Source organism: Pocillopora damicornis, chromosome 1 (genome assembly GCF_964200805.1).
Source record: "Pocillopora damicornis chromosome 1, jaPocDami1.2, whole genome shotgun sequence".
Taxonomy (NCBI): Eukaryota; Metazoa; Cnidaria; class Anthozoa; order Scleractinia; family Pocilloporidae; genus Pocillopora; species Pocillopora damicornis.
The window spans coordinates 12,799,896-12,871,374 of NC_142670.1; the positions used below are offsets into that span (position 1 = coordinate 12,799,896).

General features: G+C 37.1%; 5 protein-coding genes, 1 long non-coding RNA gene and 1 pseudogene across 9 annotated transcripts in view; 6 read left to right on the top strand and 1 right to left on the bottom strand.

Moving 5' to 3' along the window:
• The window catches only part of LOC149052068 (adhesion G protein-coupled receptor L4-like), a 16,452-nt gene extending 15,485 nt beyond the window's left edge, over nucleotides 1-967 (top strand). For all 3 annotated transcript variants that reach the window (XM_089213948.1, XM_089213904.1, XM_089213991.1), the window contains exon 19: nucleotides 348-967. In XM_089213948.1, coding sequence (XP_089070074.1) covers nucleotides 348-401 — 54 coding nt within the window. In that variant the 3' untranslated portion in view covers nucleotides 402-967. The remainder of the gene's footprint in view (nucleotides 1-347) is intronic.
• A 5,269-nt stretch (nucleotides 968-6,236) lies between these two features.
• LOC149052069 (uncharacterized) lies at nucleotides 6,237-13,453 on the top strand (annotated as a pseudogene). Its single transcript, XR_016189102.1, has 6 exons — nucleotides 6,237-6,436; nucleotides 7,353-7,621; nucleotides 7,710-7,827; nucleotides 8,464-8,568; nucleotides 8,995-9,516; nucleotides 10,728-13,453. The product of XR_016189102.1 is annotated as an uncharacterized LOC149052069 (transcript).
• Nucleotides 13,454-24,939: 11,486 nt separating this feature from the next.
• Nucleotides 24,940-28,580, top strand: LOC149052070 (uncharacterized). The gene is made up of 6 exons (XM_089180171.1): nucleotides 24,940-25,122; nucleotides 25,210-25,327; nucleotides 25,962-26,066; nucleotides 26,496-26,999; nucleotides 28,161-28,178; nucleotides 28,240-28,580. Exons 1-6 carry the CDS (start codon nucleotides 24,940-24,942, stop codon nucleotides 28,578-28,580), a joined length of 1,269 nt encoding a protein of 422 aa, XP_089036297.1.
• Nucleotides 28,581-38,803: 10,223 nt separating this feature from the next.
• LOC149052071 (uncharacterized) lies at nucleotides 38,804-40,111 on the bottom strand. Its single transcript, XR_016181642.1, has 3 exons — nucleotides 39,873-40,111; nucleotides 39,075-39,111; nucleotides 38,804-38,863 (listed from the first exon to the last, which is right to left on the bottom strand). It is a non-coding gene; the product is annotated as an uncharacterized LOC149052071 (long non-coding RNA).
• An 8,704-nt stretch (nucleotides 40,112-48,815) lies between these two features.
• LOC149052072 (uncharacterized) lies at nucleotides 48,816-58,454 on the top strand. Its single transcript, XM_089180163.1, has 20 exons — nucleotides 48,816-48,849; nucleotides 49,186-49,572; nucleotides 49,977-50,342; nucleotides 50,772-51,013; nucleotides 51,105-51,164; nucleotides 52,050-52,242; nucleotides 52,694-52,825; nucleotides 53,796-53,883; nucleotides 54,136-54,226; nucleotides 54,319-54,368; nucleotides 54,898-55,024; nucleotides 55,130-55,233; nucleotides 55,697-55,799; nucleotides 55,897-56,047; nucleotides 56,163-56,244; nucleotides 56,403-56,469; nucleotides 56,662-56,750; nucleotides 56,939-57,059; nucleotides 57,358-57,399; nucleotides 57,524-58,454. The coding sequence occupies exons 1-20, from the start codon at nucleotides 48,816-48,818 to the stop codon at nucleotides 57,674-57,676; spliced, it is 2,682 nt and encodes an 893-aa protein (XP_089036289.1). The 3' UTR covers nucleotides 57,677-58,454.
• A 7,321-nt stretch (nucleotides 58,455-65,775) lies between these two features.
• Nucleotides 65,776-67,719, top strand: LOC149052073 (uncharacterized). The gene is made up of 3 exons (XM_089180172.1): nucleotides 65,776-65,923; nucleotides 66,987-67,546; nucleotides 67,642-67,719. Exons 1-3 carry the CDS (start codon nucleotides 65,830-65,832, stop codon nucleotides 67,717-67,719), a joined length of 732 nt encoding a protein of 243 aa, XP_089036298.1. The 5' UTR covers nucleotides 65,776-65,829.
• A 272-nt stretch (nucleotides 67,720-67,991) lies between these two features.
• On the top strand, nucleotides 67,992-69,694 carry LOC149052074 (uncharacterized). The gene is made up of 4 exons (XM_089184955.1): nucleotides 67,992-68,182; nucleotides 68,838-68,945; nucleotides 69,177-69,264; nucleotides 69,467-69,694. Exons 1-4 carry the CDS (start codon nucleotides 68,026-68,028, stop codon nucleotides 69,564-69,566), a joined length of 453 nt encoding a protein of 150 aa, XP_089041081.1. The 5' UTR covers nucleotides 67,992-68,025; the 3' UTR covers nucleotides 69,567-69,694.
• Nucleotides 69,695-71,479: the final 1,785 nt, after the last annotated feature.

Here is a 71,479-nt window from a genome sequence, read left to right on the forward strand (position 1 = left end):
AGGTAATGCATGATGGAAAAATCTTACCGTGGTCGTTATTGTGGCTAAAGATTAGACGTAAAATTATGGTAATGATCGCATTTTACACTGTCAGAGACCATATTAGCCTTCTTAGAATTGTCTTCAAATGCGCAAGTCACCCACTGACCCCAAAATTTTCAATCGTGATAAGCAGCCTGGCCGTTTAAAGAAGTCGTAACGTAGGTCCTTTTTGCTTTTTCTATCACTTGAGAGCCCTGTTGAAGTGTGACCCTTAGGCTACTCTTTGGAATATCATAACGAGTAATTTTCAGACACCTTTTTCCAGGCTGAGACTAAAACTTCATGATATCTTTTCCTTTTTGCAGATTAAAGAGCGTTTAAATAGAAAGTTTAACGCTATATTCCCAGCTACAAATTGAGCAATCTCAAGTTTATAAAAGTGAAGAACTAAAGGAATGCCAGCATCGCACCATATCTCATCTATATACGGCATCAATAATCATAGGTGGAAGAGATTGGTGGCAGAGATTAATGAAGTTAATGGAGTGATCTGCGAGTCCTTTAGCTGTCGAGGCGATGTTCTACACGAAGACAATTTTTAAAACGTATTCGTAGTTCTAGAAACTTTTAATATGAGTTGTACTTAACAAAAAAGTATGGAGTGAACAGGGACCAAGAACACTATTGCATTCAAGTTAAAAGGGATGGAATGATGAACTTCAGTCATACATATAGGATGCCGCCTTTAAGAAACTTTCTCTGCTTTAAAATGTTTTTTTTTAAAATATCGGGCTCCGCTATAACGCTTCATTCACAAAATGGTTGCTTAAATGCTAGACTAGGAAAATCAGGCTTAACATAATTTCAAACAATCACCACATGGTTTCATTGAAGTACTAAAAGCAGTAAAGTCCTCAACCAAGATGGGAGCTGGTTATCATGTAAATTGTACTTATAGGATAGTTATGATGTACGTACAACTATTCAAACGCGACTAACTTATCATGTACGTATCTCTGAGAAATTTACTTCAAATTTCAAATTCTAAACTTTGAGCAAGTAAACAACTGTACAGATACAAGGAGCGATTTGTTTGTCCGCTTGTTTTTTTTAAGTTTTTGACTGGGTTCTCAGCTTCTCGTCATTTTTAATTGATTTTTAAAAGGATCGAAACAAGCACAGACGAATAGTCTTTTCCAACCATTAGAAAAAAAATTAAAAAAAAAAAACCAACTGAGCATTCAGAAGTATGCAACCTTTTCCAAGATGACTGCCTATGACACCTTGCAGTTCTTCAGGTATGCTAGTGAACGGAATATCTGTGTTCCTGTGAAGTAGGTGTTTTAAGGAATCCCACAGAGCTATAAATTAGGCCTGAAGGGATTCGATCCATAGATAATTTAACCCAATTAATGAACACCACACGATTTTAAACAAATTTAAACGAATTTGGCCTAATTTAGACTGCGTGGCTAATTACATAATGAATGTGATCACGAGCTTCTAAAGTTTGGTGCCGAAGCCGCGGGACACCTGAAACAGATATCATGGAAAAACACCAAATGTTTTTTGAGATTTCTCCCTGAAAGGCTTACATTGGTTAAAAACTATCGTATGCATATCGTCTACCTGTGGCTCTTTTAAAGGGATACTTAAGGAATGATGAAATTGAAAGAATCTGCGCGCAATTAGTTAACACCATGAGAAAGTTAATTAAACGAGTGTGAAGAAAAGATTGAACTGATTATTGTTTCATTAAATAGTGGGGACTTGAGAAACACAATCGTCATGGAAACAAAATATTTAATGGAAAGAGCATTACGAACGATGTATGTGTTTTAAAACCTTGTGTACTTTCCAAGAAGTTAACTGCAAAATAAGAATACACGATCCTATCAAAGACTGGAAATAAAGCATACTTAATGAGCTTCAGTTTTTCCTTCCAAGTTTTTTATAAATTTGGCCATCTTGACCATTTGCACTTGTTGATATTCATCAAGCTGATCGGATTGTTTTGTTTTTGTTAGACAGGGACCACCATTTAATCAAAAATGTCAGATTTTAATGCAGCTCTGCATCATTTCAGGTGTATCAGTAATTACTCAAAACTATAGTCTGTATCAAAAACTCTAACTTAAAATTTCGCGTGGTAATGGCAATTTTTTAGGAGACGTTTTGTTATCGGTCGAAGTAATTAATTAATTAAGTAAAATAAACAATAAGTGGGTGCCTGAATGCATGACACGCATACTCCAGTTGGCAGTTTTTCACCCGAAGCTTAGCCCCGCTGATCGTCTTTACGGCTCTGTCGAAGTCTAGGAATTGACATTATCATTCCCTGGTTAAATAAAACGGTGAAAACATTCGGTTGATGGCCTAGAAGTCTAATCTTTCAGTGCTGGATATTTCACAGAGTTCGCAAGCATTAAAAATGCGCGAATGTTTCGTATTTGCTCCGAAAATCGTGACTAGCGGCGAATTAAATGCTGCATTTTGGCTTTCATTAATTTTCTTCTTTTTATTAATATAACGTTTAAAAGATTAAAAAATGAATGAAGTAAGAAAGAAACACAGGATGCATCCTGTAAGTCTGCGCAGGTTGAAGAAATTGTTAATAACGTTCATAAAAAAGAGGTGTTTTATAATAAAATGCTTGTAGGTCTTTTTAATTGTAAAAAGTTTGCCTGACGATCAATGCAAAGCAAATTATCACAAGAAGCCAAAAAGCATAGCACATATTCATGTGATCCTAACAGCGTCTGGCTCGGTATCTATTTACAAATAGAGAAGCCTTTACTAGGCTCTGTTCTGTTGCAACGCACCAAGGAAGCGGCTACGGCACAAATGGGGAGTTTTGTCTCTGCTCAGGTTATGGTAATGTAAATTGCGACGCTTACCATGATTACAAATCTTCGTTTGGTTATTCTGTGATTACTTTCCGATTGGGTTGTTCCGAAATTTCACTTACGAAAAAAAGCAAGAGAGAAGTCCGGGAAATGGTCCAACATAGAACACTTTCGCAGATGGCGTGACAGCTTTAGCTCGGCTGTATGTTTTAAACTCTGATAGAGCGCGCTCTTTCAACCAGTCCCTCCGTTACTGACTGTGAGGTAATCGCCAGTGGTTGTAAAATGCGAGGTAAATGCTGTATATCTGTCGATATTTATATTCTTCGTATACGGCAGAACTCGTAAAAATGTTCAGCGATGCTTCACACCAAAACGTCCAATAAAGTATTTGATCTTAATGAAAATATATATGAACCTATAGTAAATAACTGATGATCAAATTGAACGGTTCTTAGTGATCGTTACAAGTTTAATTTGTAAAAAAGTTGTTTTTGTGCAGCTTTTAAGGTCTACTATAATCACCAACAAGCGAGGAGTTTAATTGATATGCTTTTTTTAATTGAATGGGAACAATTAACCGTTGCATTTCACATACATTTGATAGTCGTGTTTTACGAACATTGAACAGTCGCATTTTTCAAACATTTGACAGTCGCCTTTTACGAACATTTAACGAGCGTATTATACATATATTTAACGGTCGAATTTTACGTACATTTAACAGTAGAATTTTTACGAACATTCAATAGTCGCATTTTACCAACATTTAACAGTAGTATTTTACTAACATTTAACGAGCGTATTATACATATATTTAACGGTCGCATTTTACGAACAATCGACAATCGCTTTTTACGAACATTCAATAGTCGCATTTTACGAACATTTTACGGTCGCTTGCTACGAACATTTAATAGTCGCTTACTACGAACATTTAACGGGCGTATCTTACGAACATTTAACAGGCGTATTATACATATATTGGATCAATATCAGTATCTGGGCCGAAGGCACTATGTAACAGAGCCATTTAAATTTATGACAAAATGGCTTATATAAAACATTACTAGAACTGAAACATCCCTTATGTAATCAAGGTCAAATGAATGGCCTTATGTAATAAATGTTTTTAAAATGTACGACCTTAAAGTTTGTAAAAAGCGCCCCTTAAATGTTCGTAAAATGCGGCTGTTAATGTTCGTAAAATGCGACTGTTAAATGTTCGTAAAAAGCGCCCGTTCAATTTTCGTAGAATGCGACTCTTAACAAAATGTTTTGCTCCTATCTGCTGGATAGCGAATTATTCAGAGGATAACGTTAATCATCCTTCGAACAACCAGGGCCAGGTGTTTTGAACACAAAGAAGACAATATTGTTACGTTGTGCTTTCTGTTCCATTGCTGTTGGGTTGAATTCTCGGCAGTGTGTCTTGCAGATTCTTATATACACACCCAGCCACCACTGATCCTAAAAAAGATAAATCTATGTATTTCCTTCAGGCTATAAAACTAATAACCCCGATGAGTGCAGGTTTTGGAAGCAAAGCCTGCGAAAACTTGTGAGCTGTCCTCCGTGAGAAATTACGTCAACGCTGTTTAAAAAAAAAACATATACCTTTAACGGTCCCATTTAACGAACATTTAACAGTGGCTTTTTACGAACATTCAATAGTCGCAATTTACCAACATTTAACAGTCGCATTTTACTAACATTTAACGGTCGCTTGCTACAAACATATAACAGTCGCATTTACGAACATTAAACAGTCGCTTTTACGAACATTTAACAGTTGCATTTTACGAACATTTAACAGACGCATTTTACGAACATTAAACGGTCGCCTTTACGAACATTAAACGGTCGCTTTTATGAACATTTAACAGTCGTATTTTAAGAACATTAAACATTCGCGTTTTACGACAACTTTAAGGTCGTGCATTTTAAGAACATTCCTCATCTTTTATTTGCCTTATATACACAATACAAAAAATATATATATACAGCGGTTATAGCTAACAGTCGCATTTTACGAACATTTAACGGGTGCTTTTTACAAACTTTAAGGTCGTACATTTTAAGAGCATTTATTCCATTAGGCCATTATTTGACCTTAATTACATAAGGGTTGTTTACTGGTGCTGTTTTTCATGAGCCGTTTTATCGTAACAACACAAATTTCAAGACCGATAAAGCGCAAAAAAACTGTAAAGCTACAATTATTTCAGGCTAGGTGAAATGAAGATCCAAATGCGTTATAAATCCACAATAACTTTAGCGAATACGTACGAAAGACTCTTCATCCAAAATGTTCGTATGCCTGTGCACGGAATGTCTGTGTTCCTGTGTGGCAGGTGTTTTAAGGAAACCTAAAAAGCTAAAAATTAGGCCTGGGAAACCGTACACAGAGATTTTAACCCAATCAATAACAACTACAAGGTTTTAAACGGATTTGGCCTAATTTAGACTGCATGGCTAACTGCATAATGGATGTGAGCTTGTAAAGTTGTGTGCCGAAACCGCGGGACATCTGAAACGGCTATAGTGGAAGAACGCCATGGTTTTTGAGATTTCTTCGCCGAAATTTTACATTGGTTAAAAACAATTGAATGCCAATCGTCTTCTTGGGGTACTTCGAAAGGGATGCTTGATGAAAGATGAAGTAAACAGAATCTGCCCGCAAAATATATAAAACCATGAGAAAGTTGATTAAGCGAGTGATAGCGATTGTTGTTTCATTACATAGTAGGGACTTGAGAAAACACGGCGGTCACGGAAACAAAATATTTCTTGGAAAGGCCACTGCAAACGATTTATTCATTTTACAACCTTGTGTACCTTCCAAAGGTTTCCTGCAAAATAAGAATACACAATCCCATCAAAGACTGGAAATTAAGCAGCTGAGTGAGCTTCTGTTTTGATTCAAGTTTTTCAGAATTGTTTTGTTTCCGTTAGACAGGGACCGCTGCTTAATCAAAAATGTATGAATTTCATGCAGCTCAGCATTCATTTCAAGTGTAATTGGCAGTAATTTTTCGAAACTTGAATCTTATCAAAAACTCTTACTTAAAACTCAGATTTTTGTTGTTACTTCGTGCCTTTCTGCTTAAACTGAATACCTCAGCCTTTCAACATTTGTGAAGTTTCATCACACTGTTTGAATTTTCGCGTGTGTTATGACAAGTTTTAGGAGACGTTTTGTTATTGGTCGAATGGATGAATAAGGTTAAATTATACAATAAGTACGTGTCTGAATGCATAGCACGCATCATACTCCAGTTGGCGGTTTTCTCACCCAAAGCCCAGCTCCGTTGATCTTCTTTACGGATCTGTCGCGGGCTGAAAATTAACATTGTCATTCTCTGGTTAAACAAAACCGTGAAAATATTCGGTCGACAGCCTAGAAGTCCAGTTTTTCAGTGCTGGATATTTCTAAGAGTTGGGAAACATTGATAATGCGTGAAATTTTCGCGCTTGCCTTTAGATGTGAGATCCAAAACTTGTGACTAAGCGATCAATGGAAGGGAACAGTTTTCTAATTTTATCTTTGTTGTTATTATGTGCTCCGTTAGGAGCATGGCTTCACTGCTCCATGGAAGGAAACAAAGGTAGGAAGTTATACTCTCTTCTATCCCTTAAACCTCAGCCAACTTTGATTCAGAATTGCACTAAATCATCTTTTGGCATAGGGCAGAAATGAAATTCTTAGATGTTTAAAGAAATATCATAGCGTATTTCTTTAAGGCGAAAGACTACGTACTTTTTGAACATTCATGTCTGTATTGACTTTTATTTCAATGCTAACCTCAATCTGCCAACTTTGAAGTCCAAATTAATTTGGAATTTTTTCGTAGTTTCTATTTTAAAAAAAACTTTACTTGAATCATTTATAAGGTCGCCTGCAATTTTAGTTGCAGCTAAGAGAAGCAGGAGTATTGATAAAACTTTACGCCAGTCAATGATTTTAGGACAGGTTACGAAAATCGATCAATTTTCAGCTGCTCGCAATGGGGTATTATGCAAAAAAAAAAAAATAAAAAAAAGCAATGACAACTTGGTGTTGATGTTTTCATTAAGCTCTTGTTCCAATTTTCTCTGTCAGAGAGACATTGAATATTTCGTTTATTTTAAAGAAAAATTGATGCCAACCGAAAAGCGATATTTACTTCACTTTTTAAAACGAATTTTCAATCACTTTGGGGTCTATTGTACAGATATATTTTGCATTGAGTTAGTGGAAATAGGTAGCTTGTTTTGTTGATTCAAAAACTCCCTCTTTCTGCATAATTTTTTTTAATACCCATCGAGAAAGACAAATCGTGTCAATTCTTGGTTAACAGAGAAATCATTCTAGCCACTCAAGCATCAGGATTGTCATGTACCATTCAGATTCTTTTAATTTCGTCTGTGATTTAGGCGCTTTGGTGATATATGCTCGCAATTCCTGTCACTAATTTTAAAAAAATTTATTGTTACAAAAAGTCAATGACATTTGTCATTATTTATCTTGCAAATCCCTTGCAGACCATGGTTGCCGAAGTCTTATGTTTCTGAAATCCTTTGGAGGACATGCTTTGCAACGCCACGTTTTTAAAGAAATCTATTTAACCATGGGAATTGAGCCTTATAGCGACTGCAAAAATAGGTGCCTCATGGAAAATTCTTGTGTGTCCGTGAACATTGGTCCACCTGACAAGAATGGCCTAAGGGTCTGTCAACTGAGTGATTCTGATCACACTCAACATCCTGATGACCTTAAACCCCAAGAAGGATATTTGTATTGGGCGTCAAAGGTGCGGGAAAAATGGATTTTACCTAATGATGTTTATTTATTTATTTTCGATATAAAAAATATTGCTGAAAATAAATTTGTCCTTGTAGAATATGTGCTCCAGCAAGCCTTGTCCTCAAAATATGATCTGCGTTAATGGATTTACCAACAAGAGATACATTTGCTTAATGTGCAAAGTTGGTTTTATGGGAGAAAGATGTGAACAAGGTAAAAAGAGAACTTGCTTTTTCGGTATTTAAGTTAATTCTAATTTTTTTTTTTTGGTCCTCTCTTCTTGTGTAGGTTCAGTTGGGAATATAAATCAATTAACTCACACAATCAGTTTTATTAGGAGAATTCACTTTCCATAAATTTGTATATTTGTATTTATTTTGTTCTTTTTGTAATTGCTTCTATAACGTGTATAAATAAGTGTCTCATTTTTGTAACAGCTCCAGTGCTCCATGAATCATTTTTTTTAAAGAAGCTTTTAATATATAATTTTTTTCATCATCAAAATGGTTAAAACAAACACGTGCAGAAATTCTGTAAAAAGAAAAACAAAACAAAACAAAACAAAAAAACCCTCTCACTACATGGATGCATTCTTCTCCTCTAGAGCTTTCTTTGTAAAGCCCTAGATAGCAGTGGACTGCAGTACGAAAATCCCGTAACCGTGGAATGGGCTAGACTATGTGTCTTTCCACATTACCCAGTTTCTATACCTGGTCCTCTGTGATAACGTGAGTTGTTAGCCATTCCCCTTTGGAATTCAAGAGAGTTATTTCTACTTCAGCGTTTTCTTTCATTCGAAGATAATTATGCTTGAGCATCATTTACTATTTTGTTTGTTTGTTTTTTCAGATATAAACGAGTGCATCAGTGATACCGACGGTTGTCATTATAATGCAAGTTGCAACAACACAATTGGCTCTTACACATGCAAATGCAAGCCAGGATTTAGTTGTAGTTAGTATGACAGATGTTTTGATTGTTAATCAGTGCAACGTTTATACAGTACTTGTATAGATTCTGATGGGATTCTCACCAACCAACACCGCCGGTTCATAACCAACAATTCGTGTACGAGTTGATCAAACTATATTTTGAAATAGCTTGCATCATGATATCCTTTTGGAACAAGCCAGATTTTCATGAATATGTTTAAGCAAATTTCCAAATGTACAAATTCTGTCATGTTTTCGATTACGACTACTACTACTACGTTCTTAAAGAGTTTCAGAGTAAAAAATTGATTATAATAATAAAAAAAAGGAACAGGCACACAAACAAAAAACAATGATAGATTACATCAAGATTTTACCTTTCTCAATAGAATTAAACAACGTGTGATATGAAAAAAGGGTTGAAGTAAACTTTGTTTTTATCTTTCAGCATTCCAAGCCCTCTTTACAAATCTCAATGCCACTGGTAGGTATGGTCCAACGACGCTGGGTAGTCACTACACTGGTCAAGATCATGACGGACAGGTTACACTGTCCGGCGGTATTCAACAGTGGAATGTGCCGTACACTGGTGACTACAGAATAGAAGCGATCGGAGCAGCAGGAGGATACGATCAACTTGACGAAAGTGTTCAATACCGAGGAAGAGGGGCGATTATGGTTGGAACATTTCGCCTAAACAAGGGTGAAGTCATACAAATAATTGTTGGTCAAGAAGGAGGAATAACCAAACGGAGGTGGTCTTCTGGAGGTGGTGGAGGAACATTTGTTGTGAGAGGAGCCAATACACCTTTGATCATAGCTGGAGGCGGGGGAGGCTTACAAATTGTTAATTCAAGACATGGAGGATGTGACGCCAGCACACAAACAACAGGGAATACTGGATACAAATCATGGCCAGGGGGAAGCAATGGACATGGTGCACAGACTGCTGATAACAGCGCTCATTCAGGTAAAATTATATTGTGATGTTTCCTTACTCTTCATGGCCTTAGCAGCAACTTAATCAACTTGTACGTTTCTGGTTTCTATGCAAGATTAGTGCTCATAAGGTGGCAATATCGTTAGTAAGCTAGTTTGTGATTGAGCATGAAAAGATAGGTCACAGTTTTCACCCAGTGTCCTTCTAAGCATCAAATACCTTTACATTCCTTAAAGTATCACTTCCTCTGATCTTTCAACATTTTAAAAACCCACAAGAAATTATGAAATTTCGCCTCAATCACAGAATTTAACATTGTTATACATTAATTTATCAAATAGCCTAAGTTGGTATCTTGGGAGTCTTCGGACCAAATGTCATGGCAATCCTAGTAAAGTTCACATACCTTATTAATTCGTTCAAAGAAGGCACATTCACAAAAAAAAGGATTTAGTTTTTTTTGCTTTCCCGAAAATTTACGCGTTTGGGTGACTACATGTCAAGTTATATCAACACCGCAAAAACCCAGAATTCCGACTGCCAATAGAAACACTGAGGCGTCCTGTAGAGAATCTCAGCAAGAACATATTCGGCAGGTTACCACCATTAGTTACCTATGACAGACCTTTAGTTCAACTCAGCTGAATGGCAATTTCGATTTCAAATCTTTTTTTTTTTATAATTTTTAACTTAAAAGCGGCTTGGGCACGTCGCGGCAAAACTTAATGGTCGCTGACCGAGTGCGAGCGGCGAAGATTGCTTAAACCGCAAGCCTTTATGTGTTTCGCTACTCCGCTTTTAATTTCTTCTTATGCAGACAGAAAGACTTCTTTTTACTTTCATCTATGGATTCTTCTCCTTTTCATCTATATCTATTCCCATTCTAGTTTTAAACGCAGACATATTGCGAAGATCTCAACGGAGATGTTTACGTGATCGAAATTCAAGGATCAAGCAGTTTTGCCCTGAGAAAGCCTTCGGGAGTCATTTATGTTTACATGTTATAATTGGCTATTCACAATTTGGCCGGCTAGCGAATTCAGTTCAAAAATATGCTTTTTTTAATAACTCACGTGTGTTTTAATATTTTACGTAAATTTTTCTCCGAAACTTTATGTCAAATAACAATGTTTAGTTTTACATGGAAAAAAAATTCCGAGAAAATTCCGAAAAAATTGGCCCTTGGAGGTCTACCGTATCCTTAGATCAATTTCCATGTATCATTATATTTTTTTCCTCAGGTGGAGGTGGTGGCGGCTTTTGTTCAAGTGGAAGAAGTGGAGCGTATTTCAATGGAACCGTGGGGGAGGGTGGAGAGGGTGGTAAGGGATTTCTTTAGGGAGGGGTGGGTGGGAGAACCCGTTACAACGATACCACTGGTGGGTTTGGGGGAGGAGGTGGGGCTTGGGGATGGGCAGGGGGAGGAGGAGGAGGAGGAGGGTACTCTGGGGGAGGTAGTGGTAAAGACCTAGGTAATTCCTGTGGCGGTGGAGGTGGGTCGTTTAATGCTGGAAACAACCAACATAATGATTGTTGTTACAACTCTGCAGGTCATGGTCAGGTGACGATAACGTTACAGTAGAGTAAACTAACCATTAGCTACCAAACTTCAAAAAAAAGATCAACAGACTGAGAGGGTGAATCAGGGCGTTGGACGTTATATTTCTTTAACGTGGACATTAGGTCGAGGTTTATCTTCAAAGGGAAGTGTTGAGAACAGACTTCTGCCTAAGAGACTATTTCATAATAACATCAGAACAACTAGCATATCTCAAAGCTTCATCTCGATCTCCTCATTTTCCTTCGATCGTGCATTTTAGTAACAGTATGTCATTATGTTGGTTGACCTTCTCTAATTTGGCTTGTTAACTCAGTTCGTAAAGCATTGCACCGGTATGGCAGAAGTCATGGGTTCAAATCCCGCGCAGGCCTTAATTTTTCGGGCCTTATTTTCAGTACTGCTTAGGTCGTGTTCATTTCAATGAAAACTGCTTTAATTTTCTTAAAAGGATGTTTCTTTGACAACCATTTTGGGGATTTTAAAATGTCGAAGCCATAATTGAACTAGATAGACTTAAGGTGTGTAAACTTTATCGACATTTAGAAAGCAAAGCTAGATATTCCTGAATATGAACAAACAACTGGTGCCAGAGGAATATATTATAGAGAGGCCATAATGTCGTTCTATCACTCAGTTTTACCCATATCCAATATGTTATACTATAGAGAAGAAATTATGTCGTTCTGTTACTCAATTTTTACTCATATCCATTGTGTTATATCATAGAGAGGCAACGATGTTGTTCTGGTACTCAATTTTACCTATATTCATTATGTTACATAATAGAGAGGCAACATTGTCGTTCTGTTACTCAATATTACCTATGTTCATTATGTTATATAATAGAGAGGCATCAGCGTCGTTCTGTTACTCAATTTTCACATATCCATTATATTATATTATAGAGAGGCAAGAATGTCGTTCTGTCGCTCAATTTTACCCATATCCACTATGTTGTATTATAGAGAGGCAACAGTGTTTTTCTGTCACTCAATTGTACCCATATCCACTATATTGTATTATAGAAAGGTAGCAGTGTCGTTCTGTTACTCAATTTTACCCATATCCACTATGTTATATTATAGAGAAGCAACAATGTCGTTCTGTCACTCAATTTTACCCATATCCACTATGTTATATTATAGAGAAGCAACAATGTCGTTCTGTCACTCAATTTTGCACATATCCACTATGTTGTATTATAGAGAGGCAACATTGTTGTTCTGTCACTCAGTTTTACCCATATCCACTATGTTATATTATAGAGAGGCAACAGTGTTGTTCTGTTACTCAATTTGACCCATATCCAATATGTTATACTATAGAGAAGCAACAATGTCGTTCTGTCACTCAATTTTACCCATATCCACTTTGTTGTATTATAGAAAGGCAATAGTCTCGCTCTGTCACTCAATTTTACCCATATCCACTAGGTTATATTATAGTATTGCAATAGTGTCTTTCTGTTACTCAATTTTACCCATATCCCACTAGTATATATTATAGAGATGCAACAGTGTCGTTCTGTTACTCAATTTTACCCATATCCAATATGTTGTATTATAGAAAGGCAACAGTGTCGTTCTGTTACTCAATTTTACCCATATCCAATATGTTATATTATAGAAAGGCAACAGTGTCGTTCTGTTACTCAATTTTTCCCATATCTACTGTTATATTATAGAGACAACAGTGTTGTTCTGCACTCAACTTTACCCATATCCATTATGTTTTATTATAGAGAGGGAATAAAGTCGTTCTGTCACTTAGTTTTACCCATCTCCGTTATGTTTTATTATAGAGATGGAACAGAGTCATTCTGTCACTCAATTTTACCCATATCCATTATGCTGTATTCATTGCTTTGTTAACGATTATCTACGGGCCAGTCATTAAATGTCACTTAGGGGGAGGGGGGTAGAATTGGGGGGATTAGGTGGTTTTCAGGGGGGAACGGTAGGGGATGTCAGTCGTCACCAACACAGTATAAGGGAAGGGCTACAGAAAATTGACTGGCAATTAACTTTCAATGAATGGTGATGGGGCATTCGAAAATTACTGAGCCCTGAAGGAGGATTGGGTAAATTTGATCGGGATGGAATAAAATCTTTTAACGCTTCCAAGGGGATAAATAATGACAGTCTTTTTTGCACATTTGTTAGTTAAACTTAGCACAACTAAGTCAACCATGGAATTTGAAGTTAGTTTACTTGCAAAATAAAAATAAAAAAAAGATTCTTGGAGATCACGTTGACAAAGAAAGTGCTTTTAAGTGGCCGTAAGACACTGTGCTACGTAACCTAGTGACCTGAATTCCTCACACTTGAGAATGTTTTTGTAAGCGGCTCTCGCGAAAAGCGATTTATGTAATAATTTCGAAGCAACAATGAACTGATACCTTTGATGTTGATTACTTTGGGACTTACCCTATTAGCGTATCTTGGAAAAAAAAATGAGGTACATTTTAGAACGTTCTCCTTCGAAGCTTTTAAACACAACAAGAAAAAAACTTCTGCGGAAAAAATCTATCAGAACTTGAATTATGGTAAATAAAAAGAATACGAGAACAAAAGGAATAACGTTTATTAAAAAAATAACTGAGATTGTAGGAAATAATACATGTGGGAAAGTGGAGTCAAAAGATAGAGATAACCGATGGAAGAAAACAGGAAAAAAAATCATAAGTTATTTTAACTATGCAGCAAAACAATATACTATCAGTGTCCTTGAGACGAGAAGTAAACATACCCCTCCTTTAACTAAGCAGCGCAATTTTAATCGGCGGATTCTTGTCAAATATTTATCTAACATCAGAAAAGCTCCTTTTTGGCCGAGTTTTAAAGACATGGGACTTTGGCTCTATATTTTTTTCGTCTTCCTGGTTTTTGTTCTTGAAAAAGTATTATCCTAAAAGGATGGTAAGATTCTTTTATTGCTTTGAGAAATTAGATTTACCTTGTTTCTGTCTCTATTAGTAAATCATCCTCAACGGTTTACTAAAGAAACTTCGAAATGCGTCATTTCAGAGACTGAAAATTAAAAGCTAAATTGATGAAGAGACTTCAAACCACTTGCAAAATTTAAATGCTTTGTCTTTTTTTTAGTTTTTTTAGTTTTTTTCTTTTTTTGTCGCCTATGAAGAAACATTCTCCTTTTATTCACTTTTTTGACCTTTAACGTCCATAAGAAAGTTGATTAAGCGAGCGATAGCGATTGCTGTTTCATTAAATAGTAGGGACTTGAGAAAACACGGCGGTCACGGAAACAAAAGATTTCTTGGAAAGACCACTGCAAACGATGTATTCATTTTACAACCTTGTATACCTTCCAAAGTGGAGGCGCAGTAGCCCCATAGTTAGTGCGCTCGACTCCGGATCGGGTGGTCCGGGTTCGAGCCCTGGCCCTCGAGACTCTTAGGCAAGACACTTTGTACACCTGGTGTACAAATGGGTATCAGCAAATGTGCTGGAGGTAACCCTGCGATGGACTAGCATCCCATCCACTCTTATACGCTTCATGCCAAGAAAACCGGAGTTAAGCACCGTCCCCATGGGCCACTCGGGCCCGTATCAAGGCTTTACAAAGACATTTGTGGAGATGAGAGTCCCACACTCGTCACTGCGGTAACTCAGTTTGCCAGATTTTCCTTATAAAAGAAAAATTAAGTTCAACAGAGTTCTCAATGTCCTGTTTCATAATATAAAATCCATTGATGATATTTTAATAGCTCAGAAATAATCAAGAAATAAAACAATCTTTCATAATCAATAGAAATAGCTTTACATTGGTTATTTAACCGAACTTCCATCGCAAAAGATTTTTTACATTGTGGATAAGGAAATAACTTCAAGTATGAAATAAACATGATGTTAAATAAGCATGGCGGAACAGTAAATTGTCCTAGTCAACAAGTAAGTAAAATGTTTCGCGATTATTATTGTAAGATTATTGATCTTCGAGTTGATATTCTATTCCATCTTTCAATTTTTAGGAAAGATTTTAAACTTTAAGAGCGTTTTCTAGGGCTCTTTGTAACATCCTCATTGAAACTGTGTGTTCCTAACAAACAAACTTATTATATAAAAATACAAAACATGTTTGGTACAGTTCAATACCAAACAGTTAACAACCTGTCAAATAGGTAAGGACAAAATAAATATTAATAAGTGCCGGCGAAGTGTAATGGAAGTCGGACGAGTCAGGGGTAAACTTGGCTCGGATTTTCATCCCATACGGGGAGAATAGTAATACCCAAGGACCTGGGGTGAGTTTTAACAGGGTTGCTCACTTTGCTATCGTGCTGAATTTTTTTCGTACTAAAAAAAGTCATTGTAGTCTCTTCTTAAGTTTGTTATCAACATTATCTCCAGTGGACATTTTTTATATGAGGCCTTACGATATCTCCACGGGACACTTTTTGAGAAGGCTTTACTTCGCTAAAATAATTAAGGATCAACATGATCATTACTACCTTTTAGTTCTTACTTTCGTCTCCATAAAGAATTTTATAGCAAAAACTCGCGAATAATCTGATGTAAAACTCTAAGGTAAAATTAAACTCCAACTTAAAAAGCAGTCTCACAATCTGAAAAGTAAAAGTGAAATCCAAAAACATACTGCGAAAAGAAAAAAAAGAACACACAAAAAGCAAAACAAAACTGTAAAAAAAAGGTCAAAAAGCAAAAACAAGACATTCAACTAAAAAAAATAGGATGACTGGTTTTATGTCTGATTAAAAAAAAATTAAGAAATCATCAGAGAAAGTGAATATTATAATGACTTTATCATTGTTAATTAAGCTAAGAAATGAATCAACGTATGTTTATTAAAATGCGATATCACTTTTTCTATCAAGTTTTCTTTTTAGCCTCCCAAGCAGTCAACTCATGGATGACAAGAAAAAAATGATAAGAATTTTATTGAAAAATTTGGGTTGATGATCTTGAGACTCACGTAGTTTTACATTCCTGGAATGCGAGGGACTCCGGAGGGACTACGACGGCAACATAGTTAGTTCCCCTTCCAACCGATATGGGCTGAACACTTAGAGGATGCAATCAGCAATGTTGATAGCGTAATGTTTTTGATAGAAATAGTAGAGATGGTAAGTTTTGAGCTCGGTGAAGGATTGAGAAAGATTTTTTTGTCTTGTCACGAGCGTGGAATTAGCGTGGGAGCTCAAAACTTACCATCTCTACTATTTTTTATCAAAAACATTACGCTATCGACGTTGCTGATCCTAACAGTGTGTGGGAAGCGTGTTATAAGAACTTCGTAATAGACCTCGCTCACCGAAGAGTCTTTGTGGCTCAGTGGTTGAGCATCGGAGCGCAAATCCAAAGGTCTGAGGTTCGATTCCTCATAGGGACTAAGAATATTTCTTTATCCCACGCTCGTGACAAGACGAAAAAACATCTCTCTTACCTTAATGCATTTGGAAATCTGTGAGTTATTGAGATTTTCCCACAAATTAAGTATTTCATCCTTTTCCTTTTTAATTTTTTTTCAGGGGGTTGAGTGGGGGGGGTGAAGCCTTGCTATTGAAATAATTTTAATCATAAAATCTGGAGATTACATAATTACTGTGACTACAGTAAGTCTGCATATGCGAGTGAACCTTTTTTAGGATATTTATCTCCATGTGCGGCGCTTAGTAAACTTTGCCTGCTAATTTTTGAGTGGCCAAGGGCATTTGTCAACACAACTCTTTAATTTGTATTCTTAGGTATTATTTCCTTATTCTGAAATTCCCCATTTGTAATGAAAAACACGCCGAATAATTTTGGCACAAAACCTGTGAATTCATCTCTTGCCACGCAAACTGGTCAGATAGTAATTTTTCAGTGCCAACGTATGTAAAAACAAAAAAAACTTAGATTTTTTAATTTCCCTCTACAGTAATGCTGACTTTGACAAAGCATTTATATGGATCAGGTGAGAAGTGCTAATTTAAGACTTTAGCAAGCATGTATTTACTTTCCCGAGAATTCAAGGGAAACATGGTAAAACTCTGAGAGATTTATCAGGATCAAAAAAATGACTAAGCTAATCGTATTCGGAGTGCACTTACAAACCACAGTATGCCTCAGGTCTCAGAGTAAATGTTGTTAATTTGCTGTCACCCTGATCCCAGAACCACCATTTACAAATTAAAACAAATAATAAGAATAGAATTGTGAAAGCTGTGGATGAGCTTTGCCAACAAGCTATCCGTGTTTTCTTTTGTTTAGTTATTCTCATTTTATGACTGCTTTTAGTTTTTTTTCCCAGAATGCCAAATTTCATGTTTTCAAGATTCCTGTTACATGTTGCAAAACCAAGGACCGGATTGGAACGATAACAGAATATTATGTCAAAAGTAGGGGGCTGACCCAGTTTCCATTGAAACCGTAAAAGATTGGAACTTTTTAAATGACTTGATTCAAAAACCCAAATCGAAATATAATAAATGGATCATTGGTTTGGAAAAAGAAGCAGGCAACTTGACTTGGTTGAGTGGAAGATCACTGACCATTTGCAAATGGGATAAAAACCAGGCAAGTGACGACGAAGATGTGGCAATAATAGTCAAGACGTCTTTGAATGACAGTAAAGTGGGCCTATTTCAAAAGACCCACGGGGATCAGCCTTATGCCTCAATTTGTGAAATTAACAAAGGTAAGAGGCAACACAATTGAGCAAACTAGGGATGTGCTCAAAGCCCTTGAGCGTAAAAAAGTGCTGCCAGACCTTGATAAAATGATAAAACCTTGCACCTTTATTTCCCTTATTGTGTTGAAGCTTCAAATCAATTCCTTCATTTTAGTTTTAAAATGGCCATTTTTTGTGTCTACCTACGCCTGATACTTCCATGTCGATCATCGCTAAAATTTTCGAGCTTCTCACAGTAATGAATGAAATATCGCTACAACGGTGCCAAAGAACACCGTGATAATGAACATATTTAAGCTTTACACTCGTGAGTAGATAAAGAAAGAAAAGACTCCTGCTACGTGTCTATGGCCTCTGGATTTACATGGATGTTTAACAGAGGTTATTGTCGAGACTGTGGAGTTGACCTAGTTTCCATTGAAACCGAAGAGGAATGCATATGGTTCTTTATTGATCGCGAGATTCGAAATCGCTATACTGTAGAGTGGTACATCGGGTTGGAAAAAATGGAAAGAAATTGGACTTGGGTGAGTGAAAGGCCGCTGAAAATAGAGAGAAAACCAGCCAAGCAATAACAATAGAGTGGCATCTATGGTCAGGGAGTCTGATTCAGGTGAACAGGGCTTATCTACTGATCCAGCGGGGACAGATCCCAAAGCTTTTATTTGTGAGATGTCCAAAGGTAAGACAAATTTGCGCCTGCTTTGCGCACAATAAACAGAGAAGCGTGTGTCTAGGCCCTCAGTGAGACAGAAATGTCATCATGGACCACACTGTCAGGAATATATTGATCTTGGGTTTGCGCGTCACGTTTCCTTTCCACTTCGCAAACGCGTATGAACTATGCATTATGGATGACTTGCATTCGAAAATGGAAGCCACTTTGATATCGAGCAGCACAAAATAGTTAGACTTAAGGTTTCAGAACCGGAAATGAAAATAATTGAGATTGATGCGATTATGGTGTACCAATCAGTTCGTCCTATGAACGAGACTAGTGAGACTTCTTCTAGAAACATGCCACATTTCGCAACGCCAACGATATTTTGTGGTGCTGAATATCATCACAAAGGAAGGTGTAATTTTTAATGGCATTAAATCCTTACAAATTGCCAATATTATTGTCCAGTATTGCCAGGCTATTCCTTTTTATTAGCAATGATGGATTGTAAATTTCAAGTAGGCTTTAAAGTCAGTTTATTTGTTAGTCACCTATTAGCGCTTTTTTTCCCGGTTTTTTTTAAGGGTTGGATTTACGTCACGGTTTCTGTCAAGTCAACGGCATCTTCTAATTATAATATTGTTATTGTCTTAGACTTGACAAGCGCAGCGAAAAGACAGAAAACGCAACAAACAAAAGGTGGAAACGAACAAAGGTTCGTAAAAGGGAACCTGTAGAAAGAGAGCCACTCACAGGTTCTCCTAAATGGGCGCTGTCCGATGAATGGAGGGAAATCATGCAAAGGAGAGACCAGGAACAAACGGAAATGTAAGAATACTGCTTAGCCTTTACACTTATTATTGGATGCTGTCGCTTTTACTTCGAGTTTACCAACTATGAAAGTGAAGCACAGAAGAACGTACAAACTATGTAAAATTCACTGTCTCTATGTATTCATGCTATGAAGAATTTCGTAATATGCTTGTTTCCTTTATACAAGGCAGTTACATTGTTTACCTAACATTTTTTTGGTTCAGCAGAGAACTTGAGGATGAAGAGACCACTGACGAAACCAGAGCGGGAGAAAGAGGAGGAGAAGAAACTGATAATGACAGCTCCTCAGGTAGCGATTGTGACTTTTAGAACGAATAGTTTGTTTTTCTGTGTGGGTGTGTGTGTTAAAGGAATAGTGTGATTGTACATAAATCACAACTTTTAATCATTGGATTATACATTTACGTGAATTAGATTTTCAACTTTCATTTTTCGCATTATTATTAACAATACTATTTTTGAGAAACACAAATGTTAGATTAAGTTTTTTCTTCTAATGTATATGTACTGCGATAAAAACAACGCGTGACTGAGGAATACTGAAATAAAATTAACAGCTATTTGTAATTGAAACATGAGATGATTCACGATTTTATGATTCCACCAAGATCACACCCAAGCAATGCAAAAATCTTTAACGTGCCCCGTAAGAATACTCGAGAATGTTGAATTTTCCCATTAAGATTGCTCAAGAAAGGCTCGTTAAAGCCCCCACAATACGCACACAACTGTCTTCACACAGTATTCATGTGTACACCGGTATTTAGCCTGAAATCTCGTCATGAATCTAATAAGAATCCGTATACCTACCTTGAAACAACAGTAGTATCTATATCTTATAATTCCTACAATATACGTGAAGTATACAGACCTCTGTAATGACATGAAGGTAATATATATATATATATATATATATATATATATATATATATATGTATATATAACTAACTGCAGACAGTACTGTTTCGGCCTTCTGGGCCTCATCAGTGCAGTGCTGATGCTAGGATGGAGGTAAGGCTATATAGCCACCCCAAGTGATCTCACATATGTGGGATCATCTAAGCCATGCCAGAGTGCTCAAACTAGATAAACTAGTGTATATATATGTATATATATATATATATATATATATATATATATATATATATATATATATTGTGAGAGGAAAAAGACAAATAAACTACAAATTCATCCCTAAAAGCCTGTTTGGTGGTTGCCCACTAATCAGGGGATTTACTCATCAGTGGGCAACTACGTAACAGGCTTGTAGGGATGAACTTGTAGTTTCGAGTATTTGTCTTTTTCCTTCCACAATATATACATAGCTCTACTCCTATGTTTTAACAACCAGAAAATAAGAGGACATTCACAAATACAGCCAACCAGCAACTCGACAAGAAAATTCACGGAAAATATTGGCGGGAGCATAGAGGCAAACGGACGACCAAACGAACAAGAAAATTCTGAGAAAAGTAGATAATGTATTGCAATTTTTACCTTTCGCTGAAGCCTCTCCAAAACATGCAATTCTTCACCCTTTCTTCTATCTGAAAATGAAATCATCGCGGTGAGATGAAATAAAAACAGCGCATTCCAAATAATCTTTCTTTATTTTCATGTTGCTTAATCTTGCTTACCTTTATGTTTTTGAACTTTAAGACGACATTTTCCAGCAATTTTTTTTGGTTTAGGTTCCATTGTTACCATTATTATTTTGTTACCCAAATATCTGTGTACAAAATGATTTTGAAAATGAACCAGATGGTGACACAAATATGGTGGTTTAAAAGAATGGTAGCAGTGGTGACGATACAAAACTATTTGCACATTCTAGCCGATATTCTCTACGTTGGGAAGATAACGCCAGTCGATGCTGTCCAGCAGATAAGTGTTCACAAAATGTTTTGCTCCTATCTGCTGGATAGCGAATTATTCAGTGGATAACGTTAATCACCCTTCGAACAACCAGGGCCAGGTGTTTTGAACACAAAGAAGACCATATTGTTACGTTGTGCTTCCTGTTCCATTCCTGTTGGGTTGACTTTCCGGCAGTGTGTCTTGCAGATTCTTATATACACACCCAGCCACCACTGATCCTAAAAAAGATAAGTCTATGTATTTCCTTCAGGCTATAAAACAAATAAACCCAATGAGTGCAGGTTTTGGAAGCAAAGCCTGCGAAAACTTGTGAGCTGTCCTCCGTGAGAAATTACGTCAACGCTGTTTAAGAAAAACATATACATTTAACGGTCGCATTTTTACGAACATTTAACAGTCGCTTTTTACGAACATTCAATAGTCGCATTTTACGAACATCTAACAGTCACATTTTATGAACATTTAACAGTCGCATTTTGCGAACATTTAACGGTCGCTTGCTACAAACATATAACAGTCGCATTTTACGAACATCAAACGGTCGCTTTTACAAACATTTAATAGTCGCATTTTACGAAAATCAAATGGTCGCCTTTACGAACATTAAACGATCGCTTTTACGAACATTTAAAAGTCGTATTTTAAGAACATTTAACATTCGCGTTTTAGGACAGATTTAAGGTCGCACATTTTAAGAACATTCCTCATCTTTTGTTTGCCTTATATACACAATACAAAAAAAATTATTTACAGCGGTTATAGCTAGACCCAGGAACCGGGCTTATGGGAGAGCCACATCTATTACATAATCCCATTTATTTGACCTTGATTACATAAGAGTTGTTTACTGGTACTGTTTTACATAAGCCGTTTTATCGTAAAATTATATAGCTCTGATACATAGTGCCTTCGGCCCAGATACTGATATTGATCCACTTCTAGTAACAACACAAATTTAAAGGCCGATAAAGCGCAAAAGTTAAAAGTTAGAATTATTTCAGGAGAAGTGAAATAACATAACAATCCGGCTCCGTTATAAATCCACAATAACTTTAGCGAATACGTACAAAAGACTCTTACTTCATCCAAAATGTTTGTATGCCTATGCACGGAATGTCTGTGTTCCTGTGTGGCAGGTGTTTTAAGGAAACCCACATAGCTAAAAATTAGGCCCAGAGGGAAACCATTCACAGAGATTTTAACCCAATCAATAAAAACTACAGGATTTTAAACAGAATTGGCCCTAATTTAGCTAACTGCATTATGGATGTGAGCTTGTAACGTTGTGGGCCGAAGCCGTAGGACACCTGAAACGGCTATAGTGGAAGAACGCCATTGTTTTTTGAGCTTTCTCCGCGGAATTTTCACATTGGTTTAAGACAATTGAATGCCAATCGTCTTCTTGAAGTACTTCGAAAGGGATACTTGATGAAAGATGAAGTAAACAGAACACGCGCGCAAAATATATAACACCATATAAAAGTTGTTCAAGCGCGTGATAGCGATTGCTGTTTCATTAAATAGTAGGGACTTGAGAAAACACGGAAGTCACGGAAACAAAAAATTTATTGGAAATACTATTGCAAATAATGTATTCATTTTAAAACCTTGTGTATTTTCCAAAGGTTTCCTGCAAAATGATATTACATAATCAATTCAAAGACTGGAAATAAAGCATGCTGAGTGAGCTTCTGTCTTAATTCAAATGTTTCAGAATTGTTTTGTTTCCGTTAGACAGGGACTGCTGCTTAATCAAAAATGTATGATTTTAAAGCAACTCAGCATTCATTTCAAGTGTAATCGGCAGTTATTTCTCGCAACTATAATCTCTATTAAAAACTCTGACTTAAAACTCAGATATTTGTTGTTATTTCGGGTCGTTCCGCGGAATTTTTCATTGGTTAAAGACAGTTGAATGCCAGTCGTCTTCTTGAAGTACCTCGAAAGGGATGCTTAATGAAAGATGAAGTAAACAGAACCTGGGCGCAAAATAGATAAAACCTTATGAAAGTTCATTAAGCGAGTGATAGCGATTGCTGTTTCATTAAATAGTAGGGACCTGAGGAAACACGGAAGTCACAGAAACAAAAGATTTATTGGAAATACTATTGCAAATGATGTATTCATTTTAAAACAATGTACTTCCCAAAGGTTTCCTGCAAAATGAGATTACATAATCCATTCAAAGACTGGAAGTAAAGCATGCTGAGTTTTTCAGAATTGTTTTGTTTCCGTTAGACAGGGACTGCTGCTTAGTCAAAAATATATGATTTTAATGCAACTCAGCATTCATTTCAAGTGTAATCGGCAGTTATTTCTCGAAACTATAATCTCTACTAAAATATCTGAATTAAAACTCAGATATTTGTTGTTATTTCGGGCCTTTCTGCCGGAATACCTCAGCCTTTCAACATTTGCGTTTGCTTTGCGTCTGTCATCAAACTGTTTGAATTTTCGCGTGTTATGACAAGTTTTAGAAGACGTTTTGCTATTGGTCGAATGTAAGAATTAAGTTAAATCATGCAATAAATAGGTGTCTGAATGCATGGCAAGCAGCAGTTTTCTCACCCGAAGCCCAGCTCCGCTGATCTTCTTTACGGATCTGTCGCAGGTTGAAAATTAACATTATCATTCTCTGGTTAAACAAAACTGTGAAAATATTCGGTCGACGGCCTGGAAGTCCAATTTTTCAGTGCTGAATATTTCTAAGAGTTGGGAAACATTGATAATGCATGGAATTTCGTGCTTGCCTTTGGATGTGAGATCCAAAACTTGTCACTAGGCGACCAATGGAAAGGAACAATTTTCTCTTTTTATCTCTGTTGTTATTGTGTGCTCCGTTACGAGCATGGCTTCACTGCTCCATGGAAGGAAATAAAGGTAGGAAGTTATACTTTTTTCTGTTCTTTAAATCTTAGCCAACTTTAATTTAGTATTGCACTAAATTATCTCTTGGCATAGGGCAGACATAAAATTCTTACCTGTTTAAAGAAATGTTATATCAGATTTCCTTAAGGGAAAAGACTACATACTTTTTGAGCATTCATCTCTGTGTTTGACTTTTATTTCAATGCTAACCTTACTCTGCCAAATTTTAGGACTAAATTAATTTGAAATTTTTACTTATTTTCTATTTTTGAAGTTCTATTTGTATCTCTTGTAAGATCGCCTGCAACTTAGCTATTCAACTAAAAGAAGTAGGAATATTAATAAAAATTAACCCTAGTCAATGATTTTAGGAAAAGTTACGAAACTCGATTAATTTTCAGCTGCTCGAAATTAGGCGAAAAAAAAAAACGCAATGACAATTTGTTGTTGATGTTTTCATTACGCTCTTGTTCCAAATTTCTTTGTCACAGAGGTATTGAATATTATGTTAGTTTTAAAGAAAAAATGATGCCAACCAAAGAGCGATATTTACTTCACTTTTTGAAACGAATTTTCAATCACTTAGGGGTCTATTTAACAGACACGTATTTCATATATTTAGTGGAAATAAGTAGCTTGTTTTGCTTAATTCAAAAACTCCCTCTTCCTGCATAAATTTTTATACTCATCGAGAAAGACAAATCGTCTCAATTCTTGGTTACCAAAGAAATTTCTCAATAGCTAGCTACTCAAGCATCAGTATCGTTATGTACCATTCAGATTCTTTTAATTTCGTCCGTGATTTGGGCGTTTTGTTTATATATGCTCGAAATTTATGTCACTAGTTTTAAAGAATTTACTGTTACAAAAAGTTAATGACACTTGTCATCATTTATCTTGCAAATCCCTTGCAGACCGTGGTTGCCGACGTCTTATGTTTCTGAAATCCTTTGAAGGACAAGCTTTTCAACGCCACGTTTTTAAAGAAATTTATTTAACCATGGGAATTGAGCCTTATAGTGACTGCAAAAATAGGTGCCTCATGGAAAATTCCTGTGTGTCCGTGAACATTGGTCCACCCGACAAGAATGGCCTAAGGGTCTGTCAACTGAGTGATTCTGATCACACCCAGCATCCTGATGACCTTAAACCCCAAGAAGGATATTTGTATTGGGCTTCAAAGGTGCGGAAAAATGGATTTTACCCGATGATGTTTATTTATTTATTTTTCTTGATAAAAATGTTACTAAAAATAAATCTGTCCATGTAGAATACGTGCTCCAGCAAGCCTTGTCCTCAAAATATGACCTGCGTCAATGGGTTTACCAACAAGAGATACATTTGCTTAATGTGTAAAGTTGGTTTTATGGGAGAAAGATGTGAACAAGGTAAAAAAAGAACTTTGTGTTTCGGTATTTCAGTTTATTCTGAATTTTTTTGGTCCTCTCTTCTTGTGTACGTTCAGGGGAAAAAATCAATAAATTCACACAATCAGTTTTATTAGGAGAACTCACTTTCCATAAACTTGTTTATTTGTATTTATTTTTTTTTTTGTAATTGCTTCTCTAACGTGTATAAATGAGTGTGTCTCATTTTTGTAACAGCTCCGGTGCTCCATGAATCTTTTTTTTTTAAAGAAGCTTTTGATATATAATTTTTTTCTTCATTAAAATTGTTAAAATAAACAAGTGCACCAATTATGTAAAAAGAAAAAACAAACAAAACAAAACAAAAAAACCCTCTTACTCCATGGATGCATTCTTCTCCGCTAGAACGTTTCTTTAAAAGCCCTAGAAAGCAGTGGACTACAGTACGAAAATCTCGTAACCGTGAAATGGGCCAGACTTTGTGTCTTTCCACATTACCCAGTTTCTATACCTGGTCCTCTGTGATAATATGAGTTGTTCGAATGCCCCATTGGAATTCAAGAGAGTTATTTCCACTTCAGCGTTGTCTATCATTCGAAGATAATTATGCTGTAACATCAATCACTATTTTGTTCTGTTTGTTTGTTTTTTTCAGATATAAATGAGTGCATCAGTGATACCCACGGTTGTCATTATAATGCAAGTTGCAACAACACAATTGGCTCTTACACATGCAAATGCAAGCCAGGATTTAGTTGCAGTTAGTATGACAGATGTTTTGATTGTTAATCAGTGCAACGTCTATACAGTAATTATATGGAATCTGATGAGATTCTCATCAACCAACACCACCGGTTCATTACCATAATTCGCGTATAAGTTGATCAAACCATAATTTGAAATAGCTTGCATCATATCCTTTTGGAAAAAGCTAGATTTTCATGAATATGTTTAACCAAATTTCCAAATGTAAAAGTTCTGCCAAGTTTTCAATTACTACCACTACTACTACGCTCTTAAAGAGTTTTAGAGTTAAAAAAAATTAAATAACAATTATAAAAAAGAAAAGGAACAGGCAATCCAACAAAAACCAATGATGGATCACATCAATTTTCTTTATTTTTCTCAATTGAATGAAAGAACGTGTGATAACAAAAAATTGTTCAAGTAAACTTTTTTTATCCCTCAGAATTCCAAGCCGTTTTTACAAATATCAATGCCACTGGAAGATATGGTCCAACGACGCTGGGCAGTCACTACACAGGTCAGGACCATGACGGACAAGTTAAACTGTCCAGCGGTATTCAACAATGGACTGTGCCGTACACTGGTGACTACAGAATAGAAGCCATCGGAGCAGCAGGAGGATACGATCCAACTCCCAACAGTGTTCAGTACCGAGGAAGAGGAGCAATTATGATCGGAAAATTTCGCCTAAACAAGGGTGAAGTCATACAAATAATTGTTGGTCAAGAAGGAGGAATAAACAAGCTGAGGTGGTCCTCTGGAGGTGGTGGAGGTACATTTGTAGTGAGAGGAGCCAATGCACCTTTGATTATAGCTGGAGGCGGGGGAGGTTTGCAAAGTGTTAATTCAAGACATGGAGGATGTGACGCCAGCACACAAACAACAGGGAATCCTGGATACCAATCATGGTCAGGGGGAAGCAACGGACATGGTGCACAGACGGCTGGTGATGGCGTTTCAGGTAAAAATATATTGTGATGTTTTCTTACTCTTCATGGCCTTAGCAGCAACTTAATCAGGTTGTACGTTCCTGGTCTCTATGCAAGACTAGTGCTGATAACGTGGCAATGTCATTATCAATCTAGTTTCTGACTGAGCATGAAAAGATAGATCACAGTTTTCACTCAGTGTCCTTCTAGGCATCTTTACCTTTACATTCTTTAGAGTATCACTTCCTCTGATATTTCAACATTTTAAAAACCCAGAAGAAATTATGAAATTCTGCCTCAACCACAGAATTGAACATTATTATATATTAAATTATCAAATAGCCTGAGTTGTTATCTTGGGAGTCTTTGGACCAAATGTTATGGCAACCATGGTGAAGTTTACATGCCTTATTAATTCGTTCAAAGAAGGCACGCTCGCAAAAAAAAAAAAAAAAAAGAATTAGGCTTTTTTGCTTTTCCGAAAATTCACGCGTTTGGATGACCACATGTCAAGTTATATCAATATCGAAAAAACTCAGAATTCCGACGGCCAACAGAAACATGGAGGCGTCCTGTAGAGACTCTCAGAAACATATTCAACATATTCTGTAAGTTTCTATCCATTAGTTACCCGTAACAGACCTTTAGTTCAATTCAGCTGAATGGCAATTTCGATTTCAAATCTTTTTTAAAATAATTTTTAACTTAAAAGCGGCTTGGGCACGCCGTGGCAAAACTTAATAGTCACTGGCCGAGTGCCAGCAACGGAGATTGCTTAAACCACAAGTCCTTATGCATTTCGCCATACCGTGCTTAATTTCTTTACTTCTTACGCAGACAGCCAGACTTCTTTTCCCATTTTAGTTTTTAACGCAGACATATAGCAAAGATCTCAACGTGCAACCGAAACAATGAGATGTTTACGAAATTCAAGGATCAAGAAACCCTTGGGGAGTCATTTATGTTTACATGTTATAATTGGCTATTCACAGTTTGGCCTGCTGACGAATTAAGTTCAGAAATATTTTTTTTTTCTTTTTCCAATAACTCGGGTGTATTTCAATACTTTACATAAATGTTTCTCGGAAACTTTATGTCAAATAACAATGTTCAGTTTTTTCTCGGAAACTTTATGTCAAATAACAATGTTCAGTTTTACGTGGAAAAAAAATTCCAAGACAATTCTCAAAATATTGGCCCTCGAAGGTCTACCGTATCCTTAGATCAATTTCCATGTATCGTTATTTTTTTTCTCAGGTGGAGGTGGTGGCGGCTTTTGTTCAAGTGGAAGAAGTGGAGCGTATTTCAATGGAACCGTGGGAGAGGGTGGAGAGGGTGGTAAGGGATTTCTTCAGGGAGGGGTGGGTGGGAGAGCCCGTTACAACGATGTCACTGGTGGGTTTGGGGGAGGAGGTGGTGCTTGGGGATGGTCAGGGGGGGGAGGAGGAGGAGGAGGGTACTCTGGGGGAGGTAGTGGTAAAGACCTAGGTAATTCCTGTGGCGGTGGAGGTGGGTCGTTCAATGCTGGAAACAACCAACATGATGATTGTTGTTACAACTCTGTAGGTCATGGTCAGGTGACGATAATATTACAGTAGAGCAAACCAACCATAAGCTACCAAACTACAAACAAAAATTACAGACTGAGATAGTGATTCAGGGCGTTGGACGTTATATTTCTTTAACTTAGACATTAGGTTGAGGTTGATTTCGTAGGGAAGTGTTGACTTTTGCCTAAGAGACTATTTCATAGTAACATTAGAACAACTAGCATATCTTAAGCTTCAGCTCGATCTCCTCATTTTATCTTGATCGAGCATTTCAGTAACAATATGTCATTATGTTGGTTGTCCTTCTCTAATTTGCTAGTTGACTCAGTTCGTAAAGCACTACACCGGTATCTCGGAGGTCATGGGTTCAAATCCCGCGCAGGCCTGAATTTTTCAGGCATCACTTTTACTACTGCTTAGGTAGTGTTCGTTTCTATGAAGACTGCTGTCGTTTTCTTAAAAGGATGTTTGTTTGACAACCATTTTGGGGATTTTCAAATGTCAAAGCCAAAAATGAACTAGATAGACCTAAGGTGTGTAAACTTTACCGACATTTTGAAAGCAAAGCTGGATATTCCTGAATATTATAATAGAACAAACAACAGGTGTCAGAAAAACATATTATAGAGAGGCAACTATGTCGTTCCGTTACTCAGTTTTACCCATATCCAATATTTTATACCATAGAGAGGCAACTGTGTCGTTCTGTTACTCAATTTTTACTCATATCCATTATGTTATATTATAGAGAGGCAACAATGTTGTTCTGTCACTCAATTTTACTCATATTCATTATGATATATTATAGAGGCAACATGTCGTTCTGCTACTCAATTTTACTCATACCATTATGTTATATCATAGAGAGCCAACTATGTCGCTCGGTTACTCAATTTTACCCATATCCAATATGTTATACCATGGAGAGGCGACAAGCTCGTTTTGTTATTCAATTACACCCATATCCAATATGTTATACCATAGAGAGGCGACAAGCTCGTTTTGTTACTCAATTACACCCATATTCATTATGTTATACCATAGAGCGGCAACTATGTCGTTCTGTTACTCAATTTTTCCCATATCCATTATATTAAAGAGAGGCAACAATGTCGTTCTCTTACTCAGTTTTACCCATATCTACTATGTTATATTATAGAGAAGCAACAATGTCGTTCTGTTACTCGATTTTACCCATATCTATTATATTATATTATAGAGAGGCTACAAGCTCGTTGTTATTCAATTTTACTCATATTCATTATGTTATATTGTAGAGAGGCAACAGTGTTGTTCTGTTACTCAATTTTACCCATATCCGTTGTTATATTATAGAGAGGCGACAAGCTCGTTCTGTTACTCGATTTTACCCATATTCATTATGTTATACCATAGAGAGGCAACTATGTCGTTCTGTTACTCAATTTTTACTCATATCCATTATGTTATATTATAGAGAGGCGACAATGTTGTTCTGTTACTCAATTTTACCCATATTCGTTATTTTATATTATAGAGAGGCAACAACGTCGTTCTCTTACTCAGTTTTTTCCCATATCCATTATATTGTATTAAAGAGAGGCAACAATGTCGTTCTCTTACTCAGTTTTACCCATATCCACTATGTTATATTATAGAGAGTCGACAAGCTCGTTGTTACTTAATTTACCCATAATCATTATGTTATATTATAGAGAAGGAACAATGTAACTCTGTCACTTAGTTTTACCCATATCCATGATTTTGTATTTGTTGCTTCATTGACGATTACCATGGGGCCAGTCATCAAATATCACTTAGGGGGAAGGGGGTGGAATTGGGGAGATCAGGTGGTTTTCGGGGGGAACGGAAGGGGATGTCAGTCGTCACCAACACAGTATAAAGGGAGGGCTACAGAAAATTGACTGGGAATTAACTTCTAATGAATGGTGATAGGTCATTGGAAAATTACTGAGCCTTGAGGGAGGATTGGGTAAATTTGATTGGGATAGAATAAAAATCTTTTAACGCCTCTAAGGGAATAAATAATTACAGTCTTATTTGCACATTGGTAAGTTAATCTACGCACAACTAAGTCAACCATGGAACTTGAAGTTAGTTTACTTGGAAAATAATGATTAAAAAAAAAGATTCTTGGAGATCAAGTTGACACAGAAAGTGCTTTTAAGTGGCCGTGAGACACTGTGCCTCGTAACCTAGGGAACTGAATTCCTCACACTTAAGAATGTTTTTGTAAGCGGCTCTCGCGATAGGCGATTTCTTTAATAATTTCGAAGCAACAATGAACTGATACCTTTGGTGTTGATTGCTTTTAGACGTACCCTCTCAGCGTATCTAGGAAAAATAAAATGTAAGCCAAATTTTGGAACGCTCTCCTTCCAAGCTTTTAAAAACAACAAGAAAAAAATTCCGCGGAAAAAATCTACCAGAATTTGAATTATGGTAAATAAAAAGAACACGAGAACAAAAGGAATGACGTTTATTAAGAAAAAATAACTGAGATTGAGGGAATAATACATGTGGGAAAGTGGAGTCAAAAGATAGAGATAACCGATGGAAGAAGACAGGAAACAAATTATAAGTTATTTTAAGTATGCAGCCAAACAATGTACTATCCATGTCCTTGAGACGAGAAGTAAACATATCCCTCTTTTAACTAAGCAGCGCAATTTTATTCGGCGGATTGTTGTCAGATATTTCTCTAACATCATAAAGGTTCCTTTTTGGCCGAGTTTTGAAGACATGAGACAGAGACTTTGGCTGTTATTTAAAAAAAAACCTCGAAATGCATCATTTCAGAGACTGAAAATTGAAGGCAAAACTGTTGTCATTTTTTAGTCCTTTGTTTTGTTATTATCTATGAGCAAAAATTCTCCCTTTATTCACTTTTTTTGTCCCTCTGAGACATTTCTGGAGATGAGAGTACCACGATCGTCACTGCAGTGACTCAGTTTACCAAATTTTCGATTAAAAAAAAAAAGTCCAACAGAGTTCTCGCAATGTCCTTCAAAAGACATGAGTTTCACATTATAAGATCCATTAATATTTCTTTAGTCTAGACATAATGAAGAAATAATACAATCTTACATAATCAGTGGAAATAACTTTGCATTTGTTATTTAACCAAATTTCCATCGCAAAAGATTTTTCCAGCGTGGATAAAGAAATAACTTCAAGTATGAAATAAACATGATACTAAATAAGCAGAGGGGACACGAAATCTTCCTAGTCGACGAGTAGGTAAGATGTTTCGCGATTATTATTGTAATATTACTGATCCTCAAGTTGATATTCAATTTCATCTTTTAATTTTTAAGAAAGATCTTAAACTTTAAGAGGGTTTCTAGGGCTCTTTGTAATATCCTTATTGAAACTGTGTGTTCCTAACAAACAAACTGATTAAATAAAAATACAAAATATGTTTGGTATAGTTCAGCACCAAACAGTTAACAACCTTTCAAATAGGTAAGGTCAATTTGGGTTTAAAAGCAAGGTATACACCAGTGGTGATTTCATCTTCAAGATTTTTTCCTTTAAAATTGTTAAATGCTAAGTAGGAGCGGTTATCAAGTTTTAATACCTCTCAGGTTTGGGCTTTAAGAGTTTCTACTTTACCTCTGTCCGTAAACTACTGCAACTACTAAATCTTTATAAATTATGAATTTTAAATAACTTGTCGATCGACCGCTATGTAAAGAATTTACTTCTTTTTAAAATTTACATTTATATTGAAAAGATTTTGATGGCTTTTGGAGATCAAATATTCTACCGAGGTTACCGAATCGAAAAACCGATTGATATCGCATGCAAACGCTGTTTCCAATACCCGTTAAACCTCAGTATTTTGTTATTGCCATAGAGGATCCAGAAAAATGCCGGAATCATTGATATTCGTATTGTCATCTCTAAATAGCATGCTAAGCAATGTCTTAAACTCTCAGAGGGATAGAACTAGAATAATTGGATGTTTCCTTAAATTTTTTTTTTTTGTTCTTCGTGAGGGAACGTCTAATAGCAAACATCAGAGTGATTGACAGGGACACGAGTGAATATCGTTGTTACCCGGCTGAACCATAACTGTGTCAGTGTGAACTTTATTTTAGACAAAATGGAGCGGAAGCACACCACTGTGAACTAAATGACTCAACGTGTTAAGAACATGTGAGGGATCTGGTGAAAGCAGCGAGTTACGTATACCACGGAACGAATGTACAAGCCATCACTTATCAATGTTAATTCTTTGGCTTTTAGCATTGGATTAGAGCTGAAGGCATATTCTTTGTATTTTTATCTAGAAAGAATTATGTATAAATCATGTATTATTTCTAATAAGTGCTATAAAGGACAGTGCAATTAAGTATCTCTTGTAGATTTAGTTCGAAATAATACTTAAGAACTACTCACCTGAGTGGAAATGGCTGGTGGTAGCGAAGTGGCAAGGTAAATATCCATTGCTAGCCACCGACATTGAGGTGAACAGTTGTTTTAGTGTATACTAAAATGGCAAGATATCAGTTTTTAGCTAATTTATTCCTACCATGTTTATACTATTTTCGGGCGCAAATCCCAAGCAAATTAGTAAGAGGCGAATAGCAACGGATATTTGGAGTTTTAGTAGCCAATCAGAGTGTCTACTTATATACTAAAGTTTGTTATGGTTCCCGAAGAACGCTCGAAGCCATTCAGAAAAGCTCTCTATACTTTTATCTTTGGCGTTTGCCCCTCGTCAGAGCAAATGAAGGGATTTTAGTTTGTACATTTTTGTTTATATGTAGAAAATGGAGTTACGCTAATTTAATTTTCCCTACATCAAGGCATGCATGTAGTTCAACAGGATGCAAAACTCTAGGAAAAATCGGCACTCTTAATTTTTCTCACAGTGTGTGATGATCACTGGACAATCAACGAGGCCAACGTCGTGTGTCGTCAGCTTGGCTTTTCTGATGGATGTCAGGCTCACGGCTGTTCTAGACGCGGTCAGGGATCTGGTCTGATCTGGATGGAATAAGTCATATGCCTAGGGACGGAAGATTGGTCATCTCACTGTAGACGGAATGAATGGGGAGACCACGACTGTGTCCATTAGGAGGACGTGAGTGTAAATTGTACCATCTGATTAGGCCCCGAAAACAATTTTACATGTAACTTATCATTGTACCCATAAAAGTGTTTCTCTTGACCAGAATTTATCGGTATTGCATTGTGCTTCCGCACCATGCTTAATCTCCTCAGCGTCTAAAAGAGTCACGATGACGAAATTAAGCTTAAAGCCAGTGAGTCACTCTGAGTTTTTTGGAATAAGAATCGAAATGTTTCGAATGGGATTTATTGCGTTTCTGTCCGTAAAATTTCCTAATATTTGGTGGAGTGTTAAACATATCTGTGCCCTTCAAACTGCCTATTAACGAAGTAAATTTATTGGCTCAATTTATAGTTAAAGTCAAAAAGAAAAACTTCTGAAAAATGAATCAAGGGCGTACTTATAATGATCTTGACCACAAAAATCATCTACAATGATTCACCATGAATTATGCGCGTTTCATAATCAGGTTGAACTCTATGGACAAAAAAAAATAATTAACGTCAAACGAACAGAAATAAACTCAACAGGAAACAGAAACTTCTTGAAGTGTCTGTCTCTCACCCCCCTTGTGCTTGATTGAGGTATTACACATTCATAAACAAATTAGTCAACTCTGAATAGGGAGTAAATAGGCAGAAAAAAAGTGAAAAAATACGATGCCGTTTCATAAAATCTAAGTCAAACTTCATTAGAGCGTCGATATAACTAACCTCATGTGTCTAGGTGGAGCCATCTATGTTATTCGCCAGCTGGGAGGTCTATGCTGGGAAAAACTGTACCTTATAAACAGAGGGCATAGTTTTTCCTAATACGGACCGACCTAAGCTGGTGGATAAAATTTTTATTTTATTTTTTTTCTAAAACTTCATAAAATTCCGGCCTAAATAACCCGAATGATCTAGGGCTGTAATAACGGCAAGATCCTCATTAAACTGAACTATTTCTGAGCGAGTAAATGGTTGTTAAAACAGAGATAATGCAAGTTAAACAGATAGACTTCATCGAAATATCTTCATTTGCGTATCGATAAAGGTGATTTAAAAGGTCTCTAATCAAACTCTGAAACCACGGAGCGTGTAAATTATTGTCTTCTTCTGCCATATAACTCGAGACAAATGAGATACTTTAAGTAGACCCAAGGGGAAGTTAACGCAGCTTTAGCCTGTTGAAGTCATATGGTTTTGGCAGTGAAATTTACGGTGCAAATGGTAAATTGAACAGGTCGACTCGAAAAGACTTACCGAAAGCGTATTTGAAGTAGGACTGAAAACTTCGCGACAACGAAAAAATAGTTTGAGTGAATTCAGACATTAAATGAATGAAAGTTTTATCAATTAATTCAGTTATCAATAAATATCTCAGTTTTAACTTTCTGAGTTACATTTGTGAAGAATTAAAGTAGACGGAAAACTATTTATAGGCCGCGAGTCAACTCATTTAATCACAAATATGCTTCTACAAACTAATTTCGAAAAAAAATTTCTGTCGGTAACCAGACGATTAATAAGTTATTAATTGGCTTGATTTGGTAAAAATGCTTTGCTTAAAAATAATGCCCAGCCGGCAAAACAAAATTTATTGATGGAAAATGGCAAGGAAGTTAGAGTTGTACTCGGCGACTCACGAAAGCGTTCCTGTGTCCGTGGGCAAATATAAGGAAAACCCAGACCGCTCTAAGAACCAATCAGATTGCAGGATTCGTTACCGTGGCCTCTGAGAAAAAATAAACATAAAATCTGCAAGTACATTTGATAGTGTTGGCATAATATGGATTGTCAAAATAAAATGAATTAAAATCAGTAAAGGTTCACTAGATTTCTTGAGTTGTGAACGAAATAGGCGTTTTACAGGAGCTCAAGAACTGTCTCAGTTACTAAGCGCTTTAAATGTTTAGCAGGTTGTATTCTGCCTCATGGCACATGGCACGACCAATTGCCGCGCTGAACTAAGAGGTCTGGGCTCGAGCCATGGCTAGGTCTTTGGAAAGACACTTTGAATAGACTCACATATAGAACGAGTGCCTCTCTCCACCCACTCGTCCCTCTCTCCATAGTCCCTCTCTCCACTCAGGGATATCAATGAGTGCCAGCGAAGTGTCATGGAGCTCAGACGAATTTTTTTCCACCCAAAAAATGTCGTTGTAGTCTCTTCCTAAGTTTATCATAGACATTATCTCCAGAAGACTCTTTTTGAGAAGGCTTTACGATATCTCCATAAGACACTTTTTGAGAAGGTTTACTTCAAATATTAAAGAATCAACTTAATGATTACTAACTTTTTGATTCTCAATTTCGTCTTCATAAGGAATTTTATAGGAAAAACTCGGGATTAAACTGACGTAAAACTCTAAGGTAACACTAAACAAAAAAACGCAATTCTAACATAAAGCAAGTCTTACATAATCTGCAAAATAAAAGTGAAACAAAAAAACATATTTTAGAAAAAAAAAGAAATAACACAAAAAGCAAAACAAAACAAAAAAGAACGTCCAAAAAGCAAAACTAAGACTTTCAGTTAAAAAAAAGTAGGATAAGACTAGTTTTATTTCCGATAAAAAAAAAATCATCAAAGAAAGTAAATATTTTAATGCCTTTATCATTATGAATGAAGCTACGAGACGAATCCACGCCTGTTTATTAAAATGTGATATCACTTTTCTATTAGGTCTTTTTTTAGTCACTCAAGTAGTCAACTCACGAATGACAAGAAAAAATTATAAGAATTTTATTGAAAATTTTGGATTGATGATCTAGGGAATCACGTAATTTCACTTTCCTTGAATGCGATTTTTTCACGGAGGGACTACGACGGCAACATAGTTAGTTCGTCTGTCAACCAATATGGGCTGAACACTTGGAGGATGCACCAAAGGTCGTCTCTAAAAATTTTAGATGAGAAGAGACAAAAGAAAGGAAATTATGACATTGAAAAGGAAATAGTGCTCTGCAAATATGTCTATTGGTAAATATGTGGGTGGGATACGTTAGGAAGGTACATTTTTTTATGTAATAGGACTATAAAGGGTGTGTGTATATGTACTTACGATCCATCAAACATTTTTGCTCGCCCGCGATTGATCTAAACGGAACGCGAGAGCGAAGATACTCCAGCTAAAACTGGGTGATATCTGAGACGATTACTCAAGCTGTTTTCAAATTTTTAAACATTATATCTATTACGATAAGTCTTAGTTTCAAATTTTATTCAAGATTGTATAAGGTTTTGTGTTTGTTACAGAAAAAGGGAATTTTTTTTCCATAAGTCGTACCGGAAATCACTTAAAAGAAAAAAACCCACCCTGCATACGGTAAGCAGTTCGTAAACATTTTTTTACGCGCGCTGCAAAATCTTTGAAGGATAGTGAAAATAGTAGCCTCTATATTGTTTGGAAATATGAACTGATATTTTGTCCTTGGACATTATCTGTTCTTGGAAGTTCTTAGCTTTCCTCCAGATCCGCTCTCGGAAAACTGTTTGCATCTTGGAACAGATGATATCCGCTCACAAATATCTGCACATATTTTAGCGCCAAATAGAGGCTGTTGTTTACATAGATCTTTCCCACAGATTTTTGAATAGGACTTGACGCAGGAAAGGAGGTGGTTGATGGGCAGTTAGATAGGCAAGGAAGTAAACAGATAACCAGGTGGGTTATGAAAACAGACAAGAAGGTAAACACGTGGGTAAGCAACGAAGGTGGGTAGGTAAGGTGGAGGTGGGTAAGTAGAAGGGTAGAGAGATGGGTGGTTAGGCGAGCACAAAGGCAGGTTAGTGGGGTGGGTGGGTAGGTAAGCAACGTAGGTAGCTGGGTAGGTAGGATGGGAGGCGGGTTGATGAGTAAGCAAGAGGGTAGGTAGGTAGGTAGGCAGTTACTTGGGTTCATAGGCAGGTTAGTAGGTAGGTAGGTAAGTAGGTAGTTTGGTGGGTGAGAAGTTGGGCAGGTAGCGGGTCGAACAGTTAGGTAGTTGAGGACATATGTAGCTAAATAGGAAATGTTTATGTAGGTACTTTTGTAAGTAGGTAGGCAGGTTGGTAGATGGACAGGGATTGAGGTAAATGGGTGGGTGGGTAAGGAGGTAGGTCAGGAAGTAGGTAGGCAGGTTGGTGGGTAGATAGGGAGGTAAGTAAGTAAGTAGGTGGGTGGGTGAGTTGGTGAAAAAGTAAATTGGTAGGAACGTTTGTGGGTAAATAGTTAAAACAGTAGGTAGGTAGGTAAGTGGGTCAGCAAGGAAGTAGGGCAGTAAGTGGGCAGGCAGGCTGGTGGGTGGGTGAGTGGGTGAGTGGGTTGGTAAATAAGTCAGTGGTTGGGAAGGTTGATAGGTAGACAGGCTAGAAGGAAGGAAGGTAAGTAGGTAAATAAGAGTGATGAGGGTAGGGCAGAAGGACAGGCTAAGCAGGCTAGATATTTGTCATGATCACTCAAACAAACACAAATTACACGTTTCTTTGAATTATTTTACAAACAATACCTCATCTTGAGAGACACAACAACAGCATGTACAAGGCTTCATCAAGCAGCAGCATACAGACGCTGCAATTCCAATGCCAAACTCAAGAGCACCAAGGATTACCATGGTTATACTGAAAGCTCTCAATTCTGTCGCTCCGTATAAGGCGCTGATAAGTAGGCCACTAATAGACGATACAATGGAAAATGCCATAAACAGGGCCGCCTGAAGGAGATAAAATGAAAGGTTCTCTCTTTAACAAAGAGGATTTGAATTATTTTGTACAATTGTTAGTGAGATGATAAATAGCGTAATTTGTTTTAGCATTGTAATACGAGTATTTACACAGACTCCAGAATATAACAATGTCTGGTATACGCTCGCAGTCTTTTAAGTAGTAGCAGCATTGTTTATGTATTCACAATAAAATATTGAATGATATTGAATCACCGAATCGGAGGTAAATTTCAATCCAACTCTGAGATTAATAATTGTTTTTACTGAACAAGAAAAAATACAGTTTATTTCAGTCCTTGTACCGAAAAATGATCGGAAACTAAACTCCTGACGTGCGTTTGGCAACTCGGAAGTGAATATTACTTAACAATGTTCAACTCCAAGCTGGCCAATCAGCGAGCTCAAACGTTTCTAGAATTTGCTTTTAAAATAGCAAGTTCCCAAGCGGTTGTCGGAATTGCGCTATACAAAATCTTAGATGTACATATACTTACATAGAAGTTGGTTGTTGACGTTCTGAACATCTTAGTAACAGAGATACCGAGGCCTCCTGTGATACACATCTACGATAAAAGCTTTAGATTAGCATAATGGTATTTTTAAAAATGATGATAATATCGCTTTGTCCCCTTCCCTCCTCGTCGAGCGAGCCAACGTTTGAGAATCGAGCTACACATAAGTGTAGAAGAGGCCTTAACATTCAGTGTTGCGTAATAAGTCATATGAGCAGTAGAGCACAAAGTTAGACTTTTGCGACTCTTCTTAAATACTCACGCTTTGTTTTTTTCCTTTTAAACGGAAATTTAGCGACCTAACGTAAATATAAATTATAAATGAGTATGAGTCAATCGAATAAAATAAAATTAACTTGATGATTTCATCTAGTAGTGCTTCTGCAACATGAAACGCGTACAAGCGATTTATTTAACTGCAGATTTACTTTTGTATAAACACGATTATCTACGTGTAAGGCAGTTCGTGTCGATGCTTGCTTTTTAACACATACTTGGTCAAAGGTCAAATGACTTCCGGTTGCACAGAAAAGAGTCATAATAAATGTAAATTCCCTTCAAACTTCGATTGAAAGAAAAGGAACATTAGTTGGAAATAGTTGTTCAGTTTATTTTGAGTGCTTGTTTTAATCGCGTAATCTTGGGTAATGGGAAACAACTTACAGTCTAGCCGGAATATTTTATTTTCTGTTTGTCCATTCAAATCAAAGCCATTCACGTCTATTCTGTAACTTAACTCGCTTGTTTTATTGTGGCTAATGAAAGCTGTCAAACTGCCCAACTTTTAGTCTTAGTCCCGTGTGCATGGAGGTAGACAGATAATGTGTACTTGCTAATCAACATAACTCAAACCACAACACTTTTACACAGTTTCAAATACCAACTTGTATGGACGATTCGAGCGAGTGAGACATTAGGCAATCTATCGAATAAAGTCTCTGGAGCTACATCTTTCAGCGACTTTCAAAATGTTTTAATTCTATCTTAACGCCCGGAATACTCTCGCGATGACTTTAGTGCAACATTCACTAAAATATTGCATTGGCACATTCCATCTTACCCAAATGCCGACCCAAATCCCAAAATATGAATGACCAAAATAAGACTCCAGCTAAAATCTGTCCACAATGCCGGCAACAATCAGGGCAAACCCAACGAGAATGTGAGCAAAGGCAAGACGTTGTCCTTTTGAAGCGATGCTTTGATAGTCATCCATGATTTTGGAGAGCTCGTATTCCGAGAAAAATTTGACTTTGAACTGTTCAAACCGAGCATGTCATGTTATATGCAAATTATGCAAATTAGAAGGATGCGTACGAACTGTTCCGCTTCAAAACTAACATATCTATTCATTTTGAAGCAATGATATTTGCTTCACGAATTTCCAATATTTTTATCACCTTTATATTTTTTTTATGAGGATTAAACGATTTGATCTAAAGAAGAGCAGGCAAAATTCCATAACAGTGGCGTATGAAGACGCACAGTGTAACAGTGTAACGCAATCAAAATTTTTCAACAACAGGGTGACCAACACAAATTGATGTATTTCGCAGAAACAAAGCGGAAGCGGAAAAAACAAATCAATCACATTGTCAGTTCTCGATGACGTACGACGGCTTTAATCCAGTTTTCAGTGGATGATAGGAAACGGGGTTGGCATCTATATTTCTCTTCTGGTTCCGTTGGCATGATTTTCCGTCACAAGATTGTATCGTTTTGTGTTTCTAATGAAACTCCGACTCTGTCGCAAATGAAAACCAACCTTAAAGGTTTTTGACGTTAAGCTGTTTCTAAGAGATTTTTTCCGCGTGCCTCGAAAAATTGAAGGATTATAATTTCGGCAGCCTCTATATGGCTCGAAAATATTCCTAGGTTACCGCTCTTGGACAGCATTGATTTCTCAAAGCGAACAGTTTTCCACGAACCTTGCTTTCGAGACATTGTTCTCTTCTCCGAATGTACAGTATTGGTGGACTGATCATTTCCCCACCAAATTGATGCGGCTGACCTCTAAGATGGAGCTCTTTACTTTAAGGCAAATGGCTGTAGGGGGACGGAAAAGACTCCAAAACTCTAGAGACGATAAGGAGAAAGACTTAAGATATACCAACACCAGTGTCACCCAACAGTCTCTGAGAGGTGATCGGTGAGGCCAATTTCTTGAATACCTTGGTCATGTCTGGCAGACCACAATATGTGTTCGTGGTTATACTTGAATAATTGTTGACATACGACGAACAAAATATATGAGAGTTATAAATATGAAGAAAGCTCAGACATTTGCATATCTAAATAACATCTCGGTCTGAATATCTCAATAAAGTTAAGTGAAATATTAATCAACGTATTTGTGATATTTTGCACCCTTCATGGCCATTTGAAACGTCTTTTTAAGAAATCATTTTTGGCCGGAGGCCGTTAAGAGAAGAAAGGGAGACAAGGGCCGCAAGCTAAAACCGCCTCCACTCCAAACCGAAATCAACGCCAAACTACGAAAATCTCTCCTAACTAGCAACGCAAAGAAATTCGAAGCACGCAAGCTGTTTCAAAATTACTATACGATGCAGCAACTTCCCGTGGCAGCCCACTGTGGTTCAAAACCGGTCATGATAACACGCGGAATGCAGACCGAGCAGCCCGCACTTTGCTCGCTATAGAAATTCAGCTGTTACAGCTTGCGAGACACTAACAAATTCATTCATGACCTATCACGCAATCGACTTCGATAGGTACCCAATTTCACCAGTATTATGTTTTTTTTTTTTATTCTTAGAAACCAAATTACGTTTTCTCACTTAAAAATTTTTATTCTACGCCTAGGTTGACCTTAAATGGAAGGCAAAAAAATCTCTTCTGGGAACTGGTTAGTGACTTAATGATAAGTAGTGATGAACAACAAACGAGCGCCTTTTGAATGCCGGTACATTTCTTGTGCATAATGGGTTGCATGCCTTGTTTAACACATTTCTTCTGAACTATGACTCAACTACTACAACTCAATTTTGAGCCAGATTAAAGTACTTCGTTTCGCTTCTACAGTTTTAAACAAAACTAAATGCTTCCATGACAGCTCGAAATAAAAGAAATAAAACTTTAATCACTTTCCGGCAGAACATTCCACAAATGTGGGAGAGTCACTGGTGTGTATCAACTACAAACTTCAAATACTGTAAAAAACATTTTAATTTAGGAATAGTGGTTTGCCTCGTTTCTTGATCAAATAATACGCTTAAGAGGTGTGCACTCAAATTTTTTTGTTTATTTTCCATCTGATGGGAATTCATCGTAGCCGGCGTCGACCTTTCAACCGTACCAAATTATTGCGTCAGACTTCAGTTCTAAAGAGCAATAAATGCACACAAACAGTGACATATGTTTTCCCATATTTTTTATTTTTGGCAAAATAAATAAATAAAACAAAATACCAATGAAACCTCGAGTCCCGTCTGCTGGTCACTTGGAAATTGTCCAATTAACTTTTATTTCACACACGCTCGAAATAACCTCGTCTAGTTTCGTCAGATAAAAAAAGAAAAAAACAAAACAAAACAATTTCTTAGTCTGCGCGGTTTACAGTCTGCATTTTATCTTGACCTGTCCAAGCACTGATTGCAAACACTTCTAATTAGATTATCATTTTTTTATCCTACTCCTGAGATCGTTCATTAACTAACATATCACGTTCCCCAAGAAATTAATGGTATTCTTCCTAAGTTAAAAATTGTTTCATGGCTTTAAGCGTGTATCAAGGAATGCTTTCTCAGAATCTTGAAAAGCGCCGAGGTTCACGGCGCAAGGAATAGTTCTTGATATATACTATATATCCACAATCATTATTCATCACTTGGATAGTTTATTTAGACCCAACATAAAGACCAGCTCCCAGTTGGCTTGTTAGCTCAGTTGGTAAAGCGCTGCATCGGTATCGCAGAGGTCTTGGGTTCATATTTTGCAACTTTATGAGCGATAAAATTCTGGTCTCAATTTGAACGTAAATCGATTTCTTTGGCAGAAATCAAGTAAAGTGGGATGTACCAGTAAAGTTATAGGTGATAACAAGAATTTAATTTTTTTTCTTTAAATATTTGACGACAGGAGACCTCTGGAGACCTTGATTGACAGAGAACTCAGCGATATATCCTTGAATGTGCTTCAGAATATGCAAAAATTATGTAAAGTCATCTTTTTTTGTTATTCTTTCCGCAGGGTGTATATCTCTAATTGCGCATGTTCCGGTGCCTAAAAAAATAGCGAGTGATACTAGGCCGCAAAGATCCCTACTCGATTAACTGTGAGTTCCTTGATTGGCCGTTTCAACCATGTTTTGACCAGCCACGAACCAGACTCACGCCTTTTCAGCGAGCTCGTAAGCGTACAGTATATTGATTAATTCAAAGCAGCAAATATTTAAACGGCGATCCGTAATGTAATGTTTTTGCTCATACGAGACCATTTTATTTTTCCACTAAAAATTGTGAAATCCTTTTAGTTCATCACGACTCTCATACACAAATTATGGCTGCTACATAATAAAGAGAAAGTGGTTTTGCCGGGAAGCCTGAAGAATAACTGGTCAATTAAAAATCGACTCTATTAGACTCACTTCGAAGTCATCATCTAAATGAACCAAGAGTTTAGTTACTACAAGAAATGTTGGTCTTTACCACGCTCGCTAAAAATAAATAAAAATCTTACCCTCTTCTTTCACTGTTTTCCTCTTCTATATGGTCACATGCCATTTTTTTACAGAAGAATTCGCAAAAAAAAAAAAGAAAAGAAAGAAAGAGGTGAAAAATGTTCTTCTTGATTCAAAAGATCTATTATTTTTCTTCCTTCCAATTTTTCTTTTTGTATTAACTGCAATCTTATGAGAACTTATTGAGTATGTTATTTAAAGTCTCGTGCATCTGGATAGCTCAGACAAACCTCCGCTACTGTTCACGTGGATAGGTTACTAAAACAGAAAAGATATACTTAAAATCCCGTATGTGCGACAGGGTGTCCTGATTTTTTTTCTCTACACCTGCACGTAGGAAAAGCATTAAACTGCGAATGTACACAGTGCAAACAATGAAGTTTTCAGGCATGAATAAAATACTGAATATTAACAAAACTAACAACATTCCGCCTGTCTATATGCGGATCAAAGCTGCAGATAAAAAGATAAACGTTGTCTTTCTGTCGTCGAGGAAGGTGCATTTCCACAAAGTAAAACTTACAGATCAATCGAAGACGTGTCAGGGATGTATGGACGGTTGAATGGCAGTACAGTATTGCAATGAATTTGAACCGAAATGGAATTCATGATTAACTTAAAAAAGTAGACTCAACCAACTGGAAATGGCAGTCGATTGCAATACGATCGTTTAGTTAACGGCGATAGGTTGATTGTAGAAATCAACCCATTGTAAAAAGTCTTTTTATGTCGTGAATTTCTAATTTTTATGAAGACGAACAATTCTACGCACCTGCTGCAAGTTACTTTCAGTCTATTGGTCCGACTAAGGAAAAAGAAAAAAATGGTGACTCACGTTCCGAACGTTCTACCGAGTATTAAGATTTGCATCTAAATCTAGCTCATACTAAAGAGTTTGAAATACTTGAGGGAAATACCGTTCATACGCTGCTCCCAAATACAATGTAACTGAACGAGAGCTACTGATAACTACCTGTGTACATAGTGGCCTTGACGAGTTGGATGATAAGTTAAACCGAATCCAGAAAAATGTTCAAAACCTTTTTGAGAAGTTGTGCACTGGGTAAGTACCACCTCTCTTACTCCCTCCAGGTATAATGTAGAAATGAAATCTATAGACTTGACTTTCTACTTGTGAATATTTTTTATCGATTTTGGGAACTTCCTGTGACACTCGGGCAAAAAAAAACTGAGAAAAGAAATTTGTCAGGTGGCAATTATCAAAGAGAAGGATGGCGATTCTTCTCTTAGTTAGTGCCGTAATGTGTTTCAGTTTCTAGACAATGCAAAATGATTGAAAAACAATGGAAAGTCATCGTTATTCATGTTGTTTTCGCTGCGGTGATCTGTGTAACGGCTCTAAGGAGCCACATGTAGAATCAAAGAAACACAATTATAGCTTAATTGACATCCTTCAAAGCTGTTGCGACAAGTCAAAAGAGAATCACGTACATTGTCGCTCTTCGTTCATGCGTCAGATGACAGCCGGAAAAATTAGACGTTTTCCATCAAGCGACGGAAGTCGAACAGTTTAGAAGCAATCCTAGAAATGCCCTTTGCAAGAAGTTGGGAAATATTTTCGCGCTCTAGGCGCTTCCAGCGTGCTTGGAAACAGAACAGAGCACTGTATAGGCTTTTTTATTTGTTGATATAACTGGTATTAGGTTAGGCAGATGCAGAAATTAATGACCCAGCACTTGGGAAAAATTCTTGGATATCTTATGCCTGCTAAAACAAAAATGATAATTCAACGAGCTAGAAACCACTGAATTACTTGACAAAAGTAGAATTACCAATAGCGTGTTGAAAAAAACCGTAAGGGAATATTAATGATGGAAAGACACCTGCAAAAAATTCATCACGTGTAACAAGAAATTAGATTATTCTAGAAAATCTCGCGCAATTTTTAGAAACAGACAAAATACGAAATTACTTGGACAACCGACTATCGTTTAGAGTCGGAGATTGCTTGACCAGTTTTTAATGACTGAAGTTTTATTTCACTAACACATTAGAAAATACCAGTCATTGAAACGTTTTAATATCAGCTTTGTTGATACAGTTTATTAATTCTTGTTTTTACGAAGCAAAACAATAATTAACATCTATTGCCTTGAGCCTTCATTTTAATTAGTCGTTCAATTTAAGAAGAACCAAGTTATGACTTATGTCACGTCGAGAAGACAGCGTCCCATCGAGAGTTACGATGTACTTAGCACCGTGCGTGCATCTAAAGAAACTCGAATATAGAGTTCAAAACGCGCCAAGAAACACTGCATATGCGCTTTGGTAAATGAACCGACGACAACCAAAGAAATGAAAACATTTCACACCATTACGATATGCACTTCCATAAAACTAGAACGAAAAAGGTTGTTTTGCTGTCATGAAGTTCTTGTTTCTCTTCAATAAAATAATGCTCCGCATCTGGAGCAAATAGTCCGCGGTTTACTTGGCTGGTTTACTAAGGTACACAAAAAGAATACAACCTTGGTGACGCGAAGCGATCAAAGCTTACGATATGCAAAACTGTCTACATAGTGCAAGAGAGTTCGAAAGAGCTTGAAAGATATGCTGCACATGCGCAGCCTTCGAAGGAAACTTACATCAATCTCATGAAAACAATTGACAGCAATATATCCATAGTTTGTATTGATGAATTTGGATGATGGGTGGAATCAAAGCCAGAAAAATACATATGTTCAACGCGCTTTTTATAAGTTGCACGCTGTGTAAGTACCAGCTAAATTATATCTCTTATATCAGAATGCTGTAGAAAAGTGGTTTCACAAAATCATGAAAATAATTTTGGAAAAAGAATCAGGCTATTTGGTAAGACTTATTTTGCGTTTCTTTATTTCAGTACGATGCAGACTTAAATATTTGAAAACAATCAGCTAGAATGACAAAATCTAATATTTTTAAAGATGTAGCGACCATTTTAAACCATGGTTGTTGGGTTATGACGGTTTGCACAACAGTTTTATTTCTAGCAATGATGTTAAGGATCATATGAACGCAGTCGCTTGGCTGTGATAGTGCTCTCGTCTTTCACCTGTAAAGTGGCCTCTCGGAATGATCGATGGTTTTTAATTAACTGGCCGAATACGGGCACTTGAGTTGACTGAAGTTGACATTAGGTTTGACAGATGTCTCACCGTTCGAGTCGGGCCGAATCGATATTTCCTAGTGATGGAGGTTTTATCCAGTTCTGTCTCCATTTTAATTATGATTTCTAGGCTTAACTTAACCTCAACCACTGTGATCTATTTGTGATTTGATACCTAAAGCTTAGTCCCAATTAATTGGTCTTTATGACATCATAATATTAATTACTATCGGTTATCTGACGGAAGAGCAAACCATGTTTGAAAAACTTGTCGCTACCCTTTAGCAAGGAGAGGAAAGTTGGTATTCTGATCGTATTAAATTCATCGAAATATATGTTTGTATCTAAAATCAAGTTTTAGCATGTTTTGTTTTGTTTGAATTTATCCAAATTGCCCTTGGAATCTTCAGAAGGATCATGCAAATGAAGATATCACTCGGGAAAGTCTCGATAAATTGTGGAAAACTAAACAGAAATGTCTGAAAAATAGAGAGGTTTTATTGCGTTGACATAGACTTGGTAAACACAAGAGAAGGTTGGATTGGGAGAAAGGTAGATTGCAAGAGGCTGTCAAGGAATTGCATAACTTTCGAGGATTATCCTAACCTTCTGAGAATTCTCTTAGCACAGAGGACGTGTCGAAATTATTTTAGTCAGCTACCAAATGTGACTTAAAAACTGCGTTTGTTTTGGAGAGCCCGCATACAGCTCGTTAGCGTTGTTTAAAGATTGAAGTCTAGTCTTCCGTAGCTTACAAAGGCCAAAAACCTCAAAGCGTTGATCATTTTCTGTCCGGTGGCAGGCATTTTGACCGGAAAATATTTGCAGTCTTACATTAAACACAGAGAGATGGTCGCTATGTCGCACATTTCTGAAAAGAAACAACTACGTGAATGGACCTTTTACAGCGTTGCAGATATGGAATTAAAAAATTTTGCACAATAACGGTCTGGTGTTGTAGCTTCTCTATCGGAAGCAAAGTTAGGGATGCAGCACATGCATACCATAAGTTATCGAAAATTCATTTCTTACCCGCGGAATCTTGCCTCATTAACATCTGGTAAATTTCTTTAAACAGAAACTAAATTGAGATGTTTCATACCTGTCAAGGTTTGAGCGACGGTTTTGGAAAATCTTCATATATGTTATTTGCGCATAGTTTTACTTTTGAAGGGCGCCTCGTTGGTACACGTGCTATTGAAGAAGTCGGCTGCGCATGACTATCACAAATATGTCGTGTCTTCTAAAAATTGGGAGGATCCGGATTTGGATTTGTAATCCAAGATTATACAGATCACGGTGCATCAAAGGAACGGTGCTTTAGTTCATCACATCAGTTACCATGACAGCAACCGGGAAACTGTAGAGCGCCTCAGCGGAATTGCGCGCTAAATTTAAAAACGAAAACAAGATGGCCGTCGCGGATAGAGCAGCTGAAGTACTTACTTCTTTGTAATTGAGCACCGCTAGGCAAAATGATTGATTTCGGATCCTTTTCCCAAAATGCATTTGATAGATCACTGATCTGAAAATGGATTTGCTCGAAAGGAACGCTACAGATCAGAAATCCTGATCCGGATTCTCCCAAAGGAACGCACCCTTAATGTCAAGTGTCAATCATCATCCGAGACAGTATCTTGAACGCGAAATTCCCAACGAAAATAAAGTTTTCGTGGACGGACGTGTCTCACGAAGTTCGCTTAGGCTCTTAGATAATTAATTCGTATTACTTTGATGTATTTGGAAATCTGTGAATTAAAGAGATTTTCCCAAAAATTAAGTATTTCATCCTTTTCCTATTTCAAGTTTTTTTTTAAGTGGAGGGTGGGGGGTGAGGCCTTGCTATTGAAAGAATTGTAATCATAAAATCTGGAGATTACATAGTTACTGTGACTACAGTAAGTCTGCATACACGAGAGAACCTTTCTTAGGACATTTATCCCCATGTCGTGTGCAGCACTTAGTATACTTTACCTGCTAGTTTTTGAGTGGCGAAAGACATTTGTCAATAAAACTCTTTAATTTGTTTTCTTAGATGTCTTTTAGGAAAAAATATCTTATTCTAAAATTCCTATTTGTAATGAAAAACACACCGAATGAGTGAATTCATCTATTGCCACGCAAACTGGTCAGACAAGTAACTTTTCAGCGCCAACACATGTAAAAACATTTTTTTTTAATTTCCCTTTACAGTAATGCTGACTTTGACAAAGCATTTATATGGATCAGGTGAGAAGTGCTAATTAAGACTCTAACAAACATGTATTTACTTTCCCGAGAATTAAAGGGAAACATGGTAAAACTCTGATAGATTTATCAGGATCAAAATAATTACTAAGCTAATCATTTTCGAAGTGCACTTAAAAACCACAGTATGCCTCAGGCCTCAGAAAAAATACTGTTAATTTGCTCTCACTCTGATCCCAGAACTACCATTTACGAATTAAAACAAATAATAACAATAACATTATGAAAACTGTGGATGGTCTTTGCCAACAAGCTATCCATGTTTTCTTGTGTTTAGTTATTCCCATTTTATAATTTTTTTAGTTTTTTTTTCCCCAGAATGCCAGATTTCATGTTTTGAAGATTCCTGTTACATATTGCAAAACCAAGGACCGAATTGGAACGATAACAGAATATTATGTCAAAAGCAGGGGGCTGACATAGTTTCCATTGAAACCGTAAAAGAATGGAACTTTTTAAATGACTTGATTCAAAAACCCAAATGGAAATATAATAAGTGGATGATTGGTTTGGAAAAAGAAGCCGGCAATTGGACTTGGGTGAGTGGAAAACCACTGACCATTTGCAAATGGGATAAAAACCAGCCAAGTGACGACGGAGATGTGGCAATAATAGTCAAGACGTCTTTGAATGATAGTAAAGTGGGCCTATTTCAAGTGACCCACGGAGATCAGCCTTATGCCTCAATTTGTGAAATTACCAAAGGTAAGACGCAACACAATTGAGTAAACTAGGGGTGTGCTCAAAGCCCTTGAGCGTAAAAAAAGTGCTACCAGACCTTGATAAAATGATAAAACCTTGCACCTTTATTTCCCTTATTGTGGGGAAGCTTCAAACCAATTTCTTCATTTTAGTTTTAAAATGGCCAATATTCTTGGTCTACTAAGCCTGATAATTTAATTTCGATCATCGCTAAAATTTTCGAGCTTCTCACAGTAGTGAATGAAATATCGTTGCAAAGGTGTCAAAGAACATCGTGATAATGAACATATTTAAGCTTTACCCTCGTGAATAAATGGAAGGAGACCCACGTTTTAATGAAATATTGTTTACCTTCGATAAATCTCCAAATGGATATTGTTTTGAAGACTCGTTTTCTCATTTTGAAGATTGTTTTAAAGACTCCTGCTACGTGTTTATGGCCTCTGGGTTTACATGGATGTTTAACAGAGATTATTGTCGCGACTGCGGAGTTGACCTAATTTCCATTGAAACCGAAGAGGAATGGTTCTTTATTGATGGCGAGATTCGAAATCGCGACACTGCGGAGTGGTACATCGGGTTGGAAAAAAAGGAAAATAATTGGACTTGGGTGAGTGAAAAGCCACTGACGATCGGTAAATGGAGAGCAAACCAGCCAAGCAATAACCATAGAGTGGCATTTATAATCAGGGAGTCTGATTCGGGTGAACAGGGCTTATCTACTGATCCAGCGGGGACAGATCCCAAAGCTTTCATATGTGAGATGCCCAAAGGTAAGACAAATTTGCGCCTGCTTAGCGCACAATAAACAGAGAAGCGCGTGTCTAGGCCCTTAGTGAGACAGAAATGTCATCATGGACCACACTGTCATGAATATATTGATCTTGGCTTTGCGCGTCACGTTTCCTCTGCACTTCGCAAATGTGTATGAACTATTCATTATGGATGACTTGCAGACGAAAATGGAGACCATAATACTCGATCTACCCATCCCAGCCACTTTGATATCGAGCATCACAAAATAGTCAGACTTAAGGTTTCAGAACCGGAAATTAAAAGAATTGAGATTGATGCAATTATGGTGGACTAATCAGTTCGTCCAGCATGGTTTGCTTATGAACGAGACTAGAGAAAGAATACAGAAATCGGCTTAGGTATATCCTTACTTTTATTTTTTTTCCCTGAAAACTCATCGAAATTAGCAGGGCCATCATTGTCATCTGCGACGGTATGGCCATCAGAATCGGCAAAGGCAGTAGCGTTGTTATCGCCATCGATCTCTTTAGGAGCGTCGCCCTCACTGTTGCCATCACCATCGCTGTCTCTGTTTCGATTGCCCTCGCCCTCACCATCGCTGTCTCCGTTGTCGTCTTTGCTGTGGCCATCGCCATCTTTGATAATACCATCTTCATCGCCGTCGCCTTCAAATTCAGTTCAGAAGCTGGTGAGTTTTGTGATTATTTACCATCCATGTACATGTTAAGTTTCAGAATGTAATTAGTTCATACCAATAACTGACACTTTCACTATCTTAGGCAAATGAATATGTTTCCAAACTTCGCGGACTTGATAGCAACAAAAAGACCTCTTTGCAGGTATCTAACGTTACCAATAACTAATATATTATCGTACAGAATATATCCAAAAAAATATGTAAATATATGTGTATATATAATTGTGGGAAATTGTAGCAAATGCTGTTGGAAAGTGCTCAATACACGTGAGTGTACAGCGAAATAAAGTTCAAAATGACTAAAATGAAACATGCATGATTCCCTGTAACTCACGAGTTACATGGAATAACTTAGACTGACAGCAGCTATTGTATTTTCCTTTTGAAGAACGTTCCCTTTAATTTATTCTATCGGAAGCTAATGGAAGAATGAAAGGTGTATGTATCATATGTATATATATATATATATATATATATATATTCAAATAGCGACGTTTTGAGAACGAGTACATATTTACATATATGCTTATATGTACTTTTATATGTAAAGAGAGACAGTGACAGAGGGCGGGAAAGAAATTTGATAAGGCTACCTGGGCCAAGGAAAACGCAGCTTTTAAACAACACTCTGCATACTTATATCGTTCCAGGACCGGAACAGAATTAATACTGGACACATTCTCCACGCTTCTTTAACATCAAAACTCTCATCTTCGTCGTCCTTTTGTAATGTTTGCACTGCTTATCAAATAAAGTGGATTCCAAGTTGCCGTGCGTCTGTTTGGTTATGGATAACAGAAAACTTCAGGAGTATTGACCAAATCAATGATCAGTTTCTTTGTTCTTACCACATTTTGGCTTCGTTAATGATCTATAAGTATTTCAACTGTTATTAAACAGATACATGGCAAAATGGTATCTACTTGTAACAAAACAACGTTATAAGTAATTAGAACCACACGCTTGACATAGATCCCTATGATATTATTGAAAATCACATGGATAAAATTGTTTTACGTGATTTCAGGAGGCTGTAAACGTGTTTGAAAACTTCATCGTCAGCTTTGAAAACATGTCAAAACTTCATGAAGGCCAGTTCACCATAGACGAGTTTCAGAAAGGAAGAGAATCCATCTTTAATGTGGCTGTCGCCTTCGAGAAATTTTCTCTTAATTATGGCAAGCATCACCTTCCAATAAAGATTGTAAGCCACAAAATGGGTGAGTAAAAACACCGCCACTTATCAGATTTGTGAATAAAATTCTTCGTCGATGCTTATTCACGGTCTGAGTGACTGACACTTTATCTCCTAAATAGGATCATGACTTTTACAACTGGGCTGGGTTGTTCTGAGCTAAGTTTAGATAGTCGAGGATTCATGTGAAGTCTGATTTCAGATATCAAAGCTATAAAAGAGAATTCAGCATAATTCCATTGGACTATTGACTGTAATCTTGATGATTGTTTGACTCTTCAAAAAGAGTGAAGAAAATTATCTCAAAATGGCTTTTGAACGAAGGAATGAAGAAACCCGGATCAGAATTTAACTTTAGGTGAGCGCCAATTGGCCTCAGAACAACTGAGTGGGTCCTGAGTCATTTACAAACGCTTATGTTGGATCTAGTCTGTCTCTTTATTCTTCAATTTTTAATCGTATTCATCCATAAGCAGGAAGTCTATTTTTTTATCCTTCAGTGCTGGAAGTCCAAAAGGCCTACCGCCAAAATGCAAGTGACTTTTACCTCGACGTACACGAATGGCAAACGAACATCAATATTGCCTCTTCAAATTTTGCAGATAACGGTTTGTGTTACCTGTTGTCTTCAGTCTGAAAAAAAAAAAAAAAAAATATATATATATATATAAATATGGGGGTAGTGTCTACCTTTGCATAAAGTGCTCAATGCTGTGGTAGCAAAGCTAAGTATACATAAGTTAAAGAATTAAAGAGTACGCATCGATTCTCTGTGACTCTGAGTTTCGCGCCGAAGCGCTCGTCAGACAGAACTTTATTCAATGAATGAATGCCTCCTTATATACAAATAAGATAAGTAGCTAATTAATTCACTAGTGTGATGATCTGATCTATGTCTGAAATAAAGATTCTATAGAGCTATTGCTGGTGGCTTGTGAAATTTGCTGAGTAAAACTTATTCTCTTAGCGGCATTTAGAAATGAGATCTGTTTTTTTGTTTTATAAAGACAGCTTCTTAGCTCTAACTAAGTAAAGTTCTTCTGTGAGGCACAAGTGGCACCGCTTGCCTTTGTTGCTGTAGGCCGGGGCGGTCGCTAAAATACTCCAGTTAATTGCAAAATTGGTGTTGTTGTCTTTGAGTGTCCAGATCTGCTTTGATAGTTCCGTGCTGTTTGAATAGTTTCTGTTCCGAAAAGAAAGTTTGTGTTGCATATAACACTAACAGAAGGAACTTTTAAATAACGTTATTATTTAATTAGTAAGTCTGTTGTAATCTGATGTCGATGTTCACTAGGGAGTATTTGTTCTCATGGCAGCATTTAGAAATTAATTCAGCTGTTTTGTTAAGGTTGCTTGCTTTGTCGGCTTTAATAATGTAGAGTTTTTCAGTTAGGCAGAGGTTTCATCGTCTGGAAATATTGTTACAGGTATCGACACCAGATTACAATTAAACAGCGTTGACGTAATTTCTCACGGAGGACAGTTCACAAGTTTTTCAGGCTTTGCTTCCAAAACCTGCACTCATCGGGTTTATTTGTTTTATGGCCTGAGGGAAATACATAGATTTACCTTTTTTAGGATCAGTGGTCGTCGGGTGTGTATATAAGAATCTGCAAGACATACTGCCGAAAAGTCAACCCAACAGGAATGGAACAGGAAGCACAAGGTAACAATATTGTCTTCTTTGTGCTCAAAACACCTGGCCCTGGTTGTTCGAAGGGTGATTAACGTTATCCACTGAATAATTCGCTATCTGGTAGATAGAGCAAAACATTTTGTTAACACTTATCTGCTGGATAGCGTCGACTGGCGTTATCTTCCCTACGTAGAGAATATCGGCTAAGATATGCAAATAGTTTCGTAAAACCACCATATTTGTGTCCCATTCTGGTTCATTTTCAAATCATTTTGTACACAGATATTTGGGTAGCAGAATAATAATGGCAGCAATGGAACCTAAACCAAAAAAATTGCTAGAAAATGTCGTCTTGAAGTTCAAAAACATAAAGGTAAGCAAGATTAAGTAACATGAAAGTAAAGAAAGATTATTTGGAATACGCTGTTTTTATTTCATCTCACCGCCATGGTTTTTTATTTTCAGATAGAAGAAAGGGTGAAGAATTGCACGTTTTGGAGAAGCTTCAGCGAAAGGTAAAACATTGCAATACATCATTTACTTTTCTTAGAATTTTCTTGTTCGTTTGGTCGTCCGTTTGCCTCTATGTTCCCGCCAATATTTTCCGTGAATTTCGTTGTCCAGTTGCATGTTGGCTGTATTTGCGAATGTCCCCTTATTTTCCGATTGTCGCGGAAGACACTTTTACGTAGAATTTTTGTTTCATTATTTTTCCCTTTATTTAACATTAATTTTCCCGCATAATTTGTCTTGATAAGATGATTTTCTCTATTAAAATTATTTTTTCCAAGCTATAATCCTTCTATCTACAACAACTTTTGTCTAAAAATTTGGAATATACCCAATCAAAGTTTGAATCTATGCCTAGCAAGGAAGTATTGTAAATAACTTCCGCCTTGACTTATTAAAACTAATAAGGAACTGCCAATAATGTAGTCGATGTTATGAAATCAAGAGGGTTTTGATGAAATTCGCTCTTTTGGTACTATGGAAGGCTATTTCCTACACTACGTCTTGTCTGCTGAAGTTATTCTTCCTTTGCAGCTCCGACGGATTTTCAGATGAAGGATGCCACGTAGTTACGTCGAGAAGCAATTCAGAAGAAACAGTTTGTAGCTGCAATCATTTGACTCATTTTGCTGTATTATTTGATTACAACGATGGCACAAAGGTAACCTATTATATGTATGTTCTTCTTCCAGCACTGGTAAGACATGTAAATTAATTGAACTAATTCACGTTTCTCTATTCTCTTTTTTCACGCTATGTGGCGTAGCTTTCCAAACAGGACGAGACTGTGTTGAAGATAATTACCTACTTAGGATTAAGCTTGTCGATCATTGGGATCCTTGTAACATCAGCCTTGTACTTTTTCTTTACGTAAGTATGGTGACTAAATAATCGATGAAGTACACATTCTCATGTCTTCTTCTAATTGCTATCGATTGTAATTTCTCAACAAAGGAAAAAAAACTATGGGATAAACGTAAGTTTATGTTATCCAAAATGTTCTTTTTAATTTCTCCGAAACTAAGGTAAAGTAAGTCGATTAAATAACCAATTTACTTTACATTTCATGTTCAATTAGAAGAGCATTAACAATGCATGGTCTCTTTCCTCAGTCCTTAATGTTTTCTTATTCTATACTAACTTGGCTTTTTATTTGCCTTTTGAATCTGAAGCTTTTGATTGACCTTTTTTTTGGTGTTTGTTTTTTTTGTTTGTTTTTCTTTTTTTGCTTAACTTTTCATTTGAATTAATTTTGGTTTGATTATGTATGCTTTTTTTACTCATGTTTGGTTTTTGTTTTTCCTTCCTTTTTCGTCATCTTTCATTTCACCAGAGATGTCCGTCAACCTCTGTCTCAAATTCGACTGAGTCTTTCTGTGTCCCTCGGAGTTGGACAGCTAATTTTTCTCGCAGGAGTAAACGCCACAGAACACACGGTGAGAGGCTTCTCCGATCTTTTCATTTAATTAATCAAATCTTTCTGCCAAAACAAAAAAAAAAAAACAACAAAAAAATACATATTTCCTTTTACAGGCTGCTTGTATCGCAATAGCAGCTCTGATGCAGTATTTCCTGATGGCTGCCTTTTGCTGGATGCTGGTCGAGGGAATCTACCTCTACCTGTTTGTTGTGAAAGTTTACAACATCAACACCAAGATGCACATGCATCACGTCATCTCATGGGGTATTTCCATGACTTATTTTACTACGACATGTATTGGAGGTAGTACCGTGCTCTCATATTTGGTGTTGTCATCAAGTCAAGTGCTTTGAATTTATTTTTTTGTATTTATGGGTAGGTTTCCCTATGATCATGATGGCCATTTCACTTGGCATTGCTGCTGCGCAAGAAGGAATAAAAAGCTATGTCAATGATAAATAGTAAGGAACACATCAATAGGGTACTTTTTACCTTTCTTCTCTCTCTCGCGCACTATCAAGTTAAGTTCATTTTATTTTTCTTGTTCCGTTTTTCCTTGGGTCTTTTTTTTTTTTAATTCATTCTGATGACTTTTATTCTTGTCTTTCAATTTTATTAGTTGTTGGCTGTCTTCGACCAACAATCTGATCTGGATATTCATCTCCTTTGTAACGTTCATCGAAGTTGTGAGTTTATGATTAATTTATTTCACGGTGCTTGGTTTACCGAACTAGTTACTCACTATTTTTTTATAGGACTCACTATGTTTCTTTGTTCGACCTAAACTAAACAAATAACTTCTATACTAAGATTCTCTTGGCTTCTCGACTACCAAGTATAGAAACTTAATTCAGTGATTTTAATGGAATTTTTAATAGGTCAACATCTTGATACTCGTACGAGTCATAAAGGAGATGACCAATTTGGTGCAGCCAACAGGTGAAGACGACCATATTCAGCAAATACGGTAGGATTCACAACACAAAATTATTCAAAATAATAAAAACAAATTTCCTTAACAAGCTGTACGTACGGCAACGTTCGCCCGGCCCCCTCATCCCTTGACCAGTTTGCTATTACGATACCTGTTAATGAGACTGCGAAAAAAATTATCAACTCTTATGCATGCACCTTCAATTTTGTTGTCGATCTTAGAATTGGTATCAAAGCTTGCGCACTGATGATTCCTTTACTGGGTGTCACGTGGCTGTTTGGTCTTCTTTCGCCTATACAAAAGGCTTTTGCTTACATTTTCACAATACTCAACTCTACTCAGGTGAGTGTCCGATTGAAACTCTTAAACCCAATCAATCTAGATTGTTCAATTTACACAGCTCTAACCGAAGAGAGAACCCTTTATTAGGTGATATAAAAAAAAATTAAAAACCTGTTAACTATCCACTTGACCCGAAATATATTCGTAGCAGTCTTGTTAGACCTATTAGATACTGATTCTTGAAGACGATTATTATATGCATTGTGCACTGAGAAATTCAAACAACGCACGCTCCGCCGCTTCCTACCTAAGTGCAATATTGTAAAAAAATTATCTTGAAATTATGTTTCTGCAACAGGGTTTCCTGATTTTCGTTCTACACGGCTTACGAAACAGTCAGGTAAGAAAAGAAAACTAAGTCAAGAATAAGGAAAGTGCACATTATAGCACAAATGTTTAAGCATGAATAACTATTTGAATGAAATTTGAAAGAAATGTATCGTTTGTTGCTTGTCTATCTGCAGATCAGAGAGCGATTGAAAAGAAAGATGAACGTGGTTTTTACCACTTCAAATAAGGAGGACTCCAGAAGGAAGAGCCCACAGGTCAATTCAAGTGACGTCGGCGATGCACGGGCAGTTGAATTGCAGCCTCGCAGTGACGTTAAATCGAATTAGCACTCTACTTAAGTCAGTGGATTTAACTGTCTGCCAGTAACATTCTATTCCATTGAACGATTGTGTAGTAAATAGCGATTAGTCGATGGCGATCGATCTGAGTTTCAATCTGCTGTTAAAATGTAATGTAGTAAAAGTAAATTAACTTAAGGTGCATCATGTAAGTCGTTAGTTTTTAGTTAGTAGGACGGATGTAGAGCTACCGAGTAGAAATACTGTCAATAAATTGTTATAACTATTATTATTATTATTTTATTATTATTAAGTGAGATTGTTCTCTTGTTTATTGTTTTAGCAATTCACCAGCTGCAAGTGCTATTTTTTATCTTAAAGGCCTTTCCAGAACATCGCATACATAAACTTGCTAAAGATCTTTTGTTAGCTACATGCTAAGTTGTCCTCACTAAGGATCAAATTATCGTAACTACAGGTTGATCTGGCTTGTTATTAAGTGACTTTCATTAAAGGTTAAATCTACTTTAGAAGTTCAATGAACTCATGACATGAAATAATTACAAATTCTTCTTTAATTAACCATGCGTTTAGTTCCAACACGCATTTGACTGCCTTCTTTGAATCCTCGTGCGCTACATTTTAACGCTTGCTACATGATGCTTTCACGTTTCATATCGGAGAGGATACTTGTCAAACAGTACCTTGTTACTGTAATATAAGTAGCCTCGTCCAACATCTACTGTTATTACTTATGAATAAACAGATGAATAGATAGATGATGCTGAGTTAATGAATAAATAACTATGTTAAAAAAGAAAGAAAAGAGATTACATATTTTAACCCTTTCATGCCCAAGATCTCATTTTTAATTCTCCTCACTGTCTGCCATCCAATTCGCAGGTGCTACTTCTGAGAATTTGGTACTGGATCAGCTAGAAAATCCTCAAACTTAAAGTTTTCCTTATTCTCATAACCTGTCTGATCGATATTGTATTGATACTGTAAGGAGAAATTATGTCTCGGTCACTCATTAAAGTTAAACGATTAAGGATCACTTGAATTTTTCAGTCCTTACTCTCCGCATTCCTTAGATAAGTATTTTTATTTCGAATCGTAAATGTATCGATGAGTTCTGATATTTACAATCGGAGCCGTGGTAACCAAAACTGGAGAAAACTTCATTTCACAGCGATCGAAGAAAAATTGCGCACAGTAGACAATTTAAAGGAACGAAGCGTAGTAATAGATATGTTAGGTAATTCAATCAGCCCCATTTCTAAACGTCAATACAAGTGAGACATATGTCCTAAAACCTGCTATTGCATCTCCCCAAATTAATGTGTTTCTTGTTCTTGTAAACACTTCTTGAACAATATTATGGTTTTGACATGTGACTAGAAAAAAAAGAATCGGATAAAAATATTATACGTACTTTTCTTCCCCTACTTTCAAAGGAGCAAAGAGAAGTGTGCACGGTAGGAATTGACGCACTCACAGCGTAGGTTACAACTTAAGTATTATCTTTGCTAGAAAAACAAATTGCAAAAATTTATCCTTCAAGCTTTACTTTTTTCCTTAATGGGCCTCGAGCACTGCAAAGAGATTAAGGGATAATTGAGCAGTCTTTTTCCAGCTCAGTTTTTTCGGCAACGTGATAAGCACGAACGCCTTGCATAAAGCTCAGCTAATGGAAACACGACAAAACAATCGACAACATTTTATTATTAGGTCATACCTGTTTATAAATTAGCATATAGGGCTACTGGCACTACCATACTTCATCAGAAGAAAATAAACAAAGGAGAGGATTCTGAAATGCATGAGATTATTCCTCTACACCGGTCAAATGTGATCGGTATAAACGCTTCAAGTGGCGACTGACTCAATGCATTGCGGATGAGACTAAGGACTATTTGAGGATCACCCTGCAATTATACTATGGGCGAGCACTATAGATGGTGATGAGAGAGGCACTTGAAGAAGGGATTTTCCTCCTCCTGAATGGAAAAGGTTAGCATTCAAAGAGATGGAGTCAGAAGCGAAGGTCTTCATGACGCTTTTACCGTATGAGGGGAGAAGGGTGGGGGGATAGATTTGTTTTGCAAGCTGAAGGCTTGACTGTTGGTCGTAAGGCGCCGTTGGTTTTCTGTCCAATTGACGATCAACCCTATTAAAGTTATATTTAACTCACGCTTTAAGAGGGCATCCTTTGACTCGGGGTTTTCCACAATAGAGTTGTAATAATACATGTTAATTAATACATGTGCGAATAATTAATGACATACGAGGTTAAACCCATCGGCAGCATTTCATCTGCGAGTTGAAAATTAAGAAGTAATTTTCGCTTATTTGTACGAACAGATGGGACACACACGTCAGCCACCGGTGAGTAATACAGCATTCTCGTAAAATTTGAAAATAGTAAAAGTGTTTTTGTCCCGTTAAATTCTCGATCTTAGAAAGAAAACCATTGCTTTACACCTGGTGCATGTTTCTTTCAGTATATTGGTCTATTTATCGAAAAAAGTGAAAAAAAAACTGATGACTCATGTCATGAACTGTCGACCGAGTGTTATCATTTTCATTTATTCTAGCTCCTACTTAACAGTTTCAGACACTTGAAGAAATTTCCTGTCATTTACTGCTCCCAAATACAATAACTTTCGTCTGCCGACAGCTGCACGTAGCAACTTATACATATCTGGGGCTTGATGAAGAGTGAAACTGAATCCTGCAAAATGGCAAAAACCCTTTTTATAAATTCTTGGTTTGGTAAGTATTACCTTTAATATTTCTGTTAGTTTATCATAAGCAATGAAAGCCAAGCGCTTGACTATCATTTGCAAAAGATTCATATCGACTTAAGAGCTAATGTCAATCAGACAAACAGTGGCAAGTCACCCAAAATTTGCTTTCGCTCTTACTTCTATATTTTGTAGCCTAATATGTCCTGATAATTGTGGTGTAGTTTTTTTTGGCGAAAATATATTTTAGTTTTCGAGAAATGATTTTTTTTCGTTCGACCACTCAAATATGCAAATATTCACCGTGAATATTACCCGAGTTGTGTGACCTTGTGTAACGAATGTGCTTGACCTCCAGTATTTCTGTCAACATAATCCATCGTTTTATCATCTAAACTTAATCCCCTGACATTATTAAAGCTGGCAAAGTCGTATTTATTTTTTGGTGAATATTTTTGTCCGACATACTTTTCCTATGTCGAAGAGTAGCATCAAAACAAAGACAGTTTTAACAATGACCGATATGACAAAATCTACTGAGCTTCAAGCTTTTAAAAGATAAAAGGATGGTTAAAAAGTTACTGCAAAAATTTCCTTGTGTAATTGTGTTGTTCTATCTTGAGACGAACTCAAAGTCGGGCAAAATTTACTTGCTAGCGACTATGAAATATACATGGCGTGCCTATTTGTCGGCACCGTTTACCGGCATAAATCATTACAATTTATAAAAAAAACTAGCATAACACTCTTACCTTGTTTATTTATGATTTTATTAGCTGTTTCGATTATTATATAACGCCTGGGTGTTACTTTTTGACAGGAGCCCAGGTTTTGCGTTGTGTTTTCCCCTCCCCCATTTACATCATAAGCTAGTCACGCAGTAATTTATACTGACGCAAATGAATATTTATCCTGTAGAGAGATTTTTGTTTATGTTGAATTGAAAATATTAGAATATATGCCTTTTGTGGTCACTAATCGTTATTTGAGTGGCAGCGAAGCAGTTAAAGGCGGGTTGTTGCTTAATGCTATTGAAATTCATAGTAAACGTTTGAACGTGTCCTTTAGTAGCATGTCGTAATGATGTGGGATATTGATCAAATGAAGCCTTTAAGTGCTACTGTGGTTCTTTCTTTATTCACTCCGAGCTTTCGCCGTTCTACGGCACCATCAGAGAGGACGATAAAATATATGCGCTATGGTTTTAAACGTTGGAGGTGCCACTGTAAATTAACATAGTGTAAAACTAGCCAGTAGGATGCATGAAAACTAATGGCGTAATAAAATGTTCTAAAATATGTGTTAAAAACAGTTAATTAAAATAGCTCATTAAAATAGGAGATCGTTAAGTTCAGTGCATTCCTCACGGGAGTTCAGTCCCGGCTTGTGCTTACGACTACGACTTACGACTTGCGCACAAGCCGGGACTGAACTTCCGTGAGGAATGCACTGAACTTAACTTTAACACATATTTTAGAACATTTTATCACGCCATTAGTTTTCATGCGTCCTACTGGCTAGTTTTACACTATGCTAATTTACAGTGGCACCTCCAACGTTTAAAACCATAGCGCATATATTTTATCGTCCTCCCTGATGATGCCGTAGAACGGCGAAAGCTCGGAGTGAATAAAGAAAGAACCACAGTAGCACTTAAAGGCTTCATTTGATCAATATCCCACGAAATTCATAGTATTTGGACAGGAGAGCAAAGCGTGATGCTCTGGGAATAAAAACTTTTGGGGGCCTTTTACATGATATCGGAATGAGTTTTGTTCAAAAACGACTTTATACCGGTTGTCACATGATACCAGAGTAACGTTTATTCGAAACAAGTTATTTCTGAATGAGTTTATTGAGGTTTTCATTCCAGAACGAAACACTCATTCTTGTACCTGTGTAATATAAACGTGGTAAGACTCGTATATCTATATGAATCTTCTTTAGGAGTGAGGGAAGCATAGAAAAGGACAGAAAAGGACATAAATAATTGTTTTCACATGCTAAATTATCTTGAATGTAAACGCGGTGTGAAATTAATTTCGTTCCGGAACGAAACTTATTTAGGAATTATGTAAAAGGTATCTTAGCGACGGAACATTAGATTTTTGAGGTGGGGGTGGCTGAGGCAAATCACCTTTTTTTTTTTTCACTGGGGGGCAAATCTTTGTTTTTAGGTACTAACCGGGGGGGAAAAGGCGATCGGAAATGGGTAAGGATGCTTGTCGTACCTTTAATCCGGCACATCAATTAAAGCATTCCGATATCACTTCGATTGAAAAATGTCAAAACAGATCAAGTAAATCGGTTTTCTTACCATGTCTAAACTATTCATGTTTAGGGTGTTCTGTTTCATGAAGGAAAACTAAACCGTCTATCATATGGCCATGCCATTCCTTTATTAGCTATGCTGTCCTACAGCTAATCTTTAGACCAGCTTTGTATTTGCCGATCTATTTGACATCCTTGTATTTTTGGTGGTGACAGCCGCCCATAGGACTGCTTCCTTTCTCTTTTGAAGCTAAAATATCATTTCCAGCCAATTAGACCGATAGACGATGATCAGTAGAAGCTAATTAGTTACAGTTACTTGCAATCATTCATATTTGATTCATATAGATTTTGTAACAAAAAAATTAGTGATAAAAAAGAACGAGCGCACGACCTCACCAAAGTGCTTTTTTTTAAAGTACTTGTTAGTTACAAAAATTAGCATATAAATATGACAGTTAAAAAAAAGGACGAGAAAGTAACAAGCATTTAAGATGTGTTAAAAATTACATAATTGCAACAATTAAAAGCAAATTGAAATTCATTCATATCCAATGACACACACCTACACAAACAGTCAAATTTTGGCATAACATTTTGAGGCTCTTATAATAGATAGAAGCTACAGTAATATCTTTTGTTTGACACCGAATGTATTGAATTAAAATTGGATTATCATTAAAGTGTCCCCCCCTACCCTATGGAGTAAATAATGAATTCAAAATAACTTGAAAATTCATTATTTCAATTTGTATACAAAAAATAGAACCGCTACCGCATCGCAGCTAATAAAGCAACTCTCTAATGAAGTTTGGATATAACGCGGGCTCTCTTTGGTTAGAAGAGAGTGCTTTATCAGGGTACAAAACACGGAGCTAAAGCTGTCACACCATCTGCCAACTTGTACTTTGTCCGACCATTTCCCGGACTTTTCTCTAGCCTTTTTTCGTTAATTGAAAGTGAAATTCCGGAACAAGCGAGACGGCAACTAGCAACAGAAGAGCTAAACAAAGGTTTGTTAACATGCCGAGCGCCATATATTTTCGTGTCCAAAAGTGAAACATAGAAACACATAAATGATGAATGACATAACTGTCAAAAGTCGTACAAATCATGAAGGTGGCAGGGCGACTACGATCATGCTTAGGTTCACTGAAGCTAACTCATCATGGCGTTCTCTGGTCATTGCGGTGAAGAAAGCCCCAGAAATTACATCGGTCGCCCTTTGAGTGAACGAGTAACAGCTTGCTCTGATATCGTTTCCGATGCGTTGCGTGGAAGTCACGGCAGCCTAGTTTTACGGCGCTGTCATCGCGAGAAATCTTCATTTTCCTGTGAATTCGGCTGTCGTTCATTCATAAAACACATGCCTTAAGCAGTTTTTTTTTCCAGTTGTCACGTATAAAAGCTTGGGTGTTTTTGTGTGTCGCGATTCGGCCGGATTTCACTGAATATTTCATCTTCAGGTTCTGCATGTAGACTAAAAAGCTTCAGGCAAGTGTCAAATTCGACCTGCCGAAGTATTTCAGTTTGTGAACTATTACACATTCTAACTTTAATGGTTTGACATTCTAAAAAAGCTTTAGTCTTGTTCAACCAATCAGATTATTTCAACCATTCTAACAAGGATTCTGATTGGCCTATTGTAGCGTGCTTTATGAGAGTATAGAGCATGCTGATGACACTGTTTTCCCTTTTGAAAATTGACGGTAACGAGTGAGGAATTAAACGGATTCTTTATTACAAAACAAATAGAGAAGCCTTCAATGTGCTCTGTTCTGTTGTAAAGCACTTAGGAAGCGGTTAGAGCACTCAAGAAGCCCAGAGAAACACTTGACTATAAATTCTCATTAGTTTGTTGTATTGTTTTTCTGTGAATTTCCTTAGATGACCACAAATAGCATACTTAATTCTTCAGTCACTCTATTTAGTAAAAATAACTCGTCAAAGAAATCATGAGGGGACGTAAGCGGCCTCAACTGTAAGTACTTTTTAGAAATGCTAGGATATTATCCTAGCATTCCTAACATTCCGAGGTGCGCGAGAGTGTCAAAATCCGTGCGTAAGTCAGAAATGTCACTAGACCTTAAGTACGCCAGATGAGGGCGAATAAATCGTGTGGATATGTTTCTCTTTATAATCTACAATGTAACGCAAAGGAACCGGCCGAGGAATAAAGGCACTATTAATTGCGTGTGAAACAAAAGCATTAGCTGATGACATTTTGATATCAGGCATTAATTCATTTATCTTCTCATATTTATTCCCCCTCATCTGGCGTACTTTAAGTCTAGTAATATTTCTGACATCCGCACGGATTTTGACGCTCTCGCGCAGCTCGGAATGTTAGGAATGCAAGGATAATATCCTAGCATTCCTAAAAAGTATTTACAGTTGAGGCCGCTCGCGTCCCCTCATGTATATCTCAGTGAAAATAAGAAACTGAATTTATTTTTAACACTCGTACTTCAGCTATCCAGACTTTGATGATGCAATCCGTGAGAGGAGGTAGGGCTGTGATTTATATTTGGTGTATATGTGTCACTTAAAGTAAAATTTGGCCCAAAAAAGGGGAAAGGTGTGACTCTGATACATTTACAAGTCGTTGAATAGGAAAGAACAAAGCTGCAGCTTAAACCATAGAATCGCCATTGTTAGGTTGAGTTTAGTGAGTGTAACTACGTTGAAAAGGGTTTAAATTTGTACTTAAAGACGAGATGTTGAGCTTATTGTGAACTAGAGAAAGGTTCATCACACATGTACGAGGCACATAAAGTTAGTTAAAATGTCTCTATACTCTGCTATATATGCATATGAACTAAAGTAAAGTGAGTACGTCAATTTCATGTTTTCCATAGTTCGTTTTCAGATGCTATTTTTTGTTTTCTCCTGTAATCTATAGAAAGCGACAATGCATGTTTTAAAAAAACCCACTACATTTTTTGTACGTTGGGAAAAACATGGAACGAGAGCAGAAGTTTTTGCAAGGCCGAGGGCGGTGATTTAGTTTCCATTGAAACCGAAAAAGAGTTGGACATTATCATTAGTGATATCAGAAACTACAATAAACAAAGGTGGCACATCGGTTTGGTAAGAAAGAACGGGAGTTGGACCTGGGTGAGCGGAACACCGCCAACTATTTATAAATTGGGAGAGCATTCAATTGGGTGCAGAAATAGGGGCATGTTAGTCAAGAGCCAATCGTGTAACTTTGCAGATCAAGTCCCAAGCGGTAACGATGTTCCGACTTTGCCATATATTTGTGAAATTTCGAAAGGTAAGAAAATATTACATTTGTATATTTCACTTTAAAAAGAAAGACGCGTTAGGAAAGTGTCACCACGCCACAGAGTAGACAGCTATGTCCAAGTGTTAATGTTAACTGCGTTTTTCCCCCCGTGATGTTTCTTGTGTTTCACAGACGTGAAGAAAATTTACGTTGGTTTACTGATAGACAAAGGTATAAAGACAACCCACTCTTTCAATTAGTTCTTCAAATTGTTAAAAGAAGAAAACAATTGAACTAACTCGGGCCCCAAAATGAACTTTTTCAGCGCATTAGCATCGAGGAACCCTTCTTTTGCTTGAGAGAAAACATGACTCACCTTTTTTAAATTGAAAACTTTAAGTCACGCGAAGAAATTTTTGGTAGTCATCACAATAAAAGATTAGATAGATGCTGACTTTTACGTGGATGTCTCAGAAAAACTACCCGCGAGATTGACATATTTGAAGGCCTGGACAAGGAGCCTCCTGACCATTTTCTCTCTCTATGCTTTACCCATCAAATCCATCAAATTATTCAAATAAAGGCGCTGAATTAAACCTTTTTCCAGCAAGACGAAAATCGAAGAAAGGGCCGTAAATTCATCAGAAACAGTTCAAGATAAAGTAAAACATGAAAACGTCATATTCAATGGTTTAACAATTAATACGTGCACGTTTTGCCTGGTATTTTCTGGGCCACGTAAGGGCGATTTCGAATTACAAAAAGTAGACAAAATGTGTACTCATATTTTATGTTAAACCGGTGATTAGGGGATGTGTTATTTTACTGTTATTTCATAAAAAAATATTTGGCGTCTAGTTTCGAATAACATCCGACAGCCCTATCTGAACATCGATCACATAAGACGTGCACGAAAGACGAAAACCATGTAAAGGAAACAATAGGAGTTTTCTGTATAACCAATACAAAATCGAGTGCATTTAATAGTTTTAATCGTTCAAAGCGGCCATTTTGTTACTACGCTTTCTGTCCGCACTCTTGCCCTTACAGTGTAATATTAAGACAATTTTTTTTTACATAATGCGGTCTTGATCAACATTTTTCTTAAAAGATTCATCAATATCTACATTAACTTCGTCGCCCTCGCCCTCGCCCTCGCCCTCGCCCTCGCCCTCGCCCTCGCCCTCGCCCTCGCCCTCGCCCTCGCCCTCGCCCTCGCCCTCGCCATCACCATCGCCATCGCCATCGCCATCGCCATCCCCATCCCCATCTCCATCTCCATCCCCATCTCCGTCTCCATCCCCATCCCCATCTCCATCGCCATCCACATCTCCATCCCCATCCCCATCCCCATCTCCATTCCCATACTCATCCCCATCCCCATCCCCATCCCCATCCCCATCTCCATCCTTATCCTCATCTCCATCCCCATCTCCACCGCCATCCCCATCCCCATCTCCATCCCAATCCCCATCTCCATCCCCATACCCATACCCATACTCATCCCCATCCCTATCCCCATCTCCATCCTTATCCTCATCTCCATCCCCATCTCCATCTCCATCGCCATCGCCATCGCCATCGCCATCGCCATCGCCATCGCCATCGCCATCGCCATCGCCATCGCCATCGCCATCGCCATCGCCATCGCCATCGCCAGTTGAGCAGCTGGTATGTTTTGTAAATAGTCATTTACGGTTTTATACATGTCGGTTTTCAGGATCTCTTCTGTTTACAAACGTGAGAGACATTATTTTTTAATTTAGGCAAAGGAGTATATTTCAAGATTTGGCGGAATAAATATTAGCAGAAATACTTCCATACAGGTATCTAATTTTATTTGACTTTAAGGTTTTTTAACTTTGATATATGTTTGGAAACGATAAAAAAGTAAATATCTGACCTTGAAGGATAAACCACCATCAAGCCACATGAGGTGAAAATGGCGAGGCTTCAAAAATAGTCCAGGCTCCTAAGAGTTCTTTAGCCGATGAATACCCAGGAAACCATTTGGGGCCTCCTGCTAGACTCTTTCCGCATTCTTAAAAGGAATTGCATACATGAGACTGGCTGGTTAATCACCTGGAAATACTTTATGTAATTGTAGGAGGCTGTAACTGTGTTTGAAGATTTCATCTTAAAAATCAAGAATGTCACAAAAAAACAAGGCCGACACAGAAGAGGTTAAAACACTGAAAAAATTCATCTTTGAAGTAGCAGAGGCCGTCGAGAAATTTGCTCTTAATTATGGCAAGCGACACCTGAGTGAAACGAGACCTTCGGAAAGGATCATTTCCCCAACAATGGGTGAGATTGCGGCCTCTGAACTTGTTTAGTTTCAAAGTATATTCCTCTGTTTCGTACTGACTTGCTGACTGACTGTTGTTATGAGCCCAACCTATTAGAAATGTTATCGTTGAATGTCATCGATTCATCTGTTCTTTCAATCTGTTTGATACTTTGATTTTTTGCGGTGAAGAAGGAAATTCAAGGTATTCTTAAACAATCAACAAAAGAGAATCGGAATCCTTCAAATTGTGAAACCCTTCTTCTCGCTCTGTTTACTGAAACTTTTCTTAAATAATGGATTGGTGAGTAACACTTTACTCACCGAAATTGACAAATCTTACAGATACTTTCCGCTTACTTTATACTATACAATGAGCTCAAAATTGGTCTATCGTCTGCGATGCATATAATTCCAAGATTTATGACCGCGCTCGTAAAAACTCCCCTATGAACTCTATAGTTCTCCGACGAAACGGTTCGAGGAACGACTCACTTTTTAATTAGTTTTACATTGAAAAAACGTTTTAAAATGGTTAAATTGTCGAATAGTCGTCAAAGGGCAAATAAGATACAAGAAATACACTTCCATCCTATAAGATTATGACATATTTTGTGTACAACATAAAACACATGTTTGTGTATATGTCATTGACCGTTTTTTTTTTCCCGACAGTTTTGGTCATCCAAAAAGCCCATCGCCAGAATGCGAGTGACTTCAACCTTGAGGAACAACCATGGCAAGCGAGAATCCATATCGCTTCTTCGAATTTTGAGGAAGATGGTTCGTTTTAACCAGCGTGTTAACTGTACAACTTTTTACTACCTTGCTTTCTCCAATCGAATTTCTGTAAAGATGTGCTTCATTACTTTACACAGTCTATTTTCCTTAATCATTCGCTTTCCTTCCAATGTCACGTAACTCAGAGCCTGATACAAATTTCAATTTTGTGGGTTTTTTTGTTGCTGTTGTTGTTTGATAACTTTTTTCTGTTGATTCTTGGGGGGTTTTAAGGATCATTGGTAGTTGCGTTTGTGTACAAGGAGCTGCATGTCCTACTTCTGACAGATCAAGCCATCAGGAGTGAAACAAACAACCAAAGGTGACGTTATCTTCATATCACTCTATGTTGTTTACCTCCAAAAGCACATAACACGACAACACATAATATCTAAGTTCAACTAAACTGAACTTAGAAAGACTCCCTGATTGTCTCTGACCACTCTACCTTACTTAAATCTACCAAAAGTATGTAATGTTGCTTCCTTGGCTCTGGTCCATTTTCAAATACAATTTCGTTACAGGTATATTAACTCCAGGATAATGGCCGTAACTATGGACCCCAAGCCAGAGAAATTGCGAGAAAATGTCATCCTTAAGTTCAAAAACCCAAAGGTAACATGAAAATTAGCTGCTATGCGCTGTTTTGATTTATTCTCACTGGATAAAATCTATTTTCAGGTCTTGACAGCAGAGAAGCGCTGTATGTTTTGGAGTGGCTTAAGCGAAAGGTAAAAAGACTACAATATATTATTGTAAAGTGTATATCCCTTCTCAAATTAATTAAGTATGGAGGAGAATGAATGAACTTTCTTAGTCAGATACTTTTGGGCAGGTTAACAGTTTCCTGCAAGCCAACATGTTGTTATTTTTAGAGAGGAGAAGTCTGATTGAAATATTTTCCCAACTAAGACTTCAATGGAGGAAAAACTTAACGCAAAATTATCAAACATTACCTCTTCCCCAGACAAGGAATAATTTTGTGCGCTTCGTTAACTTACTTTTTTCATGTGTGACAGCTTTTCAGAGGAAGCACGGCAAAAAAACATGCGTTCACTGTTAATTTTCCGAAATGGTGAATGACTGAGAAATTCAACATTAAACTGACGTTTTCCGATATCGGAAAACGTGCGGCAAATTCATTGTTCACCCTCAGTAAAACTCAGGAAAAACACGAAGTTCATCGCAAGTTATCCAGCACCAGGAAAATACCAATGAATAGCCTGTTCACCTGAACGTTTTTCTATAGTTTTCCCGTGCGCGCGAACAAGGCATTTTCCAAGCGTTTTCCCACAGAATAACTAACGGTGAATGCCATGAAAACATGATGTTTGTCGATTGTTTTCCTGCTCCACGAAAACGCTATTGTATAGCTTGTTTTCCTGAACATTTTACTCAAGTTTTCCCGAGCGTGCGATCGCTGCATTTTCCGAGCGTTTTCCTTGCAGAATTATCAATGGTAAATGCCATGAAAACATGATGTTTGTCGATTGTTTTCCTGCTCCACGAAAACGCTAGTGTCTAGCTTGTTTTCCTGAACGTTATTCTGTAATTTTCCCAAGCGCGCGAACGTTGCATTTGTCGAGCGTTTTCCTGCAGAATTGCAAACGGTAAATGCCAAAAAAACAAGAAAATCGTCGATTGTTTTCCTACTCCACGAAAACGCCACTGATAGCTTGTTTTCCAGAACGTTTTTCTATAGTTTTCCCGAGCGCGCGATTGCTGCATTTTCCAAGCGTATTCCCGGATAATTACTAATAGCATGAAAACATGATCTTTGTCGATTTTTTTCCTGCTCCATGGAAACGCTAATGTATGGCTTGTTCAACCGAAAGTTTTTCTCTACTTTTCCCGAGTACGCGAACGATACTGTTCTCACAGAATTACTAACGACCGTGATTAAGAAATGAAGATGTGCTGTTCGTCTCTTGTTTCCCTGCTCTATGGAAACACTTGTGAACAGCTTGCATTGTTTTCCTGTAGCTTTTTGTAGTTTAATTAAGCTTATTGAGTCATTTGAGGGGATTGGATCATTTCAGGCAGTTGGGTCACTTGCACTGATTGGGTCATTTTCGCTGATGGCCACATGTTAGGTTCTGCTGTTTCAGAAAGTAAATGTTATTTGAAATTATTGGGTCATCTGAAACAGTTAGGTCACTGGAACCAATTTGGTCCTTTGAGGCAATTCTGTCATTTGGGCCAGTTGGATCATTCGAGGCAGTTGGCTTTAATTGGCTGATTGGGTCATTAGAGGCAGTTGGGTCACTAGAACTGGTTGAGTCATTTGAGGCAATTCAGTCATCTGAACCAGTTCGTTCATTTAAGGCAGTTGGCTATTATTGACTGATCGGGTCATTTAAGGCAATTCAATCATTTGAGCTGGTTGGGTAGTTTAAGGCAATTTAGTCATTTGAACTGCTTGGGTCATTTGAGGCAATTTAGTTATTTGAGCTGGTTGAGTCATTTGAGGCAATTCAGACATTTGAGCTGGTTGGGTCACTTGAGGCAATTCAGTCATTTGAGCCAGTTGGGTCATT

Bases quoted from the DNA above. Each gene is read 5' to 3' on its own strand.
- LOC149052073 (XM_089180172.1), top strand. From the start codon at position 65,830: ATGTTAGTCAAGAGCCAATCGTGTAACTTTGCAGATCAAGTCCCAAGC. The intron at 65,924-66,986 runs GTAAGAAAATAT...TTTTCTTAAAAG, and splicing joins TATTTGTGAAATTTCGAAAG to ATTCATCAATATCTACATTA. The intron at 67,547-67,641 runs GTATGTTTTGTA...TTTTTAATTTAG, and splicing joins CATCGCCAGTTGAGCAGCTG to GCAAAGGAGTATATTTCAAG.
- LOC149052074 (XM_089184955.1), top strand. From the start codon at position 68,026: ATGTCACAAAAAAACAAGGCCGACACAGAAGAGGTTAAAACACTGAAA. The intron at 68,183-68,837 runs GTGAGATTGCGG...TTTTCCCGACAG, and splicing joins GATCATTTCCCCAACAATGG to TTTTGGTCATCCAAAAAGCC. The intron at 69,265-69,466 runs GTGACGTTATCT...ATTTCGTTACAG, and splicing joins AGTGAAACAAACAACCAAAG to GTATATTAACTCCAGGATAA.
- LOC149052072 (XM_089180163.1), top strand. From the start codon at position 48,816: ATGCTGACTTTGACAAAGCATTTATATGGATCAG. The intron at 52,243-52,693 runs GTGAGTAAAAAC...ATCCATAAGCAG, and splicing joins GATTGTAAGCCACAAAATGG to GAAGTCTATTTTTTTATCCT. The intron at 52,826-53,795 runs GTTTGTGTTACC...TACCTTTTTTAG, and splicing joins TTCAAATTTTGCAGATAACG to GATCAGTGGTCGTCGGGTGT.
- LOC149052070 (XM_089180171.1), top strand. From the start codon at position 24,940: ATGGGAATTGAGCCTTATAGTGACTGCAAAAATAGGTGCCTCATGGAA. The intron at 25,123-25,209 runs GTGCGGAAAAAT...CTGTCCATGTAG, and splicing joins ATTTGTATTGGGCTTCAAAG to AATACGTGCTCCAGCAAGCC. The intron at 26,067-26,495 runs GTTAGTATGACA...TTTATCCCTCAG, and splicing joins CAAGCCAGGATTTAGTTGCA to AATTCCAAGCCGTTTTTACA.